Raw genomic sequence first — 63,513 nt, forward strand, 5'->3', positions numbered from 1 at the left:
CTTTTCCTATAATAGTTTAGATGATAATTTGACACTTATCTTATTTTGATTATGTTAAGTATCTATGTTAATCACCCAAATTTTACTTATTTTTCAAATTTTGACGAATTTCAAGAGTCAAAGATAAAATATAAAGAAAATAGAGAAATTTTGAGCAAAATACAGCAAATTGACTCCAGCATAGCCATAATGTAGAATTTGAGGCTTTAGGTACATGAAGAAAACCCACCTTGGAGGGAAACTTCAAGCCCTGACCTGAGGCTAAAGCCATGAAGAATCCTTCACACGAATACAAAAACACAAAACTTAAGTCAAGAGGAAACCCACTTTAGGAGAAAACCTCACGATTAGAGCCATGAAATCCATCGCTAAACCTACATTGTTAATATCTATAAAAACAGAACTTCCTCTCTGTTTTAGGGAGCCTTTGGCATAGCCTTTTTAGATACTTCTCGTTGTAATTTCTAGACAATTTTAAAGAGAGACTCTTGAAATTCTTCTCACCTACTTCCTCTATATCATTAAAGGACTAGTAGATGGAGTTCCTTCTTTGTTTTAACTTCTTGCCATCCATTATGAGGAGCTAAATCTCCTAGGTTTTGAAGTCATATGTAGATCGCTTTGAACTCTCTTGTATTCGATACTATTTTATTTATGAATGTTTGCTTTTAGTTATAAGTTTGTGAATTGGTTTATATTTGTTGTTGGATGAACTGATCACTCATCTTATTTCATTGGCTTAAGATTGAGTTGAAACTAGTTTGAAATTGTGGTCCGATCAATTCTCCTATATGCTTTTAGATGGTAGGAATAGATCTAAGGTTGCAACTGGATATAGAGTCCTAAGTTTAATATATGTGATTCACTCAAGTAGTCGTTGAGGGATCATACTAAAGTTTGGTGATCCTAGGCCCTAGGTTCCAAGAAGGAACCTAGAGTTTTTAAGACAAAATCGTTTATACGTCTAAACGCTCTCATTTTTTGAAGTTTAATCAAATAACATTAAAACGAGATAAGAATATGAAAACACCTAAACCTGAAGAATATGATCGATAGAAACACAAGTGCTAGAAACAAGATTTTGATGGGAAAAAAACACTTAAACAAGTATGTAAGCAGTTGTCTGACAAGCCTAGGTTTTGATGGAAAAAACACTCATTGTACATTCAAAGTCAAAAATGATTATTTAGTTAAACCTAAATAGAAAATCTATAACAATGCTCCAAGCTTTGAGAAAAGAAAATGAATAAGACTAACAAAGCAGGACCCAATCGTGTTGACTATGTGACAAAAGTGATAAGAATACTTGTTGAAAACCTGGAGAGGTAAAACTTGTGTAATATTTGTAAAAGATTAGTGAAACCCCTTAAGAGTTCTTAAGGAAGAATTGGACATAACTCAGGTTGAGTGAACCAGTATAAAATTTGTGGTTGATTGCCTTGATATCTAAAATGTTTTCCGTTTATTCTCTTGTAAAAGTCAGCGTCTAAACTTCTTATAGATTATATTACTCCTTTATAAAATCATTAGATGTTGTTTTGCGAAAAGATTTCGAAAACACTATTCACCCCATGTTTTCCTAGTGTTTTCAAGTTTGTGCAAAATGGCTTCCAAAGATACCTATTTGAGCACACTTTTTATATTAAATTTATCAAACTTAAATATACTTTCATTGTGTATTCTTATGTCGACTATTTAAATTTTACTAGCAACAACCTAAAGATAGTTGCAAAGTTTGGAGAAACTATGACAATGTATTTTGAAATGAAGGTTTTGGTCTTATTGTTTTTCTTTTTAGGCTTTAAGATCATTCAACATAATGATGGAATTTTTATATCTCAGAAGAAATATAAAACGGATTTTTGGAGGTATCCTTAAGTGGATCTTCATAAATTGATTTAAGACTCTCATTATAAAATACAAAAATACAAAATACTTATTTGTTTGCTTGTGTGTTGTGATAAGTGTGTTCTAGGGTTTGTGTAACTCTTGTGTTGTGGCTTTGAGAACTTGGTGTTGGCATATAGCGAGAATTTTCACTAGGGTTGTGATTGAGTGTTGTTATTGTTGCTAAGTGAAACATGTGATCCTTTGTGAATATTCAAAGGAAGTGTTCATCCTTTGTGAAGATTCAAAGGAGGTGGTCATCCTTCGTGAAACATTTGGAGGAGGTGTTCATCCCTTATGGCTTTTGGGGAAAGTGAGTTTCATCTCTTGTAGTAATAAGAGAGATGTTTTAAACCTTAAACTTGTTATTTTCTTTGTTATGTAACAATTTGTTGGTTTTGAGATAGTGGAACATTAATCTTCTTTTAGATTAACCATTGGACCTAAAATCCTTATGAAACTAGTATAAAATTCTATATGCAATTTTCTTTTTTTCTTATACTCTTTATAATTGTTTTAATTTATTGTTAAGAAAATTAAATTATAAGAAAAAATTATTAAAGACGCAATTTGAGATAAAAAAAAATCAATTTATCCTCTCTTTTTTTCTTGCTCATGTTAACCATTTCACTACACATAATATGGAGAATTCAAATTTAATCTCCTCTTAAAAAAACACCAACTGAAACGAAAAAAATTGTGACATTTTTAATTAAGAAGCAAGGGGAATTAGAAGCCCTGGAAATGAGATTGTATTTTTAGTTAAAAGTTAAAAGATAAAAGTGAAAAAAAATAAAATACAGGACTCGTTTCAGTGACAAAAAGAAACATCTTACTAATATGTAACTATTTAAAATATAATTCCTTTGAAAGAAATATATTGAACTTAAAGATGTTGGAATCATTCAAATCAAAATTCTTCGGAACTAGTTAACTTCAAACTTATTCAAATTAACATTAGATTTGGATAATAATCATTCAAAATATTCATAGCCCACTACACTCACGGCATATTTTCACCAACAACGTACAGGCAGGCAGAAGAAATATTTTGGTATCTCAATTTTGTTTATAGAAGTAAAATGAAAGAGATAATAAATATTAATAATGGGTTATTTGATGAGATAATTATGTGAGAAGAATCATATCGAGCGAAAGAGAGCAATTCACAAAGAAATTGTAGATTACAGGAATAAAATAAAATGCATATATATTCACTACTATATGTCATCTTTATTAATCTAAATTCTACCATTCTCAATATTTTTTACTACAGGTGTTCTTCGTATACAAATCTCATTGGGAATACAATCAAAAGCACTTGTGCCTTAAGCGCAGAATACCTTTACGTTAAAGCATAGGAAAAGCAAGGAAACTAATTAGTCTTTTTCACATTTATATTTTATTTACTTTTTAAAAGTATTATTATATATATATAATTTTAGAATAGTTTTATAACAATTTAAAATAAATATATTTAAATAAAATTCAATGTGAAATATTAATTTAAATAAATTTTATTTTATTAAAAATATTAATAAAAATATAAATTTTAATAAAAATATCATTATAATAATTATGATATTTATTAAAAATGACAATAACAAATCAGCTTAATATAACCTATTTATATAAAATTCAATTTAAAATATACATTTAAATAAATTTTATATTTAAATTTATAATATTGTTATTTTTAAACTAATTCTAATATGTCTATAAAAATTACTAATTATATAAATATCATTATATATTTATATAAAAATTTAATTTAATTTTAATTTTTAAAAAATAAAATTACTTCAATTTAAAAAAAAATTAAGATTAAATTAAGAAAAAATACAACTAAAAGAATTAAATTAAAATTTGTCATGTAACACTTTCTCCAATGATGACACATGATATTTGTCACTATTATTGCTACATCACATTATCTTTACTACATAACATAATCTTCATTTGACACATGATAAAATTCTTAATTTTGAAAAAAAAAATAGAATTAAAATAATTAAAAGAAATTTATATATATATATATATATATATATATATATATATATATATATATATATATATATAAAGAAAAAAAAACGACCAGAGAGACTGACCCAACCCAGTATATGGTGTCTATCCTATGGTTTATAAGGCTGTATTGTTCAACTCTTGTGTGAGAAATATTTTGTAAATGTTTATCATAATAATATCAGTGACCATTATGGACAGCAGATGAATTTAATTTTACATCCGAGTGTTAAAATTATGAAGATTATCCATGCACCCTATTTCAAAGGGAATATAATATCAGAAAGATACACTTCCAAGTGTACTACAAACATAACAGGCATGGCTTTGAAGGCAATAACGGTAGGATATGACAAATGACACTTAGAATCCTCCATCTAGTAAATAGGCTGAGTTTATGATCACACCTAATACTATTTCAAAGGGGTAATCATCAAAACCATGGATGATCTTGCGGGAAAATGGACATTCTGATTTGTGTCCAACGATATAACCTATATAACCCTTCTCTTTCTACTTTACAATTTTCCCATATGCCCATATACTGAGTAAATGAAATTGGTCCCTCCAGCAAAATTGAATGTGTTCAAGTCCTTCAAACAAATAGACCTGACTTAATGGAAGGCTAAAAAAGGCGGCTGCATCATACCAGAAAAAAATTAAACATGGTTTTCCTGTACATGCCGTTTGCTGTCCCTTTCAGTATGGCCTAGCCGACTGACCTTGTTTCGATCCTCCACATAATCGTATCGACTATTGTGGTGAGGTCCAGGGCCATAGTTATGCCGTTGCTTCCCCTCCATCCCTCTTTCGGGGGAGCTTACTGGTTTTCTCTTGCGATTGCTTGACTTGGGTGATGGAAGGCCAATGTCATCAAGCGCAGATACCTCCCCTTCTTCAACAGCACTTAGATCTTGTTCATATGAAGATAGACCTTTTCCTCCTTGATTTTGCTCGTCTGCATAATCTTGATGTCTTCCATGCATGTTCTCATAATCCGACCTGTCAGAGGGCTTAGACCAGTTTTGCCTCTTATCCCTATTCTTCTCGCTCTGAGGAGCAAGTTCAATTCCATCCTCCAGTTCCCTCTCAATGAGATCATCATCATCCATGACATCTGTTTTCTTAGTAATATGACCAGCTGCTTTCCTTCGTTTTTCTAATGCAGCCTTTACCTTTTCCCTATCAATTTTCTTAATGGCTTCCTGAGGAGGCCGGCTAAATGCACCCTCTCTGTTATCTAGGTTTCTGCTACTATGTTTATCTTTCAAATCAGTAGGTTCTTTTGTTTCTGTCCCTCCAGCATTGTTTTCCAGCTCTTTGTCACCATTATCAGATCGAGATTTAGCCATGTCTTGAGTTTCATGTAAGTTTTCCTTAAATTGTATTGATTCCCACTCGGGATGTTGATTGCCTTTGGCATCACCTTCCACCCTGTGTTTCATTTCTGCGCTCCCATAATCACCAATTCTACCATGATTTGAGAGGGGGCGCCCAACATGATTTGGGACTGATGAATCAAACGCAGCCACAGAAGACACAGGCTTCGATGTTTCAATTCTAGTCGCTCCACTCTGGGGATTACTCTTTGCAGCTGAAGTTTCATCATTATTAGCTGGAGCTTTTGCAGTGGCTCGATTAGAAGTCCCACCTCCTTCAACATCATTGGAAGGTGGCATTCTATTTTGTTCATACAGCTCCAACATTTGATTACTCACTTCTGCAAAAAAGATGGGACAAATTGGTTTTGCATTATGATAATGATATTTAAAGTTATTATGCTTGCACCACAGTCTCCTTGAATAGATAAATACTAAGACACCATCACAGAGAGAGAGAGAGAGAGAGAGATAGAAACATGAACATTAATAAGAGGAAGGACAAAATAGAGTTGACAATGAGATGGTACTTTTTTTCCTCATTTCTTTATACCACTAGTACTGAATAAAAAGACACCAACCCTCCAATTGGCGTGGAGTGACATCAAATTCTTGCCACCAGACCTTCTCCCCATCTGATGGGAGCTTCACCTTCAGAAACTTGGCAGCAAGGAATATGGCCCCAGCTGCGATGTGATGCGGCTTAAATTGCAAGCAAAGTGATGTCCGAAGTCTGCATATCACATCACAACTTCAGGAAAGAAAATCAAAGGCTACTAGCCTGAACAAAAATTGTATAATCTTCCTACCCATCATTTACAAAGTTCCACGCAACTTGAGCAAGGGCATTTTGAGCAACTTTGAATTTCTTTATTGCCTCAACAAGAGGTTTATAAGGATGGTGCACATTCAGATCAAAACCAAGAGTTGCAAGGACAACCCTCTCTCCAAGTAAGATTAATTCTTTATGCTGTTCATACACTTCCTGTGTCATAATTGAGGAAATAAATACATTACAAGGTAGGTAAAACTGAGAAATTTCAAAGAATTTTATTTAGAAATAAATCCCCATGCAGTTAAACAAACGCAAACAGAAAAAGGAAAACAACAAATTTCAATTTCAATATGCAAATTGCAAGTTATTCCATATAAGAAATCCAAAATATGAATAATTTGAATGGTACGAAAAAAGTAAAAAAAAAAAAAAAAAAAAAAAAAAAAAAAAAAAAAAAGCAAAACAAAACAAAACAGAATTCCCTACAAAGAAACAATAAATTAACAGGTACTTAAACGTCTGGAGTCAGACCAAAGATAGCTTTGAAATACCTTCTGCTTTATTCTCATAATTGCCGCTGGATCCTTCTTGTGTATAATTTCATATGAAATAAGAATTACATCTTTTAATGGACGAGGAGTTTCTTCAACCTTCCCAGCAAGAAACATGCATACTGTTGCAATGGTCTGCAGAACATATTAAGTTACTAATTATAGCCATGAGTCAAATTTAATGTTTCATTCTACGCATAAGAGAATCTATGACTATGCATGTAAAGAGATATATCAACAGGGAAGGATAAATGTGAAAATTCTCTAAATCATGCTGACAAAGACAATAAATAGGTAAGACATCCAGACAAAGAAAGGTATTACAACAAGTTTTCCAAATGAAGAAAACAATTACAAAGCTAAATACTAAGCAGGCATAAGATTTACATAGCACAGCAAAAACTCAACTACGACAATCAAAGCAGCTAGTTGGTGACTGGCATAGAAGAACACTATAAATACAATTTTAGGATAAAAATAGTTATATAATTGAAGTCCTACATATTAAATCTAACCTGATGCACAAGGGTACAAATTAGTAAAACTGTCAAAATCGTTCTGCTCATTATGTATTTTATGAACTTTGCTATTTTATCCTTGCTATAAGTTTATTCTTTATTATTATTGCTATTCATCAAACATTCAGTTCCAAGGAGAACAACATTATGGTTGGTGTATGTTGATGATACTACAGTAACTGGAGATGACAAAAAGGAGAAGTAAATCTTAAGTTAATGCCTTGCTACAAAATTTGAAACTAAGACAATAGAAAGATAGGAGATAAGTAACAACAAAAGCAATGTCTGGCCTAGTGAGATAGGAGATCAACACTAGATACTGCACCTTCCTTGGTGTAAAACTAGTGACTTGGAGGAGCAAAAAACAGAATGTTAGTAGCCAAATCAAGTGTTGAAGCATCAAACAATGGCCCAAGGAATATGTGAACTTCTATGGTTGAAGATTACATTGGAAAACCTGAAGATAAAGTGGGATGAACCTGAGGCTATGTTGTGATAATAAATTTGCGATTAGCATAATCCACAGCCTAGTGTAACATGATAAAAACACATATTGAGGTAGACAAGCATTTTATCAAGGAAAATCTAGACAATGGCTAGATTTGCACCCCATATGTTGTCCACTCAATCAACTAGCACACACTCACCAAAGGGTTGAACTGCATTAACTTTGAAAGAATTATATCTAAGCAGGAACTGGAGAATACTTACCAACTTGAAGGGGAGTGTCCAAACCGTGCTACTCAAATTTTAAGTTTTTTTTATTTTAGCCTCACTATAATTTCATTCTTTATCTCAGATATATCTTGCTATTAATATGTATTTAGAAACATTGCATAATTGCAGCGATTTGTTTCCTTAGAATTATCTCTCTATATTTCATAAAATAACTAGCAGACTAATGTATTTATAGGTCCAATGACCTCATTATTGAAATGCAGAAGAAATATACTATTCTTTCTAAATTTGAGAAAAACAAATAAGAATTCATCTACTGATTTGACATGATAATAATGTTCAATCCTGCTCATCCAGGATGTAAATATAACTATGAATATCTTGACAGTTACATGTAAATATCAGGCCTCAAAACCAATCTTATTACATAGTATGACTATAAAATACCCAATTATTCATCAAACTACTTATCCACAACTGCGTATTATGCAAGGTTGATGGAAAATGTCTAAAGAAATCAAACAAAATACAATGCAGCAGTTTTATAACCAGGATAAACCAACATTCCATTATGATGAAAACGTTTTTCTTACTCTTTATTAACACAAAGATTACCCAGCATACTTTAAGGAAAAGGGGCTATTTTATAAAACAATAAAGGTTCAGACCTAGAACATGCAGGTAGACAGTCATAAAGCAACTAGAAGTCTAAGACCGTGGTCAGACCAACCAATAAGTTGTAATATTCTCTGAATTATGTCTCAGTAATTTAATGTGTTAGAAATTTAACCAGTCTTGCCAATGGAAAATGGAGGAAAGCCAACAATTTGCTCTAGCAAATAGCTGAAAAATCACAGGCAAATAGCAGAAGTTGCACTATAGTGGCTAGTTGACAATACTAAATCATAAAAACAATTTACTCATCTTATCCAAACACTTGAAACACTGACCATCCTATTTCTAACACTTTTATTGGCTAAAATTTATCTAAAACTGAAAATCACCTGAGATTCATTAAATAAGGATCGAGTTCATATTCACTAGTGGAAATATAGGCACTATTACACCTGTGTCCACATTTTTCTTGAGTGTTAAAATGACAATTACCAAAATAAAAATAACAGCAGTTCTTATATAAAAAGACAGTTATCAAAATACAAGGGTAAAATTGTACAAAAAATATGTACACCAATAACTCCCTTTATGTATCAAATAGTGAACCAATAGGTAAAACAATCCTCAGCTATAACTGATTAGTTTTAAGTTTAACAATATTCAAGATATAAATAACAGAAGCATATCTTTTCGTTTTCTCTCTTTCTTTTCTTGATGATTTTCAAGAATACTATTCCAATCCAACACTCGTTCCTTCTTTTTAATTGGAACTATTTTTGTGAATTTGAATGCACACTACATGTGGAGATAATTTTGATGATTCTATTTAGCATAAAAAAACATATTGAACAATAGTTATCAAAACAAACTAATGCAAATTCAACAGCCATGAACATATAAACAATCCAAAATATAGATTTGCTAAAACTGCACATTAAAATACATAATTAAATATAAAGAAAAAAATTTATTCACACTGAGAACAACTATCCAATAATAAAGACTAGGAAAGTTATAATAACAGGATACAAACTTACCCTCCTGTCATTCTTTGCATGGGACTGCCTTAGAAAGAATCGGTGACAAAATATTATGGCAGTAGCAATAGTTACTTGAGGTCTGCAACACAATTGAATCAATATCAACATAATGATAAATGAACTTAAGCGTGTTCACTGACATCTATTATCAATTTTAATACAGCAGAGATTAAGACTCTTTTTCCCTTCGGTGCCAGCAATATCTTAAATATATGTAGACATTAAAATTGCTAAGATATTCCTAATGACCTCCTGCCCTCCTACAAGGGAACAAATCAAATCTTAACAAACTTTACTTTCAGTACTCACATCAGTTGAACAAATAGGAAACAAGGATACTTACAATAAACCACGCGTCTTAAACAGGAAAGTCAAAAAAGAACCTATTGAATTAATATAGGTCACTGAGGCAACTAACAAAGACTCACACTTTAAGTCTCATGCCTAAGTCTTGCAGAAATGTACAGTATGATTTGCGTAGGTAAGTTTCTTTCTTCAAATCTACGCCATCTTGTTTGGATGGTGAGTATTCTTCAATTTCCTTCCTAGAAAAGTACCATCTTGAGCCATCCTCTGACTTCTCTTGAGAGTATCTTTGAGAAACACCTTGAGAAGTTCCATGATGAGATGCATCACCAAGCAACAATCCAGCCATAAGTTCTGATGAAACTTAGTTTTGATGTATATCTGTTTAAACTTCAGAACATTATGATCAAGTCACTTATGTACATTAAATAATTGTTCCCTGTCCACTAAATACAATAATGAGAAACAACTACGTGATGCTAATCTACAAATAAATAAAATATAAACCCTAATTAAATCAACAAAAGCATAGGGAATGATCCCTCCAATTTTTTTTCTTGCCTGTAGTCATCAAAATCTGAAACAAATAACTGACCGTCACCGAGATTTTCCCAAAAGGATCCTCCAATCTCATATTTTCCTAATCATACTGCCTCTAACTAAGTAACCGCAAGTACCAAATCCCTTTTATAACATTATCAATAACACTAACACCCATTAAACCTCCACACTCAATATTCCCAATGCTAAAACATTTAGATATGTATATATATACATATATTTACAAACTTCACAACAGCACCAGAAATTGAGTATCACTAAATAACCCAAACCAAATCCCTTGGAAAAATCATCTCAACATGTCACTTACTTCAACTACCTACCAGCAATGAAAGAAATGATTATCCCACCACAGTAATCCTCAATACAATACAACCACTACGACAATTTGGAAAATGAAGTTTACAAACTCAATTTCTTCAAACCAAGTATATGAGAGACCGACAAAATCTAAAATCCAAAGGGCACACTGTCTATTTCATCAAAAACTAAATATAAAGAATTGCAACCAGAAAACTATAAAACCCAAAGCAAATTCAACCTTTACCTGCAGTAAAAGAACTAAAGAACAGTTCAATTTGACTGTCCAAGACGAATTTGGAAAGAACAAAGCCAATTTTATCGGCGAGCAGCGACAACAGAAAACCAAAATCGTGGAGTTCCAAGCCCCAGCGTGTTTACAGAGAGAGGAGAAATTGGTGGTTAACTGTATCAAAGTGTGGAAGAAGAAGAAAGAAGAGATATTTTGGGAATTTTAAAGTTAGGGTTTACAGCCGAAATGGAGAGGGAATAAAAACACTATGGAGGCAAACATGTACACTAACCCTGATATTTTTCCTTCTGCATTTAGTATTTTATCTTTTAAAATTTTATGGGTAAATATACATAACATAATAATATAATATAATATAACATAAGGTAATATAATATAATATATATATATATATATATATATATATCTTATTTATATATAAATTAAATTTAAATAACTATTGAAAGACCGCTTTATAAATAGTTACTAATTTTATTCGAATTAGTATAACTTATTTTATTATTTTTTTCTTTATATTTTATAATTATTTATGATGAAATTATAAATAATTAAGTTTATAATATTTTTTGGATCATAGTTTTCTATTTTAATAATATAAGAAAAATTAAGTATTTACTTTCTATTATAAAAATATAAATTTAAACAATTATTAAAAAACCGTTATTAATTTTATTCGAATTAATATAACTTATTTTATTATTTTTTTTCTTTATATTTTATAGTTATTTATGATGAAATTATAAAAATCATTTAGTTTAAAATAATTTGCTGTGATCATACTTTTCTATTTTAATAATATGATAAAAATTAAGTTTTTATTTTCTTTTATTATAAAAAGAACAAAAGAACATATTTATATATTTCCATTAGTATACTATAATATTATATATATATATATATATATAATTTATAAATATATTATATTTATTATATTATTTGATTTTAATATTATTTTATTCGTTTTAAAACTTCAGTTGGTTCTTACTTTTTAAATATTTAATATTTTTAATAAATTAATTAGAAAGTAACAATGTTGACAAACATATTACTAATGTGTTAAATTGAGTAATATATTATAAATATATATTATGTGTATCGAAAAACACTGAAAAATACAATTATTTTTTTTAAATTATTCAAATGGTGTAATTTTAAAAATAAAAATGTTCTCTCAACTTCATACATCTCATATCAACTTAATATAACTTTTATTTATTAAAGTGAAATTATGTGATATAACTTTTATTTATTAAAGTGAAATTATGTGATATAACTTTTATTTATTAAAGTGAAATTATGTGAAACTAACAAAATTTCAATTAAAATTTAAAAAAAAAATAATACAATAAAATCGTTCTAAATTAACATGATTTCAGTTTATATCACAATACAATTAAGTTGTATCAAACTGGCACAACTTCAATTAAAATTTAAAAAGAATATCCAACATTAAAATTGTACTAAGTTGATATGACTTTAGTTTATATTATTGAATAGTACCAAGGTAGCACAACTTCAACTAAAATTAAAATTAAAAAAAATACAACAGAGTGAAAGTGTACCAAGTTAACACAATTTCTTTGTAAGATCTTAGAAATTTAACTTAGTAAAATAATTAAAATGGATAAAAATAAGTGTATGTCAAAAGTATAGGAGATAATATTATATTGGTTTAATACCCAATTTTGTTCCCAGTTTGGTTGGCAAACCTCAATTTAGTATCTCGTTAGAAAAGTGTTTGAAATAGGTCCTTACTTATAAATTTGTGAGTCAAATTAATCCTTCTGTTAAACATAACCAAACGGAGTTAATGGGATGATGATGTGACAATAGTTAGTGGTTACGTGTGAAAATATAATTGTGTGTGTGTTTACGTGTTAGTTAACTAGAGAAAAAAAGGGTTTTATTAAGAAATTGGGTTTTTTTTAAAATCAATTTCTCCATTCTCAATCAAGATAACAACTCATATTCAACCATCGCCATAACCATCTTGCCACTCACAATTACTACCAACACCTTTTCACCATCTTCACCTCCATCGAATGTCCATTCCCACCTTCTTATCATACTTTTCTCCTATTTCCCCTGCTTTCAACCAAAAACATAACACACCAAAAACATATTAACAATCCCAACCCCCATTACGTTCATTATCACCATTCCCCCGACCTACATTCTCCTTCACCGTTGACCGCCATCATAACTCGTCATCTTCTCCCCTCCATTTTGTCTAGCACCTAAAAAAAAATAGAGAAAAAAATCAATCACTCATTGAGGACAGTTGCAAGCTCGGTGGAGGTGTGGGCGGCGACTAGGGGCTTAGTCTCCAATGGCAGCGGCGCCGTAAAGAGAGAAACCCCAACCAAGAGTTTGGCCTCGCATTCATGACCAGTGATGAACCCGACAGGAGCCGACCGCAGTGGCATCTCCATCGCTCCTAGAGAGCGTTGCAGAGTTGAAAAGGAGGAGAGAAACCCTAATGTTTGGAAGAAAAGAAAGGGGAACTCTGATGGTTCCCCTGGCCACAACAAGCATCGTCGGTGACAATCCTGGCGATGACGGCCTCGTTTGATGTAGTTGCGGCGACAACTCTAGCAGTGGAGAATGATGGGAGGCACGTCGATGAGGGCGTAACGCGGAGAGGCGAGAGTACTTCTCTCGCGCTCAAAGAGAGGCAAGAGAGGATAGGTTGGTGCGGTGGTCGGCGGTGACTCTGGCGACGATCGGTGTCGCCGGTGATAGTTTTGTCCGGCTAGTGGGATGCGCGGCGGTGTTGGGCTGATGGAAGGCAGGGCTGCCACAGTTGGGAGTGAAGAAGAGACTCTAAACTTTGTCCCAAAAAAGAAGAAACCCTAGTTTCTAGTCTGAAGGAGCTTTGGGCCTATACACCAAAACCATTTCTTCTCTAATTAACCAACACGTAAGCACGCACACAATTATATTTTCACACGTAACCACTAACTACAATCACATCATCATCCCATTAACTCCGTTTGGTTATATTTAACGGAAGGGACTAATTTGACTCACAAATTTATAAGTAAGGACCCATTTCAAACACTTTTCTAACGAGGGACTAAATTGAGATTTGCCAACCAAACTGGGAACAAAATTGGGTATTAAACCTAATATATTATATTTTATTAGCAGAGATAGGTGTTAGAGTAAAGTTAATGAATTTTTTTGTTGTTTTGTTGTTATTTTGTTTTGATGCCCAATATGATAATTTGTTGTTGAATGGTTGTTAGAATAACTTGTATGAAATTGTTTTCTTAGATCATATTAAACTTAGGTGATAAATAACAAAAATAAACAAATAAGAACTAAAACAAAAATGGTAATAAGAACCCAAAAACATTGTGAAAGCATGAAAACATTAAAAGACAGATTAAAAGACAGAAAATCAAAAACATAAAATTCTAAACAAACATAATAAAATTTAGGAGTGCAACAAAACAGGGGGAGAGAAATACACACTCTAGTAAAACTCTTCGTAGTAGAACATATTGTTTTTCTAGTAATACTTCTCGTCTAGCACGTGTATTTGTTAAACATAAAAAAAGAAGAGATTGTCAGGATATGACAAGCTCATTACAAGACAAGCTCGTCTAATAGAAACCTTAGTTTTGAAGTTTAACTAAACAACATGAAATGAAGAAGTCTTTGTACCGAAGAACTGACTTTAAGCTAGAAAAACACTAGGCAAAACTGCTAGGACAAGAAACTCTAGGAAGAAGCCAAGCAACCCTAGGAAGGAAAATAAGAAAACAAACACTAGGATAGAAAACTCTAAGTTAGAAAACTAGCTTTAAGATAGAAAACAGACACCAAACACTATGGTAGAACATCCTAAATTAGAAAAACATTAACCCTAGGTGAAGATAGAAAAACACTAGGTTAAAAAACTATAAGCTAGAAAGGCTTAATAAAAATCACAACCTCACCAAAATAGAAGAGTAGAAACAAAGTATCTAAACAAAATGTCTAAAATGCTAGGGCAAAAACTATAAGATAGAAAGAACATATCCAAATTCACCAAGAAGAAAAGGTGTGGATGACCGTCTACGAAAACGTCGAACATAGAAATTCACAGAAAAATCAAACTAGGCTAAGGAACTTAGGAGAAAAGCGGGATAAAAAGAAAACTCAAGACTCTAGAAAATAGGAAATCAACCTAGGATGAAAACACAAGACTTAGAACATGAATCACCAACATAGAAAGCCTACACAAGACTTAGAACTTGAATCCCCAACATAGAAATCCTTAGAAAAACACTTAGGTTCTTAGGAAATAGAAAAACATCTATATCAAAACACCCATACGATGTGTTAAACGATTGTTATGCCTAAAAGCGAGAGTTAAAGTTAAACGCTTAAAGCTTATCATACCTAAAGGGTATTTAGTTTAACTCTTGAAAACAAGCAACGTCAAGACGATGTCTTTAACAAAACCACTACAAGATTAAAAGCACAAAAAATTAACTAAAAATACAAAAGAAAACATAAACAAAGTTAAACACTATCTGTCAAAAGAATAGACAAAAATCACAAGAAGCGTTTACTTGCCTAAACGGTACCATGAGCTAAATCAATGTTTTATCCAACGATAAAGTCTTACTTAACGCTCGGTATCTTTAAGACAAAATCTTAATTGTCAAATGCTACCTTAACAGTAGAAAATCAAAAAGAACTTTGTTGTTCTGAGCAAACATTAAATGACATTAAATGATCAACGTTAAAAAAACAACAAAAGTGATATTTGATGAATGGATTGTACATCAAAATCCAATCAAATCAGTAGTAGGTAACAGGAAAGACATTCATGGAATGTTCTTCCCTTAGAAAATAGTGACACAATACTTATGTCAAAACAAATCACGAAATCAATAAGTAAAACACCAACCAAAAAGACTCTTGCAGACTAAACGATATAACCTAATCTCACAGACACAAAAACATTAGAAAACACAAAATCCTAAACAAATGATAACAACATTCAAAAACACTGAAGTAAATGAAATGGGACATACTTGTTATACATGTTTATATCTTGTGCAGGACAATCGCTACAAATGTTCATCAATCTTATCTTGTACATATCAAAATGAATGTTGGAAGAAAAAAAAGTGAGGCAAAAGAAGGACCGATCAAGTCATCAAAAGTTGTGCCAAAAAGATAAGTCAAAACTACTTTTGATAAAAGATCTGAAAAACATGTCTGCTCTAACAAAAGACACTATGCTATGACTGACACCTACACCAATAGCCAGAAAAGAACAAATCTCAAAACAAGCTTCGTCAAACGATCATATTATCAAATCTCAAGACAAGCATCATCATAATGACTATTTCATCAAGGTGTATAAATAGAAGACAAGAAGAAAGATGAAGAAGATGATGAAGGGGAGAGAAAATATGAAGATATCTCATCATTCGTTGAGCAAGAAAATTTCTTTGAGCTATTAAAGCTAAATTTCTCAAATCAATTTATGTGAAAAAGAAAAGAGCTCAAGAAAATAAGAATAATCTCAAGCTTCATCAAAACATCCACTTGAAGAAAGTAGAGAGAGTGAAAAAGTGAAACACAAAAAAATATCTCTCAAGCCTCATTGCAATATCTACTTGTATTTGTAACAAGAGAGAAGAGAGAAAAAGTAAAGTACAACATCCCTCTAATGCTTCATTATATCATTTGCTTACTTGTGTAAGGTGAGAGAAAAAGAGTGATGAGAGAAACACCTACGAGTGTTTAGACTGTTTTGTATCATAAGCATATCCTCTATGCCAGAAACACAAAATCCTAAACAAATGATAAAAAAAATTCAAAAACACTAAAGTAAATGAAATAGGACATACTTGTTATACATGTTTCTATCTTTTGCAGGACAACTGCTACAAACGTTCATCAATCTTATCTTGTACATATCAAAATGAATGTTAGAAGAAAAAAAAATGAGGCAAAAGAAGGACCGATCAAGTCATCAAAAGCTATGCCAAAAAGATAAGTCAAAACTACTTTTTATAAAAGATCTGAAAAGCACGTCTGCTTTAACAAAAGACATTATGCTATGAGTGAGACCTACACCAATAGCCAGAAAAGAACAAATCTCAAGTCAAGTTTTGTCAAACGGTCATATTATCAAATCTCAAGACAAGCATCATCATAATGGCTATATCATCAAGGTGTATAAATAGAAGGCAAGAAGAAAGACGAAGAAGATGATGAAGGGGAGAGAAAATATAAAGAAATGAAGATATTTCATCATCCGTTGAGCAAGAAAATCTCTTTAAGCTATTAAAGCTAAATTTCTCAAATCAAGGAAAGTGAAAAAGAGAAGAGCTCAAGAAAAGAAGAATAATCTCAAGCTTCATCAGAACATCCACTTGAAGAAAGAAGAGAGAGTGAAAAAGTGAAACACATAAAAATATCTCTCAAGCCTCATTGAAATATCTACTTGTATTTGTAACAAGAGAGAAGAGAGAGAAAAAAATAAAGTATAACATCCCTATAGTGCTTCATTATATCATTTGCTTACTTGTGTAAGGTGAGAGAAAAAGAGTGATGAGACAAACACCTACGAGTGTTTAGACTGTTTTGTATTGTAATCATATCCTCTATGCGAGAGTAATAGTCTGAACGACTTGTTACCGTTGATGAGATATATAATTGATGCTTATATTTCTTCGTATGTGGACTTCATAAAACAACAAGGAATGAACTATTCTCCATCCATATTGAGAAAATTCATTGCACAAATCAAGTCAGCAAACGCGACACTCAAGCCTACCTAGATAATAATATAAGTTAAAGTCCGCAAACGTGACCCCTAAGTCTACTTAGACATAAGACAAGCCTACAAACACATAACCTAAGCCTACCTAGACAATAACACAAGCTAAAGACTGCAAATGCAACACCTAAACCTATTTAAGGCGATAGCATAAAGTTAAATCCGATCAACTACAACCTAACCAAACAATTAATCCATCTGCAAAACATAAAGTTGACTACAACTCAACCAAATGATCAATTACTGTCAAAATAAGTTCACTCTACCTGTCAATCAAACTTTCAAGCTTGAAAGAACTTGTATAGTTATCCAAACCAACAAATATACTAAAGAGTTTAATCTAATGAAGCTCAATCAATATGATTAGCCTAAAATAACTAAATAATATTAACAAAAATATTTATTAGTATAGTATTTATATATTAACATAATATATTTTCAAATCTCGATAATTTAATTATATCATAAATATCTTTATATATATATATATTAATATAACGTGATCAATTTGGTTAAATAATATATTATTGTGATTATCGTACTAATTTATTAGTAAAATTTTATTATATTTTTTTTGGTATAGATTTTATAAAACCCTATAAATATATGTGAAATTTTTGTAAGAAGCATAAATGCATTCTCATAGTAGATACTATACACATAGATTATAAAATTTTCTTCCTGGAACATTCTGGCCATCATACAGTTTTTTCCACAAGATGGACGCTCTGAATCTCAGTAAAACCAATTATATTTTTTAATGAGACATTTTATAAAATTTCATTTTAGCAAAGATTTTTTTTAATATTCACCAAATGGATAATAATAAACAAAAGGGTAAAAAGTTCTCTCCCACTTATTCGCAATTCCCACAATGGCGCGTGCCTGAAATTCCATAACACGCTTTACTTTTTCTGGTATTTCGAAACCACCCCTTACGCGCATGCGCTGTCGACACCAAGAAACGTCGCAGTCGTTCTCAAAAATAGTGTGACGGCCACTAATTTTACACCACGTGTCTCTGAATACTCCCCTTCGAATGTCAGAACTTTCAACACTCGCCACGTGTCGATACCAGATAGATCCTCCTAGAAGCGCACTTTCTTTCTCTCTCTCTAGAACCTCCACTCACAAACTTTGATTTCAAACGCACACACACTCTTCAACTTCACTGTCTACCTCCTTATATTGAAACCAAACCCCACTCTTCTCTCTTTACCCTTACTTTCTCTCGCCTAGGGTTTTCTCCACCATTGACCCCACACTCCAACGCATAGCCTCGCCCAATTTTTATGGGTAAATTTCTCCCTTGATTCTCCTTGTTTGTTTTTCGTGATCCGCGGAGAAAGTGAAAATGAAGTTTTTTTTATCATTTCTGTTTGTTATTAAGTGTTAATTTTGTATCTCGGGCGTTTCAAATTCTTGTTTTGGTTATCTAGGTTCGTTTGGATCGTTATGGAGCTGAGTTTAACATTGTTGTGACTTTGATAGTCTTGTTTGAAAAAAAAAGTTCTAGAGGAGTTTATTTATTTTCATTTATAGAAGTGCATGAATTTCTGGGTCTCAACTTTGTTGGGAATGAACGATTATTGCGATTACATTCTATGCATGCATTAGAGGGTTAACTGTTTTGCATGAATTTTGTGAGACGCGAAGTTTTGTGTTTTACTGTGGACGGGTGGAAGTGAGGAAACTTGTTTGATTTCAATTTTGGATTGATTATAGCAATTTGTTTTGAGAATCAGCAATGAAAGGGTCTAAAATACTGTGGGGAGGTAAAGAATTAGCTATCTTTCTGAAATTTTGATGGTTCTGCAACAGAGCAGGCTTTTACATCCTGCTTTTCGTTTCGCTTTTGGTGTGAAATGTAAAGCACCATAACGGGTATTTCTGATCCTGCATGCATAATGATTCTAGCTCTCGTATACTAATGGAGTTTTCTTTGTCTTTACTTTTCATGATTAAAAATTATGAATTAAAAACACAATAATGACCTGTTATCTCTTCGGTCTTCTTTGAAGTGTTCAACTTATGTTACTGTTGTTTTTGGACTTGGATTCTGAATGCAATTTGCACTCTGCAGTTTTAATTTTGGTTTGCTCTTTTATGGGTCCATCAATGTTAGTTTGTTGATTGATAACAAATGGTGTAGGCATTTATTATTAATATGTCTTCTAAGGTTGAACACTTGGATCTTTTCATGAATAATTATGATCACCCATTTTTCTTTTGTGCGTTATGACTGCCAAAATTTTGATCCTTTGTATGCCTTGCCAGATGTTAAAGATATAGCATAATTTTGGCCTTAGATTCATCTTACCTGCTAAGTAACGGGAAGCTGTAGGTAGGCTATTTATTTGTATTATTGAGGTTGTTTCATAAGTTATGTGTTAACCAAGTACCCATGCTCTTCATGTAAATGCTTACAAACCTGATGATAGAGGTAAACTTGCTCATTATGATATGCCTTTATGTTGGTCTCCATATTTTTAGACTTGACACCTGTCCTACTACAATTTAGTGTTTGAAAGATTGGTCTTTTATTAACCGTCATTAATCAATGATTTAGATAAAAAAAATTCTGACTTTGTGCTGCGATTCTGTTTTCAGTTAATGTGATATGGTGTTGTGTAACTTTGTAAGTAGGAAAATATTGAATCAATAAGGATTTGATCTTAGAGACTATTTTCTGTATTCTTATATAATATACTGTTTGAATGACTTTTTTTGACCTCTATAAAACCTGTATCCTTGCAATTTAATATCATATGATGAGGTTTTCTGTTTTATTTTTATTATAGAACTATAGAGAGGACAGTTTGAAGGTAAAATCTTAAAGCAGCAAATCATCATGGATAAATCAGAGGGGACTCGGCAGCGGCAACAGCAACAACAGCAGCAGCATGTGATGGGAGTTGCTGCAGGTGCTAACCAAATGACCTATTCTCACTACCAGACTGCTCCCGTAGTGGCTGCTGGCACACCTGCTGTAGCTGTTCCTTCCCCAACACAGGCTCCTGCTGCCTTCTCTAGTTCTGCACACCAGCTTGCTTACCAGCAAGCTCAACATTTCCACCATCAACAACTGCAGCACCAACAGCAGCAGCTGCAAATGTTCTGGTCTAATCAAATGCAAGAAATCGAGCAAACCATTGACTTTAAAAATCACAGTCTTCCTCTTGCTCGAATTAAAAAGATAATGAAAGCTGATGAAGATGTCCGAATGATTTCAGCAGAAGCTCCAGTCATATTTGCAAAAGCATGTGAAATGTTCATATTAGAGTTGACATTACGTTCTTGGATTCACACAGAAGAGAACAAGAGGAGAACCTTACAAAAGAATGATATAGCAGCTGCTATTTCAAGAAACGATGTTTTTGATTTCTTGGTTGATATTATTCCAAGAGACGAGTTGAAAGAGGAAGGACTTGGAATAACCAAGGCCTCTATTCCATTAGTGGGTTCTCCTGCTGATATGCCCTATTACTATGTCCCTCCACAGCACCCTGTGGGACCTCCTGCGATGATAATGGGAAAGCCAGTTGATCAAGCAGCGCTATATCCTACACAGCAGCCTCGACCTACCATGGCTTTCATGCCATGGCCCCATACACAACCTCAGCCACAGCAACCACCCCAACAACAACAACAAACAGATTCATGATGATTATGTGCATTCAATTAGGTTTGGGAAGTAGCATGCATCTTTTGATTACAAATTTACTTGATGCCTTTCGGCAGTAGTTTAGGGTTATGTATTGAAGAAAGCCACAGATTGTTTGAGGAATTTTGCACTCGTTTGTGATTGTATGGACTCTCTTAAAGATTGGTGTGATAGTTGATTTAGTTTGCAGCTGTCCATAACTAGTCTTAGGTGCTTAATTAGGGAGTCAAATGCTAAAAAATAGTTTTTGTAATGTTATAGCAGAAAGTAGGTCTAATTCAGTATTCCATTTCATTCCAATGGCTGAATTATATATGCTCGTCTGCTTTTTTCTTGTCACTTGTATTACGTGTTAAAAGACAAATGAGCGCGGCTCTAGTGCTTTAACCTTTGTCTGGATATGAAGTTTTACAATTTCTAATATATTCAACTACATTGTAGTCATCTTAAATTGTTTCTTTGTTCAAATATGTAGTTTCGATAAGGTAGATTGGATAAGGTGATTTAGATTTAGTGAATTTTAATTTCTTTTTTTGGATAAAATAAATTTGTTATTACCAAATTTAAAAGATTATTTAAATAATTGTTAAAAGTTAAAAATTTGTTGATATTGATAATGTTTTTGTAATAAATTTTGATAATCTTCAGAATCTATATTTCTCTAAAAATTCAAACTTCTTCTTTTCTCCTCTTTTCTCTAGAAATTTTTTTATCTCATTTCAGCTTTTCAATCATCTGACCACACTCAATCATCCCTGGTATCAAGAACTTCAATTTTCATCGATCAATGTCTCGTTTAGAACTTGCAAGTCACATTTCTGGTTGCATGTGTTCATCAGCTCCTTCTAATTTTTTATCACTTTTTTGGTATTTTGGGTTGGTCCGTTACCGAAAATCAGTGAATTGTAGGTTTTTGAGAATTCTGGTATTAGGAGCAAATTTCTGAAGTGGTAGAGTTGTTCGATCCGGTTAAGAGGTAAGGGAAACTAGATAATTTAATTACTTAGTTTTGATGTATGAACGATTGTTTGATGATGTTGCATGTATGTGAAATTGAATTGTTTGATGTTCGGTAATTTTGGGTGTGGACTGTTATATGATATGCTCATGAGGTTTCGGGTTTCTGTATGATTCTGGTTCAGTGGCCGAGTGAAATTGGTAAGGGTTGGGTGTTGATTATAATTCTGTAGATATTCTGCAAAATTAGGTAGTTTACTAACGTTCGGTTTTACTCTGGTGCTAGGTCTTAACTGAGTTATGCTATTGTGTATTCTCAGTTATGACCGCTCGGTCTAGTATTGATTTTTCTTATTTAATATAGTGTTCAGTCTGTCATAGGCTGTAAATGTTATTGACCGCTCGGTCTCGGTAGTGCTCGATCAGATGCCAGCACTTGGTCTTATTAGTGCTCGGTGATGCACTAAGCACTCGGTCTTGTACTAGTTGTTAGGCTAGTGATAGCACTCGGTCTTGTACTAGCTGTTATGCTAGTGATAGCTCTCGACCATGTACTGTCTTGGTAAGTGCTTGGTCTTAGACCAGCGCTCGTTCGATATAGTGCTCGGTTTTGCACTAATATTTATGATAGTGTTAGCGATCGGTATTATTGAGTTGTGTGGTCTCTTATGAGCGCTCGTTCTCATACCAGTGCTCAATATCGTACTTGTACTAAGTTAATAGTGTCCGGTCTAAACCAATATTGTTCGTTCTAAATCATAAGTGCATGATATAAGTTCAAGTGTTCTACTCCTGCTTGAGTCTTATTCTCTAAATGACCGCTCAATCAAGTTCTCATATTGGGAGTGCTCTCCCGTTCGGTCTTATTCATAGGTTATGTTGATCTTTCACGTTAGGTCCTTTTCAAAGGTGGGATTATTGTTTTACTATTATGTGTGATATTTATTTAAAGATGTGATGTATGAGGAAATATGTTGTTAATGAGGTATGGTATTTAAAATGTGATATGAATGAAAAAGTATGAATATGAAGAAGTATGATGTGATTTGTATTATATGGATATGAACGAGTGTTCCAAGAAATGGTTATGGAATTGTAAAGTATGAATATGGTCAGACTAAGCTGTCGTTCATCCTGACATTCTAATGGTCACCGAGTCTCAAGTAGAGAATGGTGGCGCATGTGGTGAGAAAAGCAGGAGGCATGGTTGCGTATAGCTTGGAGTTCCAGCTATCGGACTAAACTCATGTGTAGGCTTGGGTTTCTAGCTACAGTGAGGGATGAAGGGCTAACCTCGTGTGGCGGCTTGGGTTTCTAGCTATGGTAATTCTGATGGTTTTCCAGATTACCTTTCCACGAGTGCAAGAACGTCGTAGCTACATAATTCATACAGTCCGAACAGTCAGAGTAAAGTGAACAGTCATTGCATGCATTGTTGTATGATTATGGTTGGAAATGTATGATTGGTTGTTGCAAGATGGACTTATTGATTTATATCAGATTTATGTGAGTTATCTGTTTACATAGTTAATTAAATTACACTAGCTTACCCTTATTTTCTTGTCTTGACATGTTGTCTGTTCGGTTGTCCTTGTCCTTGCAATGATCACACTTTGGGTGTGAGCAGAGTGTGCAGAAGATATTCTGGAGTAGGCGCTGGCATTTATTCTGGAGTGTGCAGAAGATATTCTGCAGAGTGTCCTTGCAATGATCACCCTTGCAATAAATAGTGTCCTTGAGTTAGACTGATGGGTATTTATCCCTGTATTTTCGGTAGATGGCATCTAGGTCTCCTCCTCCCTCACCTACGGAAATGAATGCACCTAATTCCACGACATTGATGGAATCAATAATCACGGATATGCAGCAATAGAATGTTGCATTAGTTCAACAGAATACAATGGCTCTACAACGCTTGGAGACCGCTCGGATTTCAGCAGAGACGTCTCAGCAACAGTATGTGGATTTAATGTTGAAGGATAGGACTACAGCTGGGTCGTCTATTTCTTCTACTCTTCATCAACAAGAATGGAGCTTAGAAAGTTTCCTACAACATCAACCGGCTAAGTTCAGTGGGAAGTGCAGTCCAGATGAGGCCGACCAGTGGTTCAAAGACATGGAGAGGATTTTCAATGCTAAGAAGTGTCCGAACGAGAGCAAGTTGAATTATTCAGAGTATTTGCTGACTGGGGAAGCAAGTCATTGGTGGAGTAACATGAGCATGTTGTTGGAAGGAAACGATACACTTATTTCCTAGGAAGTATTCAAGCAAAAGTTTTACGCTGAGTACTTTTCTAACCGTGTTCGGTTTGAAAAGGAAGTGGAGTTTCTAGAATTGGTTCAAGGGAGTATGACTGTGTCTGAGTATGCCGATCGGTTTAAGCATCTTCTAAGATTTTATACATTAGTAACAAATGAAGAATGGAAGTGCAGAAAGTTTGAGAATGGGTTGAGAGACGACATTAAATTGTGGATCAAGTGTTTGTGTATTCGGGAGTTACCAGTTTTGATTGAGAGAGCGAGAGTATTTGAAAAGACGAAGAAGGAAGTAGAAAGTCAGCAAAATCAGCAAAAAAGGATGGATGAATCGAACGTATCTAGAGGTAATTCGGATTCCAGAATAACTCCTTATTCTCGGCCTTCTTATTTTCCTTCTGGATCCAAAGATTTTTCTGCAAAGTCATCCGGTGCTTGTGGTCAATCTGGGCAACAAAGGCCAATAAGTTGTTATAACTATGGAGGGCCTCATTTGAAGTCAGTTTGTCCTCAAATATTGAAAAATTATTACAAATATAAGAAATAAAAATGTAATTACGTCATGTTATTTTATATTTCTCAAGTTTCATTAAACAATATTAATTTAAATTATGAAATGTTAAATCTTGTAAGATTTAAGTAAGATAGAAAGTTAGGTCTAGGATAGAGTTAACTAAGTTGATCAAATTTTAGATTGAGTAAAGTTAGTATAGACATAGTTTGAGACAAATAGATTTGGCACTAATTGATTTAAATTGGTCTAACCTAGGTTGAACTGAGTCTAATATCAATTCAAGCTAGTTGGTTAGGATCCAACTCAAGTTGATTGATCATATTTAAATCCACTTAAATGGATCCGAATCTAAGTTAAGCCAAGTTAATCTGGGTTCAAATTGCACCAACTCATATTCGAGTAAGTTGGATAGGTCAATGTTCATTCAAGTCGGAATCAATCCACACTCAAACGAGTTAGGCTAGGCCTAGATCTAAACAAGTCAGTTCAAGTGAGTCTAGTCGAGCCAAGTTAACCTGGACTGAGGTAGACCTAGGTGTCAAACGATATTTTAAATTTGTCTAATATGTTTCTGTTCACATCCAAATATAAAGACTAGATATATATTTAACTTTTTTTTAAGCAAAACTCATATTGGATATGTACTTTGATATCTTAGATAGGCTCATGTCTTAAAATACATCTTATCATTTCTCATCACATAAAAGTTTATTAAAATGAAATAAAATAAGAAAATAAACATAAGCATGGGATACAAACCATCCATGGTTAATAATTCATCATGAGTAACCAGTTCAACAAGCCAACCCGCCTCTAAAACAGCTATATAGTCAGCATTTCTGATTAGACGATGCCTACAAACAATTATTATCGTAGAGCGTCCAAACATAAGCAAATCCAGAGCCCAATGAACAGGGCATAAAATGGAGTGGAGTTTTATGCACATCCAGATTGAGCAATGTTCTTCCTCCTTTGCAATTTAATATACCGAATTACACGTTTTGAAACATTCCCTGGATTGATCAATCTGAAATATACTTATAGATTTGAAGATACATCCCATATTGAATATTCTGGAAAATATGTTTGTGTTTTAGAATGATCAATCCAAAATTTCTCACCAGATTTGGAAGTGCATTTCGGACTACTCAATTCGAAATGCATTCTTACAGAGATGTTCCGAAATGTTTAATCTGAAACATAGCTTTCAGATCCAATAACACATTCAAAATTGTACCATCCGTAATTTATTTAAAACTCCCAAACACCGGAGACACATCGTACAACAGTGAAACAAAACGGAAATAAAGTTATGTACCTCTATTCAATCGGTGAAGAAGGTGTTGCCTATGGCCAAACCTTTAAAAGATTCAACGGTGAACCACTGGAGAGGAGTGAAAATGACTGAAGGAATCCTGAAGGTGAAGAAAGGGGGGTTTGGGGACAATAATATGTGTATGTTTCAATTTTTATCTTATGTTATAACCAATGAAATTCAAATGAGCTAAATAAACATAAAAATAATATTAACATTTAAATTAAATACAATATTAATATCTCTACTATATATTAATAAATATATCAAAATTTAAATTTTTTTATGATGAAAATATCAGAAAAAAAAACTAATGTTTAAGTTACTAAAAAAATGTAGTAATTAATCATCTTATATGAATTTTAAAAACATTATTTTTTTTCTTCTATTTTAATAACTTTTGATGTCATCTTAAAATGATTTTCCTCTTCCACCTTTCTATAATTATAATAGTTTTCATTATCATTGGGATGCATTTAAACAATAATAACGAATGAATTTAAAAAGAAAATTGTACAATAAAAATATATTCAATTACATTAATTAAATCATTCTTAGGAAATTCATGCTTCATGTAAGATTCCTATTTTTAATAAAATATATTATTTATTTTATTTTTATTTAAAAAAATAGAAAATCTTTTATTTTTATTAATACTTAAAAGCCTCTTCGTTCATGTCTTTAATGTTTTTCATTTTCATCTTCCATGTTTGTGGGTGTGTGGTTGTAGCTATCCTCACATTAAACGCTTAAGGTTTTTTTCATGTTCCTAAAGTTGGCATACGAGTGTCTTATACAAAATCTTTGGTCAACTCCAAGAAACAGTTCTTGTAGAGCTGGAAGTAGGCCTTCTGGTTTTAATACAATAAAGACCAGTTAGCGGTTATAATTAATGAACGAATGTATAAAAATTACAAATTATAGATCATTATTACCTTTTGTTAGTCTAACATAAAAGTAAATGATGAATATACTTCAACACCACCAAGGTCATCAATTAATAGCTCTAGAAACCAGGTCCATAAATCCTTGTTTTCCACTTCAACCACAACATATGCAATAGGCAACATTTGGTCATTGGCATCTTGTCCAACAACTGTTAACAACTTCCCACCATACTTTCCTTTTAAGAAAGCTTCGTCTAATCCAATTATTGGTCTGCATGACACAAAATTTTCTTTGCATGCCTTCCAACATGCATAAAATCTCTTAAAATTTATGCACACTACTATCTTCTTCAATGATGGACCTCTTCCTGTATGTCAGGCTTACCTTCCACTTCACCATCACAATCACCTATCTCTTGTGTTCCAGTATCACCTTCAAATTCACCACCAAATTTATCTACACACTAAATGGTCTCATGCGACACAGGTTCAAGTTCTCCTTCATCATCATGAACATATTCCAGCATGTCTATGACTTGGGGTTTAGAAACCGTGTGTACCACAAGTACATGAACCTGACCATTAAGCATAATTAAGTTAACCATATACATGCCACCAGTGTCATCACACAAAGGCTCCCACCTGTCTTCCAACACTGAATCCCCTCCTATAGAGTACCATAAATCTTTAAAACTAACATATCTCAAACCTTTGACTACACTTACAACAACAAAGTAACTCCACATATCTAGGTCAAATGATAACGTAAAAGTCTCTCATTCATACTTCAACATCCCATCATTAACAAACTTCCCTTTGTGGAAAATAACCTTAATATCGACGTCCATTATGCACAACACTATAAATATTTCTACACCTATAATATAATCATATCTCAACAAAAAATAAACATATTAAAACCATAACCATAACACGCTCAAACAGACATTGTAAAACAACTTTAAACATGGGGGCCACCACATCGCAATCAACAATACAAAGCATTTCAATCATGGGAGATCACCATCCAATATTCTGCTTTCCCAAAACAAACACAATACAACATATAACCATAAAAAAGCACAACAAAAAGCATAGTTACTGACCTTCGTTGCGATTGAGCTCCAATGACCACGTGATTCAGCCTCACTGTTCCAACAAAACAAGGTCCCCCAGATCACTAAAATTACCAAAGCCCTAAAATTGCTCAATTTGAAATTTGTATAAACCCTAAATTCTCAAAATCAATCTCTAATTTCTCTTATCGATTCCCATTTTTTTGCCAATGAACCCTAATTCAAAGAAAGAACTCTCACTCTCTTTTCACAATCCCTAAATCGAAGAAAGTACTACGTTTAATTAACTTTTTTCCAATTTCTTTAATTAAAAAAATAGATAAATACATGTTAGAATCACCTTTAATGAATAAGTGAACCATGTTATTTAAAAAACCAACATCAACATGTGTCTAACATCGTTGGTCCAATTTAATAATAAGAGTCTAATTAGAACAATTTTACAAAAATTAAGACCAATTTTCCAACCCAAATAAGGACCTAGAGAATGATTAAACATTTTTTTAATTGAATCAACTTTGTTTAACCTATCAATTTGTGCTAGGTCAGATCGACTCAAATTTCTTAAATTCATAATAAATAAATTAGGTTAAGTTTGACTCACTAAGTAATTAATTCCTTTGATGGATAATTAATAACCCGTTTTAATAACTCTTTAAGTACAAGAAACAATCATCCGAAAGATGAAACTAGGAAAAGAAAGAAAAACAAATTTGGACCTTGGCTCGACTCTAACAAAACCTCTCAAAGTTTATAATTTTTAATAAATTTCGGTCACTAATTAAAATTATTAAAATAATGTTGCTAACGTTCTCTGAATTTTAAAATGTTTTTATATATACGGTGTTATGAACAAAAGAAACTATATAATTAATAGCTTTGCTGATCTACGTGTAACCTCTTCTGAAAAATATTGAAACATTTTAAAAATAAGTTGTTCATTTTCTGGAAATGAAAGTACATAGTTAACAGTTATTATAAACAAATTTAAATATTTTTTCTCAAGAAAATAAACAAACAAATCCACGAGCCACATTATTTTCCATAACTAATTACTTTATTTGGATAATAAGTAATAGATAAATTTCTAATTAGGAATATAAAAAAATAATAATTCAACCAGAAATAATTAGCATAATCATCATAATAGGGTGAATACAACTCAGAAACAAGAGCAGTATTAAATTAATTAGCATCATCTTCGGTACAAGAAAATTGGTATTGGACCAAATGGACGGTTTAACATCTGGAGCTTGCAGCAGATCCAATTCTCAACACACAATTTAGTAGCAAAAGATTCAACAGCTTCCAATTCTTCACTGGAAATAAACCATAAATATTAAATAATTAAACATGTGGATGAACACTATTTTTTTTTCAAGATAATATGTCTTATAATTAGGGAAGTAATTGAAATATTTTAACTAATTCACACATTAAAAAAATTTGGTTAATTTAGTTAATAGCAATAAACTTGCCTCTATTTATAATGCTTTTTCCTAAAATACCCTAAAGAGTTTTGGGATTATCCATATAATTTTTTAAAACTTAATTACTTTCACCTTTATAATTAATTAAAGAATAATAATAATGGCTTATTCATCTGCTTCACTTTTCATGAGAATGAGAAGCAGGCAATTGACAGTATTCATTATTTTATACTAAAATAAGTAAGGGTATTTTGGTCAAAAATAATTATTACAGCACACAATTAGAACAAAGTCTACTAAAAAGGGACTGTAGTTTCAAGACAGTCGTATCATTAGAAATGAAAAGAGTAATTGCAATACTCAAGTCTTCACTGAAGCAAGTGAAGCTTCAAAAAGTCATAGATTATTCAAAACATTGATGGAAATTTGTGAATTTGAATTTTCTGCTGAGTTTTTGGTGCTTTGGTGTTATTCTTTTGCTGTCTTCAAAATACATTGGTGGATACTGATTTTGATGCTGACATCAGTGTATTTTAAAGGCTCAACAGAAAACCAGCATCAAAAGACCAACAAAGAATCTGGACTTAAAATTAGCATATTTCAAAGATCTCTTAATGACACAAGGTAAAGGGTCAGAAATATCACCGTCCTCCAGGGTGCCCCACATACACCACTATGCTGATGAGACCACCTGGCATCAGAATTCTCTTGGCAGCTTCCAATGCCAGTGATGTTGTTTCTGATACTGTTATTATCTCTTTGTCACCTCCAGGAAGATAGCCCAAGTTGAATGCAACGAGCCTATACAGAATATTAAGATAGATAAGCATGTTTCATCGAAGTGTAAGAAGCAGCTCACCATGACATATAGTTTAATAATAAGAAATACATTAATGCAATCATTATTCAGGGTTGCAGCTAATATTGATTATCTTTAAAATGGCGGTTGCATCAAAATTTATGAAATCTACATTCAAAATTAGTTATCTTAGGCTATCTTATTATTTGAAAATAGTTTTGATAGTATACATCCAAAAATCTCATATGGTTAAGGAGTTGAAGTAAATGCTAACTTTTATTTACTTTCTTTCCTTAACTCTATTGACACATTTTAAAGACAAAACCGTGATAAAACATTAGGAATTTCAAACAAGACAATATTTTAAGGAAAAATTGTGGCACTTGCGATTTTAGTGGACGTGAGACCAAGTCCTAAGTCTATAATCAAACCAGCCCTTGGTGCCTGACTGTGCATATGGAATGGCATGTTAATATATTGTTTTGAAATCTAGAGAAATTTCTCTTCAGCCTCATAAAAGATTCATGCAATGAGACCAAGTAGGAATAAAGACTGAAATTATAATTCTTTTTTCAAGAAATCTATAAAAATAAAGAATGAAACAGATTTCATTTCAGTGAATATAGTTAAATTACACCTCAATCCTATCTCCAACGTTATCAGTATTAATCAATCACAAAAGTAATTTTTTTAGTCCTTTTCTCACCTTTGCTTTCCACTTTTATTTCGTATAAGTAAAGATGTAAAGGGAATGATGCTTTGCAAAGTTAGGAACTAAAGCAATAATTTTATAAACTCAAGAGCTAAAGTGATGAACGGTTACAATTTCAAAGACGAGTTTACTATGAAAATAACTACACCAGTTATTTATTGTCATCAGCTTCTGAACAAGGAGTAGGAACAGGGGATCATGAAACAAGTACCTAACTGATGCATTCCTTGCAACAACATTCTCCATTTTACTATGGCAGATATTGAAGAGCTTGACAAGTTGTCGCTGCATGTATTTTGAAATTGTAGTTGGTGACATGAAAGTTCTTAATTGTTGTCAAATTAACTACACCAAAACTAAAAGGATCAAGGCCAGTTCAAATTCTCAGACTATAGCAGGATCTATCTATCATCCAAGAACTTTTTTCAGTGGCTACATAACATAGACTATTTTATGCAATATTTTGGCAATTCAAAGTTGAAACTATTTGGTCATATATAGTCTAACCTCATTAGAACTAAGTGACTTTTCCAACAAGAGGGAAGTGTTATTCAAAGCATCTTCTTGAATGTCTAATGCATAGACATAACCGTCATGTGAATCATCAGCGACTAAATTAAGCATTGCTAAGGTGTCAAAACCATTGCCACAAGTAGCATCAATGACAATGTCTCCTTTCTGGACAACCTGTTTCCACACCCTGGTAAGTATAAGAAATATACTTAGTTATTATCAAGGCTTTACTACCATAACAATTTATATATAGTGTACTAGGACAACTTTCACGAAAAGCACTTCTAAGGAAAAAATGAAATCAGTTTCTCCATTAACTAAAATTTACTTCTGCATAATGTATATGAATTTTCTAATATAATATTTCTAAATTCGTATTATTAACTTATGCATAAGCTAAATTTAGTTGATCTACAAGTTCATTTCATTTTTACCTTATTTTTCTATTTTAGAAAAAGTAAAAGGGTGCCAAATAGTCTTCTGTAACAAGCATAAAACATGTTCACTTTTAACTTATTCTTTTAGAAGCATGGAAACTGAAATAAATATGTAAGAGAAGCTCCCCAAATTATCTGACAGAATCAGAGAATTTTGCTACAAATTATTAGGATTTAGGAGTTCCCAAAAAAATTAATAGCTTAGCCTTTGTCTGGGTGAAACAAATGTAGCATGGGATCAATTCCAAGTGTAACATCCATGTAAATAATATATCATATGCAATGTAATTTTCTACTATCGTAATCATAAAATATATGCCCATGCGTACCTTAAAAAAAACTGTCTCTGTTACTATTGGACGCAACAAATAAAGTTGACAAAACAGTTCTAGATTAGAATATCAGCATACATGAGAGAAAAACAGAATTTTGAAATTTCAATCTGCCATTTTATAAGACGAAACAATAGCAACTCAAAATTGAAAAGTTAAAGGCCGCAAACATGAGAGTACGTTTTTGTAGAGAATTAAAAGTAGAAGATTCAGTCACTGAGGTATTAAGAACACAAATCCTGCAGAAAAACTAAGTAATCCCTCAAATACTAAGCTAAAAATGGAAAAAGCAAGCAGAAATCTTGGAAACAGAAGTATTTTCATTTTCAGGACATAATATGATAAAACCAGTTGTACGTACATGTGAGCAATGTCGGTTGCCCTCTTCTTCCCAAAGAGATAACTTACCAAGGCATCCTCCAAACCTGAAAACAAAGGTAGGGGCATTTCAACATTCGTAATAGATTATGCACACAGGTTCACGATACTGTCACAAAGACAACATTATCGAGGCTGACAAAAGGGAAATGGTACCTGAAAAGGGGGAATCTTTCGGGCAGGAAGAAGAAGATTGGAGGTCACTGGCAACTGAGAAAAACCCATTTTTCTTATTAGGTTCCCCAGAGTAGCAACTAACATTTTTTTTGGAACTGTTGCATAGGGTGTTCTTGAGTATCAGAGGAGGAACCAAAAACAAGGTTATTCGGGAAGAACATGAAAGGCTGCTGTGAGTGGCTAAAGGAAAGAACCACCGCCTGAGAGACAACATTGCTAATCAGAATACTACAACATCATGGGTTGAAAAAGGCATATACAAAGGTGTTTTGTTGGGTAAGGCTTAATTAAATTTTGAAGGAAATGATAAATTTAGGTATTTTTAATTAGAATTTTATTAATTGGTTGATGTGGTTATAATATTGTTTTCTTATTTTTCTTATTTGTTAATTTATAATTTTATAATTTTGTAACTAAAGTTATTTTATATTTTATAATTTTGTAACCCTTATTTATTTTATATTTTTTGTCACTAATCTCAACTAAGATCTTTTCTTTTCTCTTTTATCTCTCATAAAAAGAATTATCAATTTGTATAATAGTTTTAATGTTTATGCTTAATTAACTACTTGGTTAATGATCAACTATGATTAAGAAATCAATTGTCATGTGGACAACTCATTTAACATGTGCTAAAGATGTGTTAACATTGCAGTAGATTCTTTTAGGTTGAGAACGTTGAGCGTTTAACCTAGCTTGCTTAGCGCATGGTTGCGAAGCGTTTTATGTTTTCCAAGTGAAAATGTTATGAGATAATCCTTTTATATTTGGTGTCTTTATATATTCATCTTTTCTTCATTATCATCTTCTTCTTCTTTTTATCTTCTATTTATAGTGGTTTTGACGATGCTTGTCTTGAGACTTAATAATATGACCGTTTGACGAGGCTTGTCTCAAGATTTGATCTTTTTTGGCTATTGTTGTAGATGTTTATCAGGATGGAGCCTTTTTGTCAGAGTAGACGTGCTTTTCGGAATTTTATCAAAAACATATTTGACTTCTCATTTGACACAACTTTTGATGAACAATTCATTCTTCTTTTATCTTCTTCCAACGTTCATTTTAATTCTTATAAGATGAAGCATATGAACGTTTGTAGTAATCATCCTACACAAGATAGAACAAAAGTTTGTACTGTATGTATGTCCTATTTCCTGTTGGCTTTGATGTTTTTAAATGCTTTCAACGTTTGTTCAAGATTCTATGATTTCTTTTGTTTTGTTTGTAGTTGATATCGTTTAGTTTGTAAGAGACTCTTTCTTGGTTAGTGTTTTACTTGTTGTTTTCATGATTTATTTAGACGTAGGTACTGTGTCATGATTTTCTAAGACATGAACATTCCGTGAATGCCTTTCTTGTTACTGACACCTATTATTGGTTTGTTTAGGGTTTTGATGTGTAGTTCATTCATCAGATGTTACTTTTGTTGTTTTTGAACGTTGAGCATTTAATATCATTTAATGCTTGCTCAGAACAACAAAGTGATTTTCATTTTCTACAGTTGAGGTAGCGTTTAACAAATGAGCTTTTCTTCTAAGGATACTGGGCGTTGAATAGGAACTTCATCATTGGACGAAGTAATAGTTTAGCTCATGGTATCATTTAGATTGATGCAAACACTTTTTATGATTTTGCCTTTTAAGAGTAATGGTGTTTAACATGTTATGTTTTCTTTGGTGTTTTAGATTTAGGCTTTTAAAATGTTTTCGTTGTCTTGACACTTTTTCTTTCCAAGAGTTCAACCGAATACCCTTTGGGTATAGTAAGCTTACATGTTTAGCTTAAACTCTCTTAGACGCTTTTGACTTAACAGTAGTTTAGCATTGCATTCGAGTGTTTTGTTTTAGGTGTTTTTATGTTTTCTTCAATCCTAAAGGTTTTCCTAAGTTGCCCTACTTCTAATGCTTTGTTTGTGTTTTTCTACAATCCTATTGTTTTTTAAGTGTTTTCTTAAACTTTTCTTTAGCTAGTCTAATTACGTTTTTCTTATGTTGTATCCAGCTAGTGTTTACGTTTTTGCTTATCCTATGTTTCTAGTGTCATAGCCTAGTTTGACCTTACTGTGATTTTATGTGTGTTAGACTTCTTTTTGAAAAGATCGTTTACATCTTTTCTTCTTGGTGATTTAGACTTGTTGTGTGGATACCTATTTTTTCTAACTTGGAGTTTCTGTCTGTCCTAGGGCTTAATGTTTGTTTTCTATCCTATAAGACTTCTTATTGTGTGTATACACGTTCTTCCTAACTTTGAATTTTCATCCTAGCGTTTGGTGTTTTTTTTCCATTCTTCGAGACTTTCTATTATGTGGATAACTTTCTTCCTAACTTAGAATTTTTGTCCTAGCGTTTGGTGTTTGTTTTCCATTCTTCGAGACTTCTTCGTTTCATGTTGTTTAGTTAAACTTCAACAAGGGTTCTATAGACGAGATTGTCTTGTTTTAACAATGATCAAGTATAAGAGCAACCCAGTGTTCCAAACACCAAGGTAGACAAACTTAATGTGCTGAGTATAAATAAACATGGCATCCAAGCGTCCAGATACAAGAATGAACTCGACAATCTGTTGCCTAAAGCACAATATCAACTCGACGTTCTAAGGCTAAGTACAAGAGGAATTTAGCAATTATAGACAAGAAAGAGAGACAAGAACCTGACTTTTCACTGTTCGAGAGTAGGAGTGACTTGGCGTTGTAGTACCGAATTGCAATAACATATTATAATCCAGCGTTGTAATACCCAGATTCAAGAAAGAGCGGTGTAGAAGGTACATATAGTCTAAGCCTGACTACAACGCTAATCTAAGTCATGTTAAGATAAGCCTCAAGCATAAGGACAAACGTCCACTAATAGAACACTTAAAGACGACACTATAATAACACATCCAAGAGATAAGCAAAAATCCTATTCGTACAACTTTTACTTGGAATTCCTTATGTTGTTCACTTAGTTGCTTTTGTCTTTTATGGTAATGATTACAGAAAAACTTTACTTTTGTCCTTTTGTTGTTTATTTTAGGATTTGTACTAACACTTATTCTTGTAATCATTACATAGTATATGTAGATGAATCCTGCCCACACTTTCAAGGATGATTAATTGTGATCACAGGTTTAAAGGATCTTGTATATGAGAAAAAACTCAAATTGCACTTCAACTAGCTTATGAAATGATTAAGTAGTGTACAAAAGAAGGTCACATGTTGTACATGGATCAACTATCTAAATTTATTTAAATTGACATTTCAAGATATTTATTTATTTAATAGTTTTAGTTCCTTTCACGAGACACATGTAATAGTTTTAATTAAATTCATGATTTATTTAATTTGTGTGATAGGTTATCTCATTGGTTATTGTAAGTTTAACTTGCAATTGTTTCATTTTTAGGTTATAACTACAAGTAACAAATACAATTAACCAAAAAAATGTCATTGTTTACAATATTAATCCATAACCTGCTTTTTATAACAATTTCACCTATTTGTAAGACTAACATAATGATGTATAATCCCTGATGATTGTTAAAAAAAACTTGCATGCAATGGTCATGACTAACATCTAAATAATTGAGTACACTAAATAACGTTTGTAATAGGCACGACAAAACCATTTTTCATGTGTTTTAATATGAATATTGTGATAATACTAGTTGGTTAGTTTTATCCTCATGGTCTTCTTCTAGTTTTTCCTTGCTTTATTTTGAATCTCATATAGTATATAGTGTCTTATTTGGTTTAGATTTCTTTATTTACTTTTTCTAATTTGTTTTTAAATTCTTTATAGTTTTGTCATTTGCTTTGTCTCTTTACAATTGTCATAAGTGTTTGATGATTTTTTTCCTATCCACATTAAAGGATGCTCTTATGATTTAATATTTTGAAAGTTTTACATATTATTTTAGGTCTTTGAGTGCTTGAGTGAATCAATCAATCCTTTTATAAATTTTGTGTTGTTTTTAAAGAAAAGTCTAAACACTTTTTGAGTGAAAACACTTAGGCTGTGTTCACTTGGGAGAGTGAGTGCATGAATTTGAGAGGATTTTGGAGTAAATTTTTTGTTGTTTATTTGAGTGGATTTAGAGATAATTGAGAGTGGATTTAGAAGTAAAGTTTGTAAGAATTAGTGTAGGATTTGATTAATGTGACAGATAAAAAAAATTTGTTTAATTGGTAGAAATTAAATATTGCTAAATTGTTTCTAGTTATAAAAATAATATAAAATTATAATTATTAATGTTGTATTTAATTAAAAATGTTTATAAAGAGAAAAAAAAATTAAAATTAATTATTAAAATTAATTTTTAAAATGTAAAAAAGAAATAATTTAGTAAAACAATTCAGATGTCGAACAAATCATAGTAAAAAAGTTTACACTGGTCATTCACAAAACTTTACGTCCGATCCCAATTTAAAATAAGAAAGCAAATGAAAAAAAAAACAGAGATTATACTCATAAATTGACTTGTCTAATACAATATAACCAAGCACTGAGACATTTTGCTTTAGGAGTCAGGTTAAAAGAATGGTGAGGGGGAACCGAATAAATGTGAGGGGGAATCGAATACATGTGAGGTGAAGCGGATAAAACCCAACGAGAATCGAATACAACCAAGAAGCACATTTCTTCTCATAGTTGGAACCAAATACTTTACGTGTTATTTCTTTAAGGGCAAATATGAGATTTCAGACCAAATCACTCCAAATCTCAGCTTCTTAGTGGGTGACCGAAAATGTGAATATCCTACAAATCCACTTGAATAATCTTCGCATATCCACCCAAATGAACATATTCCATCTTGCAAATCCGTACTTTTCTTTTTTTTTTAGTAAATAGTTAATTCATCTCAACTGAACATAGTGTTAATGAGAGAGTGATAAAAACTTTTTATCTAATCATATAATTAGATCAAATTTCAACAAACCTTATATTACCATATGTGTTTTTATAAGATAATATGAAACATAGAAAATACAGAAGGTTAGTATCATATCTCATTAGTCTAATAACCATCACTTATACACATAATTTTTTTCCTAACAGTGCATTACAATAAAATATATAGTTTTCAACATTATATAATACAACAAGTAAAAACATATGAATATTTATACGTGCTATATTTTTATAGAAGATATTCTTTTGTCTTACCTCTTAAAAGATCTTACTAGAAACATATATGAAGAATTAATGATGTCAAATATAACCTAATGAATTATTGTTATGTTTAACAACAAAATAATATAAGAAAAATCTCAAATAATAAAATATTACAAATAATTCAATAAGAATTGAGGTTAGGGAAAGGCAAAAATGATAAAGTAAGAAGTTAGGAAAATAATTGTACAAATCTAATAAAAAGTGTTGGCAAAAGGAAAAACAAAATTTATAAAGTTAAATAACTTTATAATAAATAACTTTATTATATATTAATGTGATTATAAATAACTCTATATACGTTTAAATATAATAATAAATTTTTTATTATATATATTATTATCATAAAAGAGAATGTACTACCACCAATTATTATATATAAAAATCAATCCATTTTGAATCATATAAGTCTAATATATTTTAGAACATCAACACACATGATTGAACAAAAAGAAGTTGGTTGCAGAGAATTGGTCACGTTGTCCCTTCTGTATTTATCTGTAAGGAAGGAGCTAGATTGGTCACGTTTTCTAGTTTGACTAAATGCAGAAATAAATATAAATCAATAAAAGAATAATTATAAAACTATTTCGGCATAAACGAAAACGGAAAGGACGGTGGGTGCAACTGGTAGAGAGAGAAAAGAAGTCTTTTTCTGCATAAAGGAGTTCAACAACTTGAAGTACAAGTTGGTTCACGCTATGGTGTGAAACCAACGTTACTGTGACATTCAGAGGAGAAAAATACAAGTGGTTTCATCTCATTTTGCTCTCAAACCTCTGTTTTCGAATGCAAATTTTGGTGTTTACTGTGATCCCTTCTTGGCCCGTAGCTGCATCTTTTGAGCTGAGAGCAATGGGTAAGATAAAGTTTTGTTTTCTATTAGCTTTTTTTCTCGTCATTGGGTGTCTAGATTCAGTTTCATATCCTGTCTGTATTATGCTGCTTTTCAGATTCTCTTTGTTTGTTGTTTTTTTTTTTCTAGTTGTTTTTTTTTGTGCCTCATTGTGAAGCTCAAGTATTGTAGGCAGAACCCTAGATTGGTTAACTTGGGTTTGGGGATTGAGATGGAGTTGAAGGGTTCTGACTGTGTTCCGTTGTTGTCTAGTTATGTTTTTGTTTATTAGTGTTTCATTTTCTGTTCTGATTGGTGATGGTGATGGGCTCTGGCTTAGCTGCTACATGCAACTGTGTTTGAATACTAGATGCTTTACACTCTGAATGCAATCGTTTTGCCAGTTTTTATGCTTACAAGATGACCAAAAGCTTAGGGGAATTCAGTACCTAAACATTTTATACTAGTTGACAGAAGAGCTTATATAAGATGTCAATGTCAGTGTCATCTTTGCAGTATATTTGAGAACTTACTGAGACATTTGCGAGCTTGCCTGGTCTCTTTAATTTGTAGTCATTGAAGTCATGCTCCAGTGACATAACAGCTTTCAGGCATGGAAATGCAGTTAAAGTTGTCCACTAAATTCATTCTCTTTTTATTGCCCTAAATTCATCATTAGTACCAAAGTTAGTTATTGCATCCGAATTTGTTAATGTTAATTTAGCAAAAGGTACGCCAATGTGCTGATCCTTTTTTATGGTTATTCTATTTTTTTGCTTAGCATATATTGTATGCAGGCAGGTCATGTATTTGTTTCCATATATTGTGACATCTTATTTCATGTTAATTAATTTCTGGAACTTGTCTTGATTCAATTTTGTTTTCAGGGAGTTTGCTTTATATTTAATTTGCGATTTGGGAGAAAAAGTACAACAGTTCTTGACAGTTTTCAAGATTGCAGATGCTTCAAATATTTATACGGTGTTTAAAACAGCCCAGTTACTAAAATTGTAGTGCCTCAATTTTCAACAATTTTGTAATGCATTTTTCTAGTATAAAGAGGAAAAAAATGGCGTGACTGAACAATTAAGATTTGATAATACGTACAGTAACATGGAATCTAGAGTTGATGAATGGCACCAGTCTCGATCACAGCCAGTGGTGCAGGACCATTTGGATGGCACACATACCCATAGAAGACTAGTTGACTTTAATACATCAGAAGTTAAACCTGTACTTAATTACTCTATACAGACAGGTGAAGAATTTGCTCTTGAGTTTATGAGAGATAAGGTGAATATGAGTAAGCCTGTATTATCAAATGTTAGTGATTCGAATTATACCCCAGGTTATATGGAACTAAAAGGCATTTTAGGTATCAACCATGCAGGATCTGAAAGTGGATCTGATATCTCTATGTTCTCAATGGCTGAGAAATATCCAAAAGAATTTGATACAACGAGTACATCTTTACCTGGAGACAGAATCAACTATGGGTCTATTCAATCAATGCCAAGAACTTCATTGAATCAGGATAATAGACAATTTGTGCCTGGGTATGGCTCTTTTGGAGCTTATGATAGATCAATGATCATTAAGTTTCTTTGCAGCTTTGGCGGTAAAATATTGCCACGACCATGCGATGGAAATCTAAGGTATGTTGGAGGCCAAACACGTATTCTTCGACTAAGAAAGGACATATCTTGGCTGGAGCTCATGCAGACAGCATTTCAAATCTATAGTCAGGTTTATGCAATCAAGTATCAGCTTCCTGGGGAAGATCTTGATGCTTTGGTATCTGTGTCATCTGATGAGGATTTGCAGAATATGATGGAGGAATGTAATCATCTACAAGATAGGGAAGGATCACAAAAACCTAGGATGTTTTTGTTCTCAATGAGTGATTTGGAGGATGCTCAATTTGGTCTCAGCAGTATGGGTGATGATTCTGAGATTCAGTTTGTTGTTGCCGTTAATGGCATGGACTTGGGATCAAGAAAAAACACTACAATGATTGGTGTCAGCGTTTCTGCAAATGACATAAATGAATTGAACAGGCAAAGTATTGACAGGGAGACTAATAATAGAGTTGGTATAGAATGTATTGTACAAGGAAATCCTCCCCCAACTAACAATTTTGACTCATCATTGGCTTCTCAATTTTCACCATCAGTGCTACCAACTTCCTCAAATTCATATGAAAAGTATCCACTGTTTTATAGTGATCAAATGATGTGCCATGGCAAACTTAGTGATCAATACTTTATTAATGAAGGCCTTGATCTTTGTCATAAACCTGTTATTGGAGAGACCCCGATGATTATGCCTCCCCATATGCTTGTCAATCAACAAGGGATTTTAAATGAAGGCCTTCCTCCTCGAGGAATACAAGTACAAAATTCAGAAATACCAACAACATTGGCAAACAAGATGGTTACTAGTTCAATTCCACAAGTAAGTGACCCTGGGAAAGTTTTGGCATCAGAATTACCATCACCCGCTCCTGCTCAACTGCTTAATGGTTACATGAAAAATAATTTTCCTGAAGCATCTGTTGTAGTTACTGTGTCAGAGGGGTTTCCATTGCATCCACCAAGCGTGAACAAGGGCCAAGATTATGAAGAGACTTCTTCCACAAGCAGTGCATTTGGTCCTACTTATGTTGATTCCCACTCCAATGCTTCTGACTTGAGTTCCCTTCATCCTCCTCCTCTTCCTAAGAGAGTTTACTATTCAGAGAGAATTCCACGCGAACAAGTAGAGTTGCTGAACCGGTCCTCAAAATCTGATGATACACACAGCTCTCAGTTTCATGTTCCAGATTTACTCTCTGATATCAACCCACCACATTCAGTTACAGAATCTGTTGACAAGTTGCATGATGGAAATCTGTCTGATCTAAATGAGGAATTAAGCATCATAGGAAATCCGTTGCATGCAAATGTATTTGCAGTTGAAAATGGGATTGTCAATAATCAAATCTACAAACAGCCGCCTGATGCAAACACTCAGATAAAATCAAAGCTAACTGAGCATGTGAATCCTGAGCTGAGGCAGGTATTATTGGACAATGAAGGACACACAGATGTGTTAAATAAAGATAATGTTGTTGAGTTGGAAATGAAAATTAATGGTAACAATAGCTATAACAAACCCCTGATTGATGAGACAAAAGCCAGTAAACCTGACTTGCAGAATTTGCACCAGGTTTCTTCTGGTAAGATTCTTAATGATCCTGCATCCACTCTTCCAGAGGTTGACTGGGGTGATACCTCTGTGAAAGAGTCTAATGACAATGTTAATGTGCAAGCCTTACCTGTATCTCTAAATGGGAATATTGATGATGATTCTGAAGAATTTCCTTCTGATGTCATTATGAACCAAGCACATGGTGACATCCTTATTGATATTAATGATCGGTTTCCCCGTGAATTTTTCACTGATATATTCTCTAAAGCAGTACTTGAAGAAGACCCCTCTAGTTTCCATCAATTAACTTCAAATGGAGTGGGCTTAAGCGTAAACATGGAAAATTGTGATCCTAAACGATGGTCGTATTTTCAAAAATTGGCTCAAGCAGGCACTGATAATGTGTCTCTTATTGACCAAGATCATCTTGGGTTTGCACCTGCAATAGGAAAAGTGGTTGGAGATGATAGAGCTCAACATGTTACACCTTTAACAACTGATGAAGTTTCTCTGAACCATGCAGAGTCCCACCTCGATTTTGTTGAAGAAAATTTGCTTGGAAGAACTGGAGGAGAAAGAAAGTCTAACTATGATCATTCCCAAGTGAATGATATTGAAAGCATGCAATTTGATGCCATGATGGAAAACATAAGAGCTCAAGAGTCAGAATGCGAGGTATGATTTTAACTATTTTTGGTTTTGAAGTATTTATAAATGTGTATATGCTTACAAAAGTTCTTATTACTTAGGTTGGGATGTTTGAAAAAAGGAATAACAATCTACATCCTCCTGATCCTTCTTTGGAAGAGATTGATACGAGTTCTTTGCAGGTAAGATGCTTATTCATGAGTGCATTCTTGTGTTTGCAATTGTGGGTACGGGAATTAAAGAGATTTTGCTGAAGAAAGTTCATCACTGGTTATCCGACATCTGTAGTTTATAAAATAGATGCTAATTAGAATAATATTGAGAATGCAAATTTTCCTGGTGTGGTTCTTAATTATTCATTTAATTATCAAGAGTTGATTAGGTTGTGGTTGAAAATTTTAGTTTGCACTTTGCAGTAGATTAGGAGGCTTGTATTTTATTGATAAACATGACCTGATCATGTTAATCCACTCACATCCTCGTATTTTCATTTAAATTCTCAGTGTCACAGAAATTGCAATAATAACAAAATCCCCCAATGTTTCTTTCTACTTCCAATCTCCTATATTTAGAAAAATGGCATTTAAATTCCTTACAGCTTGTATAAAATACTAATGTACGTTGGTACCACAAGGTTCCTCACTAGGTGATGGTATGGGAAGAAGATTGTTTATGCGTCGCCTACCCTTGCATATGTCATGAGGTTGATTTTATATTCAAACCCTTGACTAACCAGTCACCAATGATCATTGCCTTTCAGTTTCTCATTGCATCAGTAGTCGTTGATTCCTTCTTATTTTGGATGTTCAGAAATTTCCTGCTCAAAGCGTGTGAAAACAATGATTATTGCTGATTGTTGCTGATACATTTCAGGAAGTTTTATATGTTAGCCTTACTGCATTTTTATTCTATATCATTAGAGTATCTTGCTATTAATACTAGGATTGTTTATGTAGAAACAATCCCATAATCACAGGGATTTGTTGTCCAGTTGTATAAGTTTTTCCTATTAAAATTATCAGTAGGCTCCTGTGTACATGAAGCTGATGCATCTCATAAAATAAAATATCACGGATTATTCCTATACTTGAGAAAGGAGAAATCAGTTAAGATAGTTAAATATAAATAGGGGAAGAAGGATAGGAGTATAAGAGAGGGGATACTCATTTTGTAGATTGAGCATTAGCTCCTTGTGAAAGGAGAAACCCTTCACTTCACAAAAGGTTTCTCTTTTCACAGAGAACTAATTGTCAATCTACAAAATGAATATCACCCTCTCCTATCCTGCTTCCCTTATATATCTAAGTAATTTCTCAAATAACTAATTAACTCATTAATATTCTAACTATCTTAACTGATTTCTCCTTCTCCTTATATCCTAACACAATGTGTGGAGACTAAGACATTTCTTTATGTGGATTGCTGTTGCTTGATGTTTGTGTTACAACATTCTCAAGTGGAATTCACTCTAAGATTTCTTTATATTTTGTGTTGATGATGCAATACAGTGTAAATATGTCTTTTGAACTTAATGACCATAGATAGTTAGGCCTTCTTTGTCTTTCTTTAGTTGTTAAGTGCTACTTGATTGTGCTCACTACTGAGGCTTCAAAAATATTTACAGTATGTTAATAATTTTAGTGGTCCTTCTTCGATGAAAAGGGGTGTGCTTTACTGGACCAAAAATTTGATGAAAAATAGGGTTGTACCTAGAGTAAATAATCAAATTATTTGTCTAGTGTCAACTACTGCTCGTACTGTTTTCCCTGTACTTCCTAATAGTTCATTCCAGCAGACTTTACCTTATGAAATTACTTCAAAAGAAAGCTTACAACACTTTACTTGGGGAGCTAATTTAAATTGTTCTTGTAACCACTGATATTGATAGCTTCTATTCAACAAGTTTTTGGTAGAATGTTTCTTTGACATGATCTATATCATGTAGACTATCAGTGCATTTTATGGAAAAGTCAATAACGTTCTTGGTTTTGGTATGTGTCTTGGACATTTTTTTCTTCCCTCATTTGCCCTTGTGAAGTGCAATGGAATTCCTTATAAAAGTAGGGGTGGGCAAAATGTACTATACTGTACTGCCCTATAAAATTTTTTAGTTAACTACAAACCAGTTCAAAAAAACTACACTGAACTAAAAAATAGTACAGAGTAATTGAACTGAACTATTTTTTAGTTCAGATTAACTAAATTGAACTAAAAAACTGTCCTTGAAATCATCATGAATCAGCAATCTGCAAAAACCACTCGTTGCTGTCAATAACATACTCCAGTGGATGCGGCTCTCCTCTTAAAAATGTTCGAGCATATAATTCACCTAGTTATATATTTCATCATAACATTAAAAAATAAAGAAAAAATTGTACATTATATTAGAAGCAGATTCCATGTGGTTTTACCCGAGCTCTTATCTTCAAGTTTTATGATGCATTCTTCTCCCTTGCTAAGGACGTTCAATATCCCTTTCCATTTGTTGACATCCAATTCATCAGCTCTGAAATGAATTTCACTAAATAAAAATCCAGTAATCACACACTTCAGAATAGGAAAAAAAGTCACCAAATTTCCAAAATCAGAAAACCAATTTCTCCATAAAGAACATTAACAAAGCTAATAAAAGACCCAAAATAATTAAAAGCATAGCAGAAGTGATAACACAGATCTAACACCAAAGACAATATCGTGTCAACCAACTTTTTGATAGTGTTCACTAAAGATTACATCTATAGCCCCTTCTATACATATAAATGTTTATGTCAAGAAAAATAAATGTGGCATCATTCAATGAGACAGCAGCTATGAATACTCATAACCAAACAACATGCAATATGCTAATAAAATAAATAAACCACAACACATAAAACCACAAGATATATAAACCACAAGCTATTGTATGTTCTTCACAAGCAAGCATTTATATTAGAATGTGGAATTTATAAACCATAACCAAATACGAAATCAAAATCGATACCTTCTTGATTTGTGTCTTGACCTTTTTTGTGCTTTCCCCTATGTAGTTCAGGACTATGGGTTTCAGTAGATCCAAGTCTTCCTTTTTTTGACTTATTTATCTTCTTTCCATCAACAAAGGTAAAGATTCAAATCAACAGATCAAATATAAATCAGCATGTATCACATTCAAATGAACAAAGGTAGATGTTGGCTCCAGCCCTTCCTTTTGACCCTGACTAGAGAAGGTATTCTCCCTCACCATAACTTTCTGGGTTTCCTTCAAAAATCACACGGCCTATCATCAACCCTAACTAAGTCATCACTGGAAGAATATGAACTGAATATAATAAAGGATAATGAAAATGCCAAAAGGAGCTTCAAAAGGATAATGATAATTCACCTGAAGGATAATGGTTGGAGATTCAAAAGGAGCTTCATGAGGATCACAAGAAATCCCCTCACTTTCTGAGGGACTGTCATCCAGTGATGATGATGGTGACACATCCAGATCAATTTCACTGTATATTACATCATTTTTGCGTGTTGATAAATTATCTGGATCCATTTTGATTTGAACCATGAACCTCTCGTTTCTCTGATGATAACTAAATCTTTCTTCTCAAGTTAGTGTTGGGTATGCCAATTTAATGTTTTATATGGTCAAAATCTTTCTTCCAACCCATCCTTACTATCTTATTAGTGTTTTCTTTAATCTTTGTCCCAATTAATTACACATCATCATTTACACGATTACATCTGATTATGAACATTAGCAACATTATTACCGCGTTTGGAATAAAATCTAAGGCCAGCAAATACAAACCAAAGCATACAATCACTTAATGATTTCCCAAATCCACACAAATTTCTCCTAAACTCTATCCTGCTTCAATCAAAATAAACTAATTATCCAATGTCACCCCTGAAAGCCTGTCTAAACAGGGAGTTAACATTAAAAACAAAGTTAACCAATGTACCCAATGGACATAATGCAAAAAAGATCATATAACACCCTTCCAAAGCAACAATCTTTCATTAGTTTCCATCAAATTCCTCATAAAAATTCTAAGCTTTGATCAACATACAACACTAACATACATAATTTTGAAAGAAACCTAAAATTAACAAAGAAAAAGACACAACACAGCAAAAGTCATTGACCTCTCTCTTTATTAATCAATCTAGAACTTTATAGGGTAGAGAATCTACTCTTATCCAAAAGGGCAAATAAAATCAAATTTTCTTAAACAATTAAAACTCCCACAAAATCCAAAAGAAAATCAATTGTTACTCCAGTGGATTCACCCTAATGTGCATCGCTGTCCAATTTTATTTATCCTTTTTAAAGGGAAAGGAAAAACAACTGTACTTTTGGGTTGCAGAGTGATATGCCTTTACTTCTCGCTAAGAGAGAAATGTTATGTAGAGCCTTCGACAGTTTGACGACGGCAGAATGCGGCAAAGCCTTCAACGGCGATGAGCCTTCGGCGACGAGCCTTCAACGACGAGCCTTCAACGACGAGCCTTCAACGGCAACGAGCCTTCAACGGCAACGAGCCTTCAACGGCGACGAGCTTGCGAACCTTCCACGGGAGCCTTCAACCATAGAAATACTGAGAAAAGAATGTAATGAGGCAGGAGAAATTTTTGATCGCAAACCTAAACCATAGTACAGTTAACTGTATTAAAAATAAAATAAGTTCAGTATATTTAAACTGAATTGTTAAACAGTTAACTAGGTTTTAATAAAAATAGTTTAAGTTTTTTTTTAAGTATAAAAGAGTACAGATAACTATAGTTTATAGTTTTTAAGTAAACTGCGCCCAGCCCTAAAGTGCATGCTTCTAAACCAACTAGCTGATTTTTATGCCTTCACAAATATTCATGGGCTTCAGATTCATTGACTTGCTTTTTTCTTTTAGGGTTTAGGGTTGCTTGATCACTGGCCTTGAAATCTTTAATTCATTTTTTCCTTTATTTTAATGCAAATTGTAGGTCATAATGAATGATGATCTTGAAGAGCTGAAGGAACTGGGTTCAGGTACCTTTGGCACCGTGTATCATGGAAAATGGCGAGGAACAGATGTTGCCATCAAAAGAATAAAAAAAATCTGCTTCACTGGTCGATCATCTGAGCAAGAGAGACTGGTAAGTTAAAATTTAATTTATGTTTGATGGCATGCACTATGTGTTAGGTTTCTGGAAAAGAAACCTATCCAACTCACTCACAGATACTAACAAACAAGAACTCAGATGGAAAGAATAGTGTTTCTGTATTGCCAAATCAACAAATGTACAAGTATAGTGATCTATACGGGAGCCTAATCCCCCTCCACAGGCCAAATTCCTGTCTTTAACAAAAGAACATTAACTGCCCGAAACAGAAATGCAAGAGCTCTATTTATAGCAGCTCATTCCCGCCTCCTCGTAACTGTTATCACAGTTAGGCTTCTAACCAACCTTCCCCCCTACCTTTCTAACTTTCTCTACTCTTCCTCCTCCTCTCATAAACCTTCCAGCCTCTATCACTATGACTTTCCAGTTTAGCTATGTCCTAACTTTATTCTTTTTTTCCTTCTCCCTACATTTACATGAAAGGCCTTCTCACTAACAGACGTTACTTTTTCAGACTGTAGAATTCTGGCGGGAAGCTGATATTCTTTCCAAGCTTCATCATCCAAATGTGGTGGCATTTTATGGTGTAGTGGAGGATGGACCCGGAGGAACAATGGCTACTGTTACAGAGTACATGGTGGATGGTTCTCTTAGGCATGTGTTACTTCGCAAGGATAGGTAACACACCTAGAAAAACATTTTGGTTATTTAGTTTTATTAACCAATTTTGCCTAAAATGTTGTTTTTTATTTCTGATCATTGTATTAAGAAAATAATCAGTATGGTGCTATTATATCAGTTCAAGGCTTACTATTGCTTCTTATTTTAAGAGAAAGTCATGCCATAAAACAATAAAAGTCCCTTTTCTATACGAAATGGATGATAATTCATGTATTTTACTAAAGGATTTGAATTTTGTTGCAGGTATCTTGATTTTCGTAAGAGACTGATAATTGCGATGGACGCAGCTTTTGGAATGGAATATTTACACTCAAAAAATATTGTACACTTTGACCTAAAATGTGACAATTTGCTGGTGAACTTGAAAGATCCTATGCGGCCTATTTGCAAGGTAACTAACCTGTGAGACTTTTACTTCGGTTTTCTGTGAACATGAAATGTTATGCATTAATTAGAGGTTAAGAAGGCTAAGAAATTTTCTTTTCTAGGTTGGGGATTTTGGATTATCAAAAATTAAAAGAAATACCTTGGTTTCTGGTGGTGTGAGGGGGACTCTTCCTTGGATGGCGCCAGAGCTTCTGAATGGTAGCAGCAACAAGGTCTCAGAAAAGGTGGAATTTTTATCTGTTTGAATGAAATGCATCTTCTATGGTCACATTTATCTAAGGATCTGAGTTGTATTGGTCTCTCTTGTAGATTTTAAAATAGTGGCAAAAGTCTGTTTATTAGTTCACTGTATCTAGGATCACGTTCTTCCTCTCATGTTTCAGCGCTAGTTATTGCTTGAGTGCTATAGTGGGTGTCTATGAGACAATGCGGCCTTTAGCAGCACTAGAGCGAGGGGTTTCAGATAAAAGATATCTTTTTGCCCTCAAAATAGCATCACTTTGGGGTGTATTTTAGGGGCAAAGTTGAAGTTTCTCGGTCACTTTCTATAACGTAAAAAAAAATTGAAGTGTAAATACTGTTCCAAATTTTTTATTAGATTTTAATTTTCGAGCATTTATATATGTTGCATAAATTATTTAATTTGACTGAAAAATATCTGGATATAGGCCATCTTGCTGTGCTGCTATCCAATATTGATAACTTTGCATTGGAATATAAATTTAAGTAAAATATTTGACTTTGAACATTTTAAACATACAATTTTTTCTGTTTATATTGTACTTTTGGAATCTTTTTGTAAGGGAATAGGAGATCTACAATGCTTTTATACCACCTCTATTTCTGTGTACATTCACATTTGTTTTTATCAGCAAAACTTGTCGTTTGGAGTTATTGATTGCTGAAATTGAATTTTTATTTGTAGGTTGATGTTTTCTCCTTTGGCATAGTATTATGGGAGATTCTAACCGGTGAGGAGCCATATGCCAATATGCACTATGGTGCAATCATAGGTATGATCTTTTTCTTATGTTTTTCATTTCTGTGCAGTTTCATTTTTGCTGTATCCTCCTGAAATTGGCTTTTTCTTCTAATTGAAGTTAAAATATTAGGAAAGCTTCTTCTGTTGTTTCTTAAAACTGAGCAAACCAGCTTTTGTGACATTAGTGATCAAAGTTGAGAATTAAGGTTGGAGAACTGGGGAGGGTTGGGCTTTCAAAAGAACTACCACTTTCAAATGAAAATGTGTAAATATCAGTTATAGAAGTTGAAAAGGAGGAGAAATCCCAGGGGTTTACACCTAGGACTCTAGGCATCATACTAAAATGTGTCAGACAACTACGTGTAGTTAGTTATTTATCATACAGCTACAAATGCTTTCTTCTTAAACAGGTGGGATTGTGAATAACACATTAAGACCAACAATACCAAATCATTGTGATTCTGAATGGAGAACACTGATGGAGCAGTGTTGGGCACCCAATCCTGCGGCTAGGCCCTCCTTCACAGAAATAGCTCGTCGATTGCGCATAATGTCTGCAGCTGCTAAATCATCGGGCCAAAAAGCATCTAGATGATGCTCATGCTGATACCAATGTTGTCATTGATGATTTTTCTTGGATACTGCTGAATTTATTCATTGAATGGTACTCCAAAGTTGTATTTCATTACCAGGGGAAATGCTATCTGGTATACTAATATTTTTTCGATGATTCAATGGTTGTCTGATTAAATTTTTGTTGTACATTCGACCACCTTAGTACAAATTCAAACTTGTCATTTAGCCCCTTAATTTTATTCTTTGTCTTTTTATTTTCAATTCTTAATTTTAGAAATTAGGAACTCTTAGAAAGTAGATTTAGATTTACTTTAATTTTGCAAAATTTGCTTATATTTATGAACTTTGTATCTATTTATTCTTATAATTTAGTAAATCACTGTTAAAAGATGCATTAAGTTATACCGCTACAACTATTGATAAGTTTGTACACAACCACTGTTTTGCATCAATGTAAAGAACCAACTGGTAAAAGGATGGAGAAACCTAATTATATCTCCTTATTGTTATGTGTTCCGATCTTAAATATGTTGAAAAAACATCGATAGATCAGAAAATTGAATATGACGTATTGTTTATTTTATAGTTCAAAATTATTGTTACAGTTTTATTTTGTTTTCAAAAGACATCTTGAAGAGTTAGAAGTTGAAAAATATATTTAAATTTTCTTTAATTTTTTATTTTTAATTAATATGAAATTATTGAATGTATAAGAATTTTTTGCACCATTAAATACTCTTCGCGAGGTTAATTTAATGTGATATAAATTGGTTTCATGTTTATGAGCAACTTTGGTTTGATTAAAACGTATATATCAATATCCAGGCACAGGAAAAGCGAATTGTATGATCTTGGTTGGATTAATCAGACCAATAAGGATTCACATTTTAAGTTACTTTAAAGATATGACTTCACCTATTATTCTAACTTAAGAATTTCATATCCTTATTTCTAGGAAAGACAAAATAAAGAAAATGCATTTTTTTTAAATAAAGAAGGAAAGACATTTGATTCGTCATTTTCTAAAAGAAAAATAAGAGACTTTAATATTTCAACAAGTTCCGTCTAAAGAACAGAATACCAAAAGCTTTTAAGAACATACACTAGTGTGTAATACAGAAGTTTGAAATTTTGTCCAAAATAAATTATATATTCATATTTAGAAATATTTAGTAAAAATTATAAGTTATTTCTCTTTTGTCATCTACAGGTTTTTATTATATGCTTTTGTGACGGTTCACCTTCATCAATTCTAATGTTTTCCGGCAAGTTGTTCGTAAAACTTTTTTTTAATTATCTTTTTCAGTATATATAATAATATGATAGTAATAATAATATGATAATAATAAGGTAAGTTTCTCTCCATGGAAAGCCAACACGTGGCTAACTTTTAACGAACTATTGCAGTAAGAATAATAAAAAAATAGTGGAAGTTTTTGGACATAACTGTTTCTTCACTCTTTTGACTGTTTTTCTGACACAAAAACTTAATTTATTCCAAAATTGAGGAGAAATAGAGAGACAGAGAGAAGAGATAGTGTGTGCTGTCATTTTGTTCGGAAAGGATCATTGAAGTAGAAGTAGATTCAGCCTGTTTTGAACCCAAAAGAAGAAAAGGTAGATCAAAAGATGGGGTAGACAAAGCTGGATTCTTTTTGGTTTCTTTCCAATATATACCTTTTCATTTGATTTCAGTTTCCCCCCAGATACCTGCCATGGCACTTCCTCTGAAACCTTCTTGAGCCATACATGTATCAAGCTCAAAACAAACATCAGTCAGGTATTTTGTTGATTCTGTTCCATCCTATTCCGATTCAGCCGTGATTTTGTTATGATTACTCATGTCTTCTGCTGTTGATTGAGTCAAACTTGATTTGTGTTCTTATGATCCTGCATGCTGTGTTTTGACTGGGAAAGGTTAAATCAAGAGTCAAGTTTGATAATTTGCGGATTATATGATCATGGGAGAGTTGAGAAGAAGTGATCTAATATATAGGTCGATTTTTAGATGACCTAAATATCTTTATAACATCTTTCCATTTGATTTGCTAAAAAAAGACGGGTAATATATTTTCCCCCATTTTTTAGTGCTTGTTGGGTTTTGACTCTCTACATCCTGTTATTAGTATTAGAAAACTAAGTATAATTTTTACTACAACAACTTTTATAATTCTCTTTCTTCTTTTTCATGTAGTTAGTGTAAGTAATGAAGAGTAATTAAGGAATGGAGTAGGGAGTGAAAGAAATTTATAGTAGGTAAAGAACTTACCTTTACCAAATACCGGACTTCGCTATATCATTACTAACAAATGGACACAATGAAGGAACAACCTTAGACTTATAATCCTAAACTTTCAGATTGTAGAGAGATATTTTGTGAGCGTTCTTCAAACAACTATAACAGGTCAAGACAATTTTTTTTTTCTCTTGTATGCAGGTAAATAAATTAATTTTATTTACGATAAGGTGAATATTTTGACAATTCTAATATGTTGGTGATAGATTTTCTAATTGATTTTATTGGGTGTGATTTGTCCCATCATGTACTTGTTTCTGTATCTTGCTATATCTTACACGCTGAGCAGTTTCTAAGTTTCATCATGCACACAGGGTGACATATTCTGAAGGTAGTTAAGATTGCGGAAGCTTCTCCATGTGTTGATTATGGTGACAAACTTGAGCATGGTAAATCTTCTTTCTGACCTATTGCTACGGGTCAAGAGTTCAAACTTTTGAAGATTTGCAGTCCTGTTTCTGAGATTTGGAAATTGAATTTACAGTATTTGGTGCATTATTTCTACACGATGTTAAGTGTCTTCCCAGGACTATGGCATTACAGTAAATCCATGCATTTAACTTCACAAATGAGGCTTTGACAAGACTGCCAAGGATGCAGAAACATCAATACAATTCCATGGAATCTAGAACTGAGGAATTCCATTCTGCACCGCAATTGGTCCCTCAAGACCATCGTGATGGCATGCATATCAATGCACGGCCTCCAGCATATAATCTGTCAGAAAATAAACCTGTGCTTAACTATTCCATACAGACAGGTGAGGAATTTGCTCTGGAGTTTATGAGAGATAGGGTGAATCTCAGGAAGCCTCCATTTCCAAATGTTGTGGGTGATCCCAACTATTCAACAGGCTATATGGAATTGAAAGGCATTTTGGGACATTCAGGATCTGAGAGTGGATCTGATATATCTGTGCTCACGAAGACTGAGAAGGGTCCTAAAGAGTTTGACAGAAGGAACTCTTCTCAACACCAGGACAGAAGTAATTATGGTTCAGCTCGATCAATTCCTAGAACTTCATCCAATCAAGAAAGTTACCGAGTCCTTCATGGTACTGCCCCTTCCAGTGCATCTGAAATTTCATCCATGAAGATGAAGGTTCTATGCAGCTTTGGGGGAAGAATATTGCCAAGGCCTAGTGATGGAAAGCTTAGATATGTTGGGGGTGAAACGCGTATTATAAGTATAAGAAGGGACATACGTTTGCCGGAGCTTATGCAGAAAACATCATTAATTTATAGTGAACCTCATGTGATAAAGTATCAGCTCCCTGGAGAAGATCTTGATGCTTTAGTTTCGGTATCTTCTGATGAGGATCTGCGGAATATGATGGAGGAATGTCATGATTTACAAGGTGAACGAGGATCAACCAAGCTTAGGATGTTTCTGTTCTCTATAAATGATTTGGATGATACTCAGTTTGCCATAGGTAGCATTGACGGTGATTCTGAAATCCAGTATGTAGTTGCTGTTAATGGCATGAGCATGGGTTCAAGAAACAACTCAATTCTTCATGCCGCAGGTGGCTCTACCAATAACTTGCATGAATTGAGTGAACAAAATAATGAGAGGGAGACCAACAGAGTTTTGATGGACTCATTTGGTGTTAGTGGCTCATCTTTGACTGACAATGTTAAATCATCATTGACTATTCAATCTTCACAACAAATGCTTCCAATCTCCTCTAGTGCTTTCGAAACCCATCCATTGTTTTATGATGAACCGGTTATTCACCAAAGGGAAGGTAGTCAATATCCACTACAGCACGGTCTTGGTCCTTCTAACAACTCCGCTCGCAATCTTGGAGAGATTCCTGTTTCTGTGCCTATTCAAAGTCTTGTTAACCAAGGGATCATGAATGATGGACAAACATCCAGTGAGTTGCAGGTACAAGTTTCAGCTATGCCAGACATGTTGGTAAAAAGAAAGGGTGATAATTTCATTCATACAGGCAACGATCCAGGAAAAGTTTTCCCCTTGGAAGCACCATATCCTATTGCTTCGCTGCCATTTGAGGGAAATTTGCATGCTAATTTACCAGAGGCACAAGTTACTGCTGCTCTATCAGAAGGGCTTCATCCTGCAGTACCATCAAAGAACAAGGGTAAGCACCAGCAGTCTGAAGATGCCTATTCATTAATCGGGAGTATGAATCGCACACAGACTCCTAAGTCTGGTGAAGATGATTTCTATACTACACCCACTGATGCATTCAGCCGTGCTCAGGTTGATGCTGAGTCCAATGTGATTGATTTCGGTAGCCTTGAACCACCTCCACTTCCCAACAGAGTCTATTATTCAGAGAGAATTCCAAGGGAGCAGGAAGATTTGCTGAATCGATCTACTAAGTCAGATGATGCGTATGGTTCTCACTTACTCATGTCCGATTTGCTTTCTGACTTCAGCCAGAAGAATTCAGAAACAGAATCCAGTGACATATTGCACGGTGGGAATATGTCAAATCAGAACATTATGTCCAGATCGACACCAAAGCCTTTGCAAGCAGATGGCAATACCATTGATGATGGATTTGCCCCACCGCCAACATACAAACAGTGGCCGGATGCAACAAATAAGTTGAATTCAAAGTTATCGCTGCATGTGAATTCTGAGTTGAAGCAAGTGTTAGTAGATAATAAGGTTACTGGAATTGAGGACCAGGTCCTTCATTCTGAAAATGATGCCAATCGTTCCAAAGACAACCATAACATCCTCTTAGTTGATGGACCCAAAGGTACTGGACATCTGGCATTTCATCAGGTTCTTCCAGTTGAACATAATTTGAATGTAGTATCTAAACCTCCAGACCTCAATTTGGTTGAAGTTTCTACCAGGGAATTGGATAACGGTACTAAGGTCCAAGCTGTGTCTTTTCCTTCAACTGGAAACACAGGCCAAGATGTTTCTCAAAATTTCCCCCCAGAAGTTAAACCAAGACCTACTGCTCAGGGAGACATTCTTATTGATATTGAGGACAGGTTTCCCCGTGATATCCTTCATGATATGTTCTCCAAAGCAATACTTTCCGAAGATTCATCAAGTATTGGTCCGTTACCAGCAGATAGAGCAGGTTTGAGCTTACACATGGACAATCATGAGCCTAAACGTTGGTCATATTTTCAGAACTTGGCCCAAGAGGGGTTTGATAATGTTTCTCTAATTGATCAGGACTATCTTGATTTTTCGTCTGCAGTGAGTAAAGTTCCAGATGGGGATAGTAAATCTCAGCAGTCTGCTGCTCTACTGGCAGATGGTGCTTTGGCAGGACACAAGGAATCTCACCTAAATTTCGCTGGTGACGAAAATCAGAAAAATGTACCTGTAACAACTAAAATAGAATCAACTCCCCTTCAACAAAAATATGAGCCTTCCCAGATAAAGGGCAATGAAAATAAGAACATGGACGCCATAATGGAAAACATAAGACCACAGGAATCTGAATACCTGGAGGTATGATATTAATAGTTTTTTATATTTAGAGCCTGCACAGATTTGCTCTTTTTTGGTGACAATCTTGCTTGTAATGGATTGAATTTAGGATGACCTGAATGAAGCAAGGAATGTGGATTTGGCAGGGAGTTTTGACATCAGTACTGTGCAGGTATTATGCTTGGATGTTTTATTTGGTTTGCGTTGATGTCTTTTACCTGCCTGCCTTTTCTGCAAAGAATATAATTTTAGTCTACCTATCTATTGCCCACTTCAGAAGTTATGATCCAAAACTTATAATATTAACTGATGAAATTTTATTGGTGAAAATATGTTCTGGCTGGACATTTATTATACCTTGCATAATTACTTTGATGCTACATCTTAGTTTATTCTTGAAAAGTACCATGTCACTCTTCGCCAACCTTGTTGTTAATTGACTCATTAATCCACGACTATTTCATAACCTGTTTTTCCCTGTAGCATGCATTCTCTACTGAGATGATGGCAATATCCTGTATAAATTTGTTTCTGTAATATTGACCAGAAGAGCATCTGTACTTGATGATGGCTTCGTTGCTTTATGTATTGAAATTATAGAATGAGTTCATAAGATTTACTGACATTCAGTTTAATAGATATATTTATAATGTTAATGGTAGTTCATAAAGAATGATGATCTTGAGGAGCTGCGAGAGCTGGGTTCTGGTACCTTTGGGACTGTGTACCATGGAAAGTGGAGGGGATCGGATGTTGCTATTAAAAGAATAAAGAAAAGCTGCTTCGCTGGTAGATCTTCAGAACAAGAGAGACTGGTAATCTCTAAATTTAAGGGGTTCGGATTAGAAGTTTATTTCAGGAGATTTATTTCATTTAGTTAGCATTATCTTTGAATACCCATATATTGTTTTGTTTTTGATTCAAGGAAAATAATTCCACAGTTATTGCCTTTAGCCTACACGTTTTCTAACACACTCTTATATTAAAGAGGCTTATTTGATGGTATTCATTTACACTCACAGACCATAGAGTTCTGGCGTGAAGCTGATATACTTTCCAAGCTTCACCATCCAAATGTTGTGGCATTTTATGGTGTAGTCCAGGATGGACCAGGAGCAACATTAGCCACTGTCACTGAGTACATGGTGGATGGATCTCTCAGGAATGTTTTACTTCGTAAGGATAGGTAATGTATCCATTATCCTTGTGAAAGCATTCTTTCATATCAAAATTTCACATGATTTAATTCTGCAAAAGATCTCTCTCTCTCTCTTTACAAACATTGAATATATTGTGCCTTATCAAAATTGGTGAATATTTATAGAGAGATAATTTCCACACAACAAGGTCATATGAAAGTTTAACACGAGAGGATTCATTACCCTCATCTTAATTTATTGAATGTCTACGAATTGGCAAATATTTTTTAATGAAAGTTCTGACATTTTGCTAGTTACTATAATCCTTAGGTCTCACTGACTGCTTTATTAAGAAAAATGGTCAGATTTTTGCATGGTCTTGTTGTTATTCCAGATATCTTGACCGCCGTAAGAGGTTGATAATAGCCATGGATGCAGCTTTTGGAATGGAATATTTACACTCAAAAAATATTGTGCATTTTGACTTGAAATGTGACAATTTGCTTGTGAACTTGAAGGATCCTTTACGGCCAATATGCAAGGTATGTAGTAAAGTTGGGGAGTAGCCATTCTATTATAAATTTTTCTTCACTGTGACAAAGCTAAGAAACTTGCTTTTCACAAGGTTGGCGATTTTGGCCTATCAAAAATTAAGCGAAACACCCTTGTTTCTGGTGGTGTTCGTGGAACTCTACCTTGGATGGCACCAGAGCTGCTAAACGGTAGCAGCAACAAGGTCTCAGAAAAGGTAAATTTTCAAATAATTAGTGGAAATTTAGAATCAATGTTAAAAAAAACATTTTCCTTTCTATTTTCCTCCCAAACCATATTGAAATTGTCCCCAACAAGGCTGTAGTTCAATTGGCACCTCCCTATGAAGACTTTTTCATCTTGTTCCAATTTGTCTCACAAATTTAACATTGCAAAGAAGAAATAAATCACACTATTGAGTGGATTATGTTGTCCTTAATTGTCTCTTCTGTCTCTATTGTTTGAGAAACACTGATTATTAATGCTATTACCTCTATCTTTAGGTTGATGTGTTCTCTTTCGGCATAGTCTTATGGGAGATTCTTACTGGTGAAGAGCCATATGCTAATATGCACTATGGTGCAATTATTGGTGCGGTTCTTTTCTCCTCTTTGGAACTTTATTTACTGTTGTATAGACTCTAATAGTGTTTCACCTTTATCAGGCACTAGTTTGCATCAATATAGTACTTCCATTGAATTGATAGTTCTATTAAAATCTCACAACAACCAGGCTACGCTGTGAAAATTTAACTACTATAAAACAGATCAAATGTGCAAAACCTGAACAGCAACTAATATAGCTAAACCAAAGTAAGGAAATGTTTGGAACCATCAAGACTTTTAGGAGAGAAAAATATGACAAAATGTCACCACCAAAGTTAAAATTAGCTTATACATAAGCTAATTAGTAGAAGCTCTCAAGTATTAGAACTGACATGCAAATCATTAAAGAAATCAGAACTGACAAATATCCTAAAGAAAAGGTTCTGACTTCCTTGAACACTACATGCAGGAGGTATTGTGAATAACACATTGAGACCTACAATTCCCAGTTATTGTGATCTTGAGTGGAAAACACTGATGGAACAGTGTTGGGCACCCAATCCTGCAGTTAGGCCATCCTTCACAGAAATTGCTCGCCGTCTGCGTGTGATGTCTGCAGCTGCTATTCAGAACAAGGGACAGGTCCACAAGGCTTCTAAATGAAAATGAACATATTCCATCTGATTGCCATATATAGTTCCAAAATAGCTATACATATATTATTGACATGTAAGGGCCAACAATAATTGTTTGTATTGTAGTTTTCTGGTCCTGCTCATTTTGCTGTTGATTGTTGTGAATATCAGAACTTGTAAATGTGTTTGAAAACCACATAAACAGGTTGTGCAAATTAAAATTTGGGCTTAATGCTATTTCCACAGTGCATTTTGGACTGCTTAGTCCCTCCTACTTTCTCAGGAAATTCTTCCTCCACTTCCATGAATATTAAATTTTCCATTTTGTCCTTTCCAAATAGTGTCATCCAAAAGTTAAAAATACTTTTGAATTACATTATCCGGAAAAGTTTCTTAATTGCAGAATTTAGAAAACTCTTGGATTGCCTGAAAAGTTTTTGAATTGTATAATCTGAAAGTTATTTTTTAATTTACGGAATGAATTTTCACTTCTAGATTACAGAATTTATAAGTATTTTTTTCCTTAAAAAGAACTTTTGCATATCCGAAAACTAAAAATGACTTTCGAAAATTTGGGAGAATTAAGAAGAAAATAACTCCTGAATTACTCATTTTTAACTTCTTGTAAATTCGAAAAAGAATTTGTCACTTTCTCAGCATATAGCTAGTTAATGGATATGTTTGGATATATATTTCTAAAAATACTTGTAGAGAAGAGGAAAAACTTCTAAACCAGAATGTTACCATAAAGTTTTTTCATGTTATCAAAAAATAGAAAAGAGGGAATAATCAAACGATACATTGAGTTATTCACCTTTTTATTATTTAAAAAATATATAAAAGTAATTAAATCCTTCTTTTTTTATTCCACTTAACCATGAGAGTTAAATGATATATCATATTATAGTTTTATTTTCTTCTTATGTTTATATATTTTTTAAATTTTCATTTATTTCCAAATAAATAATCAACGTTATAAAAAGTATAATTTAGTTAAGAGAGAATTTAGAAAATAAGTGAAATTTGAGGTGATGAATATAGTCGGAGGTTGGTTGACTATAAAAAACCAAGATAAATTTTTGTTGTGATGTGATATTAATTTTTATGAAAGATGTTTTATTTCTTGTTATTTTTTGCATGCTAAATTTAATTTTCAAAATATTACTTCTTCGTTAATGAGCCTTGAACTCCTATAAAAAATGAAAGAAAATGTTTAAGAAAAATAAACATGTATAAGAGAAAAGTTTATTCATCGTTTTTTTTTTACTTTGTTTAGTTTTGTTTTAAATAAAAATCTAAAATTTATGTTTGGGTTTTTTTTTAGGTTTCTTAATGACGCTTCCTCTTTATCAGGTTGTCACCTTTTAGAGAAATGAAGGATCATGCAAGAATCTAATCCAAATAAGTGTATTTACGGTGTGGCTAAGAGACTCTTGAAAATAGAAAAGAAAATGAGAGTGTGGATTACTATGCACACTTGGAGGTGAGAGAATGCACTTTTTGATTATTTTTCAATGATTGAAGAATATTCTTTTATATGCACACTTGGAGGTGAGAGAATGCACTTTTTGATTATTTTTCAATGATTGAAGAATATTCTTTTATATACTGTAAGAATCAGTATTTTAGGAAGGGTGGGGACATGGATGCATGATTAGAAGGCAATTATTGGAATGCATGATTGGAGGGGAATTATTGGGGGAAGGGAGAAAAGGAGAGGGGGATTTTACGGAGGAGGTTTTGGGGGAAAAAGAAGGCTCTCATTTTTGGCATGGAGGAGAGCATCCAGAGGAAAGGAACCCTTCCTTCCCTTCATTTTCAACCGTCCAAAGAGCACCCAAGGTACGTTATACCAACTTTAGAAGGACTGAGAGGAGGATCTAGGTTGAGAATCTGGTGAGAGTGAAGTTCTTACAGCAAGATCTGGAGGGAAAGTGGAGAGGTGATGAATTTGCTAGGAGATCTGGAGCTGTAAGTCTAGGAGGAGATGGATCACAAATATTATAAAGGAAGTCTTCAAGAGGTAAGGGGAGCTAGATCTTTTGTGTGATTAATTGTATATGCTTTGTATGATGCAAATCTGGGTTTGAGGGGTTAAATTTTGGGTTTCTGTTTCCTGGGTTTCTCGGTTGCGATTCTGCATAATTTCTGCAGAAACGCGCGTTCGTCCACTTCAAAGTGGACGTTCGTCCAAAATTGATTTAGCCAAATGAACGTTTGTACTAGGTAAGTTCCGGAACGTTCGTCTTTAATTTCTGAACGTTCGTTAACTTTGGGAACGTTCGTCCTAGTAAGATAGGACGTTCGTCCAATATGTTCGGTAGTCGTTGGAGAGCGTTCGTTTGTGGACGCTCGTTCAAAGTTGGTGAAGTGAAAAGTGGATGTTCGTCCCATTCACTATGCGCGTCCGTACTTAAATCCAAGTGTTCGACATTGAGTGATTCGTTCTGTACGTGTGAGCGTCCGTCCGCAAAGGCTCGTCGCGCGTTCGTCCAAGTTGTAGTCGAGCGTTCGTTCCTGAACGAACGTCCGTGTTCGTATGTCTTAGTACGGAACGCTCGTCCAAACAGTGTTTGTCGAGCGTTCGTCATCCCTCTGAGTGAGCATTCGTCCTTCCCTGAGAGTGTCCGTTCTAGTGAGCATTCGTCCTTAAGTAATAGTTGGCGTTCGTCCAAATAGTTGAGCGTTCGTCCAAATTGTTGAGCGTTCGGTTATATGTTGAGCGTTCGTCCAAATAGTGAGCGTTCGTCCTTCCCCGCGAGCGTTCGTCCCAGTGAGCGTTCGTCCAAATAGTTGGCGTTCGTCCAAATAGTTGAGCGTTCGTCCAAATTGTTGAGCGTTCGTTCTGGTGAGTGTAGCGTTCGGTTTTAATCTTTGAGCGTTCGTCCTGGATATAGAAGTGTAGCGTTCGTCCTTCAGTATTATAGTGAGCGTTCGTCCAAACAGTGATATAGTGAGCGTTCGTCCAAACAGTATTATAGTGAGCGTTCGTCCAAACAGTATTATAGTGAGCGTTCGTCGTCACAGTGACATAGTGAGCGTTCGTCCAAACAGTGTTATATTGAGCGTTCGTCCATAAGTCGTATAGTGAGCATTCGTCCAAACAATTATCGATCCAATATTTTATTCGGTCTTAGTGTTTGGCCTAATAGGTATTCGGTGAAATGGCGTTCGGCCTGTTGATAAATAGCGTTTGTCCTAAGTATCAATTTTAGCGTTCGACCTGATAGTGTAGGATTTGATTACGTTCGTCCAAACAGTGTACGTTCGTCTACTGGTGTTCAGTGAATAGTGCTCGTTCAAATGTATTTTACAATTAGTGTTAGATTCTAAGTTGAATGGAATTATGCGTATAATTGTTTGGAATATAGTATGTAATGTGGCGTTCGATGGTTTAGCGTTCGGTCTTAGTACTCGATTATAGCGTCCAACTGATTAGATTTTGATCAAGTGAGACGTTCGGTAGTAGCGTTCGGCCGAATTGTGGATACTCGATTTAGCGTTCGACCTATTTGAATCTCATAGTGTCTGTCCAATGAGTATAGTAGTGTTCGGCAGTCGTGTTTGATGAATGGTGTTCGACCAAATAGTAGTCTACAAATGGTAATGGTTTCTAAGTTCACTTTGCGGTTGTTTGGGTTGAATTAATTGTGCACAATGTTTGATATATATATATATATATATATATATATATATATATATATATATATATATATATATATATATATATATATATACTCTGATGTGATTTATGTGAATGCATGAGATATGATAAAATTACTGTGATGACTGTATTTTATGATATTAATGTGAGTTGAGGAATATGAGTATGGTATGAATCTCATGGAGAGATTATGTAATATTATGTCATTAGTGTGTATGTTGATGTTGAGGGTCCCGTAGTTGGAGGTTATCCTGATACTCTAATAATCATCCAGTCTCATGTAGAGAAGGATGAATTATGTGGTGAGAGGAGCAGGAGGTCTTGGTCTACGTTCCGGTTTGGACGTAGTGAGGGGACTAACCTTGTGAATGGTATGAAGTATTTTGGAAGGGTAATTGTAAGAAAAAGTAGAAGTCATCACAAGTGCATAACCTCCCGTGACCGCTCATCAACGTATCATCTGGATGAGTGTCTAGTAGGAATTGTGGTATGATTGTATATGAGGATGTCTGACCTAAATATTATATGATGTTCTTATTGAAGTAATTATGCATGTTTTATAATTGTTGTGTTGCATGTTAGCTCACCCTTACTTGTTTGTTGCCGGGTAAATTGTATTTT

At 33.5% G+C, this 63,513-nt stretch overlaps 5 protein-coding genes across 15 annotated transcripts; 3 read left to right on the top strand and 2 right to left on the bottom strand.

Moving 5' to 3' along the window:
* Positions 1–4,129: 4,129 nt before the first annotated feature.
* LOC108334137 (cyclin-T1-3) lies at positions 4,130–11,167 on the bottom strand. 4 transcript variants are annotated; one of them, XM_017569796.2, is made up of 7 exons: positions 10,880–11,167; positions 9,894–10,152; positions 9,463–9,544; positions 6,615–6,749; positions 6,098–6,273; positions 5,870–6,021; positions 4,130–5,629 (listed from the first exon to the last, which is right to left on the bottom strand). In XM_017569796.2, exons 2-7 carry the CDS (start codon positions 10,118–10,120, stop codon positions 4,569–4,571), a joined length of 1,833 nt encoding a protein of 610 aa, XP_017425285.1. In that variant the 5' UTR covers positions 10,121–10,152; positions 10,880–11,167; the 3' UTR covers positions 4,130–4,568. The 4 variants fall into 4 exon arrangements, with proteins under 4 accessions (XP_017425285.1, XP_017425286.1, XP_017425287.1 ...); XM_017569797.2 differs by having other exon boundaries at positions 9,894–10,161; XM_017569798.2 differs by lacking the exon at positions 9,894–10,152.
* A 7,644-nt stretch (positions 11,168–18,811) lies between these two features.
* Positions 18,812–21,533, top strand: LOC108332334 (nuclear transcription factor Y subunit C-2). Its single transcript, XM_017567545.2, has 2 exons — positions 18,812–18,971; positions 20,477–21,533. Exon 2 carries the CDS (start codon positions 20,527–20,529, stop codon positions 21,337–21,339), a length of 813 nt encoding a protein of 270 aa, XP_017423034.1. The 5' UTR covers positions 18,812–18,971; positions 20,477–20,526; the 3' UTR covers positions 21,340–21,533.
* A 7,884-nt stretch (positions 21,534–29,417) lies between these two features.
* On the bottom strand, positions 29,418–33,382 carry LOC108333478 (uncharacterized). Of its 2 annotated transcripts, none has more exons than XM_052871182.1 (6): positions 33,102–33,382; positions 32,929–32,992; positions 31,793–31,985; positions 31,497–31,570; positions 30,420–30,575; positions 29,418–29,658 (listed from the first exon to the last, which is right to left on the bottom strand). In XM_052871182.1, exons 1-6 carry the CDS (start codon positions 33,334–33,336, stop codon positions 29,643–29,645), a joined length of 738 nt encoding a protein of 245 aa, XP_052727142.1. In that variant the 5' UTR covers positions 33,337–33,382; the 3' UTR covers positions 29,418–29,642. The 2 variants fall into 2 exon arrangements, with proteins under 2 accessions (XP_052727142.1, XP_017424425.1); XM_017568936.2 differs by having other exon boundaries at positions 29,418–29,663; positions 33,102–33,380.
* Positions 33,383–38,860: 5,478 nt separating this feature from the next.
* LOC108333993 (uncharacterized) lies at positions 38,861–50,880 on the top strand. 4 transcript variants are annotated; one of them, XM_052870425.1, is made up of 9 exons: positions 38,862–39,132; positions 39,996–42,972; positions 43,047–43,127; positions 47,905–48,057; positions 48,539–48,702; positions 48,949–49,096; positions 49,194–49,316; positions 50,018–50,105; positions 50,485–50,880. In XM_052870425.1, the coding sequence occupies exons 2-9, from the start codon at positions 40,222–40,224 to the stop codon at positions 50,667–50,669; spliced, it is 3,693 nt and encodes a 1,230-aa protein (XP_052726385.1). In that variant the 5' UTR covers positions 38,862–39,132; positions 39,996–40,221; the 3' UTR covers positions 50,670–50,880. The 4 variants fall into 4 exon arrangements, with proteins under 4 accessions (XP_052726386.1, XP_052726385.1, XP_052726388.1 ...); XM_052870428.1 differs by having other exon boundaries at positions 38,863–39,132; positions 40,719–42,972; XM_052870427.1 differs by lacking the exon at positions 38,862–39,132 and having other exon boundaries at positions 40,263–40,401; positions 40,484–42,972.
* A 1,245-nt stretch (positions 50,881–52,125) lies between these two features.
* LOC108333936 (uncharacterized) lies at positions 52,126–59,492 on the top strand. 4 transcript variants are annotated; one of them, XM_052870463.1, is made up of 10 exons: positions 52,126–52,267; positions 52,357–52,430; positions 53,261–56,399; positions 56,488–56,550; positions 57,041–57,193; positions 57,401–57,564; positions 57,912–58,059; positions 58,143–58,265; positions 58,552–58,639; positions 59,063–59,492. In XM_052870463.1, exons 3-10 carry the CDS (start codon positions 53,541–53,543, stop codon positions 59,254–59,256), a joined length of 3,792 nt encoding a protein of 1,263 aa, XP_052726423.1. In that variant the 5' UTR covers positions 52,126–52,267; positions 52,357–52,430; positions 53,261–53,540; the 3' UTR covers positions 59,257–59,492. The 4 variants fall into 4 exon arrangements, with proteins under 4 accessions (XP_052726423.1, XP_017424949.1, XP_017424948.1 ...); XM_017569460.2 differs by having other exon boundaries at positions 52,128–52,430; positions 53,261–56,019; positions 56,143–56,399; XM_017569459.2 differs by having other exon boundaries at positions 52,128–52,430; positions 53,261–53,335; positions 53,431–56,399.
* Positions 59,493–63,513: the final 4,021 nt, after the last annotated feature.

This window comes from Vigna angularis, chromosome 11 (assembly GCF_016808095.1).
Source record: "Vigna angularis cultivar LongXiaoDou No.4 chromosome 11, ASM1680809v1, whole genome shotgun sequence".
In the NCBI taxonomy this organism is placed as follows: domain Eukaryota; kingdom Viridiplantae; phylum Streptophyta; class Magnoliopsida; order Fabales; family Fabaceae; genus Vigna; species Vigna angularis.

Coding starts and splice junctions, on each gene's coding strand:
- LOC108334137 (XM_017569796.2), bottom strand. CDS start 10,120: ATGGCTGGATTGTTGCTTGGTGATGCATCTCATCATGGAACTTCTCAA. Junction 6,750..9,462: donor ATGCAAAGAATGACAGGAGG/GTAAGTTTGTAT, acceptor TATGTTCTGCAG/ACCATTGCAACAGTATGCAT. Junction 5,630..5,869: donor CACTCCACGCCAATTGGAGG/GTTGGTGTCTTT, acceptor TCTTTTTTGCAG/AAGTGAGTAATCAAATGTTG.
- LOC108332334 (XM_017567545.2), top strand. CDS start 20,527: ATGGATAAATCAGAGGGGACTCGGCAGCGGCAACAGCAACAACAGCAG.
- LOC108333478 (XM_017568936.2), bottom strand. CDS start 33,336: ATGTTGTCTCTCAGGCGGTGGTTCTTTCCTTTAGCCACTCACAGCAGC. Junction 31,986..32,928: donor GCAACCGACATTGCTCACAT/GTACGTACAACT, acceptor TATACTTACCAG/GGTGTGGAAACAGGTTGTCC. Junction 31,571..31,792: donor AGTCACTTAGTTCTAATGAG/GTTAGACTATAT, acceptor AAATACATGCAG/CGACAACTTGTCAAGCTCTT.
- LOC108333993 (XM_052870425.1), top strand. CDS start 40,222: ATGGAATCTAGAGTTGATGAATGGCACCAGTCTCGATCACAGCCAGTG. Junction 42,973..43,046: donor CTCAAGAGTCAGAATGCGAG/GTATGATTTTAA, acceptor CTTATTACTTAG/GTTGGGATGTTTGAAAAAAG. Junction 48,703..48,948: donor GTGTTACTTCGCAAGGATAG/GTAACACACCTA, acceptor ATTTTGTTGCAG/GTATCTTGATTTTCGTAAGA.
- LOC108333936 (XM_052870463.1), top strand. CDS start 53,541: ATGCAGAAACATCAATACAATTCCATGGAATCTAGAACTGAGGAATTC. Junction 57,194..57,400: donor CTTCAGAACAAGAGAGACTG/GTAATCTCTAAA, acceptor TTACACTCACAG/ACCATAGAGTTCTGGCGTGA. Junction 57,565..57,911: donor GTTTTACTTCGTAAGGATAG/GTAATGTATCCA, acceptor TTGTTATTCCAG/ATATCTTGACCGCCGTAAGA.